The sequence below is a fragment of the Vanessa tameamea genome, chromosome 12 (assembly GCF_037043105.1).
Source record: "Vanessa tameamea isolate UH-Manoa-2023 chromosome 12, ilVanTame1 primary haplotype, whole genome shotgun sequence".
Taxonomy (NCBI): Eukaryota; Metazoa; Arthropoda; class Insecta; order Lepidoptera; family Nymphalidae; genus Vanessa; species Vanessa tameamea.
In genome coordinates this window covers 10,637,523-10,691,091 of record NC_087320.1, presented here as the reverse complement: position 1 = coordinate 10,691,091, position 53,569 = coordinate 10,637,523, and the positions used below count along the sequence as shown (strand labels likewise).

The following is a 53,569-nucleotide window of genomic DNA, read 5'->3' as shown; positions in this document are numbered from 1 at the left end:
GAGGATACATTGAACTTAATATATTCAATGTATAGTCACATATTTATATGAATAGTTAATGGCGGAATGTTTTTTTATGATATATTTCTTTTTTTTTCTGAGTGACGGGGTCAAGGAAGTGACATCACCTTTGAGTATTAAAAGAAAAGGCCATCCATCTAAGTTTGTCATGGTGGTAACAAATTTGTGACTGTCAGTTGTATTCTTGATGAATTTCATAATATTTTGTTGGTATATAACTGAAAATACTTAATCAGTGTCTAACGAAATTTATTTAAAATATTTTAGCGAATGGTCGTTTATAATATATAAATTAAATATAAAATAAATACGATAAGAAATATAAATATAACACTCATAAAGATAATTTCATTTAATATCTATTTAATAAAACGGTACAAAACGATAAATATAAATAAACTATGTATACAAATGCAATTATGGTTTCTGTAACAAATTCAAAATGCTAACATATTTGAAATCATCTCAGGATATAATAATATCATCACGCAAACATTCAAATGAGGAAATTAAACTTGAGCTACGGCGTAGCAAGCCCAGCCAACCTGCCTACGCTAAGCTACTTAGATTCCTAATTTACTATTAATTATTCATTACACTTGCGTTATTATTGTAATAAATAAAATATTATGCGTAATTACTGTTATCTTAGCAATTTACTCAATTAAATTATAACATTAAACGGATTTTTCTTAAAATTAAAATGTCTTAGTTCTAAGATTGTTACACGTTGCACAATAATAATATTGAGTTTAGAAAACTATCAACATCTATTTGTTTTATACATTATTAATAAAAATCTCAATACTATATAAATAATTTTAAAAAAAGCAGTAATTGTTATAAGTCTAGCTTTTCGACAGTTGTTTATATGTTGTTTTTTTTATGGGAGAAAGTCAGATAGGAGAAGAGAGTATATAATGAGTAATTAATTACTTTGCGCATAAAAAATATAATTGCTATTCTTTAAATCATGATTTAGGTGTGTTTGTCAGCCGACAACACTTTCTATCTTTTTTTAACGAAACATTTGAAGATTATATCCAATTAGGCTGAATAAACTCTTATTGGGCATTTATAAAGGTTTTTTTTTTTTTAAATAACTTGGACGAATAATTTGAGATACACAGCCGGAAGTTACTAAATTTAAAATAAATAATTATTTAACTTAGATTATTAATAAATTAATAGATGTATAAATGATAAAAATTTATCTTCACGTACAGTAAATGAAAAATTAAAAGTATTTAAAACACATATAATCTAAATTAGTTAAAAAGTGTAACGAATGCGTTTCCCGACGGTTTTCCTCGGTGGAATGTGTAGTCGTTTCGCTTGAACAAAAGAATATTTTGATGGATTGATTCATTTGTTAATAATTTTGTATTAATTATTATAAGTTGCGGTATATTCAAACATACTTGAATAAAGAATATGTAGTCTGATTGATTGAATTGTTAATTAAATTCGACATTGATAGCCCGCCTTAAACCCCAATTATATCTCATTATTATGTAAAGTAAACATACAAAATATCACCCATTCTAGATGTGGGTCGTATCGTCTGGGTCTTGGACTTTGTACGTCTGCAGTCTGGTGTGATGGCAATGCATTGACCCGAGAACTTTCCACGCGTTGTGACTTTACAAGTTTACTTGATCAAGATACATACATTCTCAAAAACGACTTTTGATTCACACGACGGACCATTCACTCTGATACGTTCTCGTTATGAAGTACTACTCCTTTTGTACGTAATATATTATACGTGAAATTTAAATTGTCAATACCTGTTTTTATGGGAATCAAAATGTTTTTTTTCTTTTCGTTCTAATAAACCTTGAAGCTCTGACCAGTACAGGGTCTTTCGTTGGCTTTTTAATACAAAATACTAACAACATACATTAATGACATACTTTATTTTCATACAACGTAAATGGTTACTAAGTGGTCATTGTTTACATTAGATTTTTATTTATAATACGTTTTTAAGAGATTTTTACTTTATATTTATTATAATAGATCAAATCGGTAGGTTTTATATATTATCATAATATTTCAAAGGTCAATTTAATTGTTTTAAAAGTGAAAAAGGATCCGTCTATGACGTGTATGAGTGTGTAGATTATACATTTAAAATTAGATAATTAAAAGTACTTTTAATGAGGCAACCGAATAAGCAATTGTGAAATGTTTTTTGTTTTGTTTTAACAGTACTTCTGGATAAACAATTATTGTAGAATAAAAATTTTAACGTTCAATGGAATAAGGAATAGTTTAGGATAATTATTATTATCCACACGAACGTTAAATGAAGAGCTACCAACAACTAGGCAGGCAAGAGACATTCTTAGTTAATTTGTCGCATAACTATTGTATGCATACGTGACTTGTAACATGTTACTCGGCAACTGTTGTTTTCCATTGATTTTGTTAATGGTTTTTTTTTTTGGTTGTAATGATTTTTATTTTTCTTTGTTAAGTAATGGTAAGCCGAGATGGGCCAGTGATTAGAACGTGTGTGTCTTAACTGATGATTGCTGGGCCAAAACACCTGCAAGCATATGTCATGTCGAGGTCAGCAGTGAAGGAAAACATCTTGAGAAAACTATCATGTTTCTAATTTCAATGAAATTGAACCACCTACGTATCCTCAAAATTGAGGCAGTGTGGAGGAATAAACTACAAAACTTTACATGAAAGGGAAAGGACTCCCGATCTCCTGACTATTAAGTAATTCTTTAGTATAATATACACATATACAGTTTTTTTTTAATTAACCATACACAGGTACTAAAGTGAAACAAAGCCTAATTTCTTCATCGTTTGACAATGTTTGACAATGTTTTGATTAAATTTACGATAAATATATTTATAAAGTTAATTAAATAAATATATTATTTCATTATTACTATTGGATGTCAACATATTTTTGTATAATTGGTGGCAAATACCCAGAAGGCTCAGAAGGAAGTGGTCACCATCGCCAATGTACACCTGTAACGTAATTATAAACGGTATTTGCTAATGTTTTAAATCTCCCATATTATAGCACTATGTGGCATGCATATAGCCGTCATTATAACCTTTGAAATTAATAAAATATAAAAAAATAAAACTAAATATTGTATTAAATTTAAAAAATAATGATAATCAATCATCAACACGTCTACACCGCGTCTGACCTACACAGCACAACCTTGGACGATGGACACGAATTACAATATCGATGATAACATTTATTTTTATTTCCTCAAAATATTCCCATAAAAATAACCTTTGCATGATTTTTTTTTTTTATTATATCGGTTGGCCACAGACAATGACGCTGTAAGAAATATTAACCATTCCTTACATCGCCAATGCGCCACCAACCTTGGGGATTAAAATGTTATGTCCCTTGTGCCTGTAATTACACTGGCTCACTCACTCTTCAAACCGGAACACAACAATACTGAGTACTGCTATTTAGCGGTAGAATTTCTGATGAGTGGGTGGGACCTACCCAAACTTGCCCTACCACCAAGAAGAACAATTCCAGAGCCAAATAAAACGAAAACGTACAAGGAAAGAAACAATCTATTATATTTATTATGATGAAGAAATATACAGTCACACTTACACGTTCCACTTTCCTGAAGGTACATAGTGTCATCGATATCTATTACGTAATTTAAAAGTAAAAGTAAGGCTTAGTATTATTTACAGTTTTTCATACAAAATCAAAAATCATATCTAACAACAGGTTCATGTATATATTAAGTAAAGTGCATGATCCATGCCATCAATTAATAAAGTATCTTATCTATACTGACATGATTATTCTTTATTTGAATTTATGGATTTTGTTTTGGACTGGATATATTAAAAAAAAATTGAAACGTCATTCTACAGACTTTTGTAAATATATCAATATCGAATTAATTATATTATAGTAATAATTATTGTAAAATTATAATATTAATTATTATAATGAAATATTCGATATATCTATATTTAATTATTTCTTTATATTTTCAAAACTTCGATCGTATCAACACTTTGAGATTTTTCAATTAAACGATTTTCAATCTATACCTATTTTCCATTTTTCACTTGAAAAATTAAGTAGAACGCCGCCAAAACGTCAAATAATAACAATTATTATTAGGTTCGGATCTTCTACTACAAATGCCGTTAATTATATTAAAAAACACTACACCCTTTTTTATATATTTTTTAATGTTGGTTCTTTTTTTTATATACATTTTTTCATAAACTTGCTTTCCAATTACATCCGCAGCCAATCAACAATCAATTATAAATAATATAATAATGCATATTTACCAATAAAAATGAACGAATAACACAAAACAAAATAAAAAGAAATAACGAATTCAATTTCAGTGAATATGGTAAAAAAGAACTACAAAAAAAAAATTAAAATTTATTGAATCACAAATTATAGAGCAGATATTAAAACGTACTTAATAATTATTATTATTTATTTACTTCCAATCCTTATGGTAAAATTTACACTTATATATTTAAAACTTATATACATATATTTAAACTTACATTTATTAGTACATCACTCAAAATTGTATTTGTTATGGTTTTATTTAAACGTTTTTTTTTTCGAGCGTTTTGCCTTTGAAAATTTATAATTGATTAATGCGGTAAGTTGCAAGGATGGCCTAGTGTCAACCGCTTGTTATTTAGGATTAATAATATAACATATTAAAAAAAAACATTAATCAAAAAAATACGTCTACTTAAAAAAAAATATGAAAAATCTTCCAGACACTTAAAAATATTTAAGCTATCACAAAATACACACTTGATTAAGTAATTAATTTATTTTAGTACAAAGTTCCGTTTTGCCTATTTACCTAATTAATGTTGGATATTTCCAGAGTGATAGGAATTGGGGCCAATTCTACGAATTTATAACAATGATTATAATGAATCTATTAATTAAAAAATTTACCGCAGCTTAACCGTAACAGAGGACCGAGTGGACTTGTTTAAATCGATTAAGATACGGTCAGCAAGCAATATTATAATCGGTCAAAGTTAGATCGGATTATACCGCGACTATAGTCTATTCCAATCGAAGTAGGAAAAAAGATAAACAAACCTTAGATTTACGTATTTCATGCGATTTGCTAATAACTTTGTTATATTGTGCACTATAAAGAGTTTATGATAATGTATCTTTATTTATAACACTGCTACACTTACAACACTGTTACACTTAACTGTTTATATCCACTTTAATTTTTCAAAACTCCATTTTGTCGCAAATCCATAGTGAATATCATAGATTAATCAACACCAATGATATCGCATCAATTTGCTGTCAAATGTTTATTTAACTTTTTTCCTCTTAGGGTTGGAATAGAGTATACATGGTTCTATACTCTATTCCTATGGAATATTCGGCTAAACGGCAACGATTATATTTCGACTCGATTGCGATAAATTGTCGATTTGTTAATAGAATTGTTGCCCTGATTTGTACTTAAAACTACATATAGAATTCCTACATCCTGGGTCAAGTGGGCAGACGAGAACATGATAAACGGTTCCCCGTTCCAGAGACAACATAGATATAACTATGTATTTAAAATAAATTATATTATGTAACTGATTACATTTATCAAATCAACGAAAGGAAAAGTTTTAGACGTATCCTGGTTACAATGCAATTAGTCATGTAAGAATTATATTAAATACGATTTTGTTTCCGAAAGTTTCTTCGAATAATGAGAGAGATTATTGACAAATAATGTTACGTTCATATATTTTTTTATTTATGTATTGAAATTGGATAGTCCAATGTTATCTACCTTCTATTCCTGTAGTCACATATGTATATATATATCTATATTAGGCAAACCGTCCGAGTATTACTTACTTATTGAACAAAACCAGGTGCAGAAATATAAATAAGGTTTCAAATTTACCTTTTTTCAGCCTAATATAATCGATATATTATTTAACTATAATTATAAATCGGTATTTCATAACTATTATCAATACGATAGTAAATACAATAATGGTTACTAATAACTGGTACAAGTTAGCATAATTTGGATTTGTTGACGTAATATATTTTCTTAATAAAGACTAAATTGAATGATTCCAAATATCAAAATTTCAATATTGACAATATATGAATTAGGGCAACGTACAAAAAGATAATTATGTTTATATAGTAATGGCGTGAGCCCTTAGTAAATAAATACATAATTAAACAATCGAATACGCAGCTAAATACTGTTATTATAACAATAAATATTTATAAACAGATAATAAATATCTGCACGCATTGTAAGCTACGGAACAAATAATTGTAGACCAAGTGATAAGTCAAAAATATGAAAATGTTTCGAACAGACTATGTAAGGTTGTCAAATTACATACAATTTATAAAATTAATAGTTAAGTTACTAATACATTTTTGGATGAGCAAATGGTTGCAACGGTATAGGTAATATTCGCTTAAGAATGCAATATAATATGTACCTGTATATTACAATTCCCAATGGCAATTCTAGAGGCATCTACATAAGAAAAACTACGACTGGCTTTAACTTTTCACTTTTGTCAGGAATACGACGAATATTAGAACATATGAAATTCCCTCCTTTCCGATTTTATCCACGGCGGCCCCCTCAAGGGACTATCACAAGTGTAGCTATGCACAAACAAAAATATGTGAATGCAAATCACTACTAGAAATAGTTCAACAGCTTTCTGTTCTTTTTCACCGTGTCTCAGAAAGTCTTCCACGACAGAAACAAAAATAAAACAAATAAATCTGACCCTAGACCACGTGGCTTACGACCTTATAAACTAGCCACTTGACTAACGACTTGACTGTAGTATATCGCAAAACCTATATTAATGTTTTGATCCATTAAATTATCAGATTTTATCAGCCTTAAAAAAATCTTCAGATGAGCTGAATTAGATGTAAGTTAAAATATTTCAAGATTTCTAATCGGAATTATTGAATTAGGATTTTTTATAAATAATTTCGAGGTGTTGTTAATCGATTAGATCTATTTAAAATTTAAGCAATTAGTATTAAAGTATTTAAGATAACATATTTTTAATATTAGATTGATGAATATAAATTACCAATTAGTGTCAAGATAGCAAAGGTATTTTTTTTTTGAAGAGTTATTTTTTAATTGAGCAAAGATCCGTCTTTATGTCTAATAAAAATAGTTGCAGTTGGTCTTTGCTCTATTGCAATGAAATCATTGGTTCTTTATTTTTTATATACATCATATAAAGAAAAACAAACCCATTAGTAAGAACGTCATTACGATAATTCGTGACATTAATTAATGTTTCTTTAGAATTAACTTCATAACAATTTTGACATTATCAGAAAAACCTACCTAGTTGATGAATCATATTTGATTATACAATAGTGGCTGATTATCGACATAAGTATTTGTGCCGAAGACCTCATATTTTAGTGATGAAAAAATTTAAATGTTAGCACAGCGTATTAATCAACCTTATTTTTATTTAAACATAGACTTTGGTAGACACGCACGAGACGGCTGACAGATGACTACAATTCATTAAAATATTCCCAGCGATAACGCAATTATTTAATTTTCGAGCATGTTTCGTTAATATCACGTGCTTTGTTTATAGATATTATTTAATTACGCATCATTAATTTCGTCATATTAAGGATGTAGACTAGTAACCTCATTTTAGAAAAAATAAAGCGCGTGCAATAAATATATTAGAAGTAAAACTATTATTCATATATAAATTCGCTATTATACTTACTCAAATAACGAATTACGAATCTTTAAAAACATTATAAACTCTTTTAAGAGAAACTTTTTTAAGGAACTCATTCATGTTACGATTCTTAAAAAATGTAAGTAAACAAATGCACGTGTCAATTTATCAGTGATACGATAGCCAGCAACGTGATGACAAACCAAGACCAATATTGTATTAAAATTCAAATCAGCTTAAGGGCTTAAGGGCGATATCATTTTTTATCAGTCGTATTGAGGTAAAAATAAATATCTTGATACGTAACGCAGTTTTTGTTTTCATTAGGTACTAACTTAATTCAGATCATTTTTATTTATTTAAAGCTTATGCCAAAATACATTTTTTTTCGCCGTAATCTATTATAATAATATTCCTAAGTCATAAACGACTTATAATAACAAACGAAAAACAACTATAACATTAATTACTTTTCTACGACTAAGAAATAGTAAGTCCGAAGCACCGAAATTTCGCGGCAAAAGGTAAACCCAAACCTCTGTGTGGCGACGGCTTTTTTTAAATGTATTACGCTACAAGGCATTGATACATTAGTCGGTTAGAATATCATAAATAATAAAATAAGGTGTATAATACTGTACAATATTATAAAAACTATTTTTAGTCTAGTGGTCGAAATTTGACATTTTATTGTTGAGGAATTCATAATAAGTATACATGGTTCAAAACTTTTTTTAAACAAACATTACTCTTATTTTTAGCTCAGCGAAAGCTGCCAACCAAAAAAAACATTGTTATTAGTCAGAAAACAAAAATATACTCTACTATAGTTTTTTTGCGTATATAATATTTATATATTTGGAGTTAGTATTCGTTGATAGTCATACACGATACATTTCATTGTACATATAGTTGATAAAAAACAGTTATCAATGATTTTTAGCGGTTCTCGGTAGAATCTACATTTAAAACCGATGGTGGATTTACATAAATTAACCTTGTAAAGTGACGATTCAAAAGTGCTAACAAGAGCTTACTACCAATAACAATTTCAAATCTAACTCCTCCTTGTAAAATTTAATCGATAATTACTTAGTTATATGTTACGCTTAGTTAGCATCGTACGTAATATTGTTATAAATATACTGCGATTTATTAAATAACTAATAAAATATTACTATGTTATGGTTTTGATTCGAACACCAAACTTATGATGAGACAAAATCAATTAGTTTTCTAAATACAAAAAATAATTTTCGTAAGACATTTCGTTTATATCTTCAAAAGGATAATGAGCTCAGTTAAAATGATTACCTAATGTAATAATACATTGACTCTAGTTCAGCAAAATAATACATTAAAGTTCTAAAAGCTTCAGTACTATAGTATTATCATTGATATGGAGTCTCATGGATCATTCAACTATTCGTACAGTCATTTAAATTCAAATCATTCACATTGTATATCATGCGTTAGCTATCACGAGCGGCGGGCATCTCCCGCCCACGTATCCAAGCACGCACGCGGCTTATGACCGGTAATCACGACACAGTCAACTATTTACAAGCCATTCACTGCAAATATGTTATAATCTACTGTATTACAATTTTATCGTTGAGACTTTCAGCCCTGTAAATTCACTGAAGGAAATTCTTAGATTCGTTTATTATTGATGTGAAACGTTTATTGGCTCGTTTTGCTGGTGAGCCCGGCTCGTATGCCGTGGCGGCAAACGGCATGACACTCTCTTGTGCCGTCACACCCTCTCTCCGCCGCCGCTCACTAACCCTTGTGTGTTATTATTATTTATATGGCTGTCAAAGCTGAGAACGCATAAATAGTGACCAACGGTTGGCCCCTAATTACACGCACACTAGTAAAGTAGTATGACGTTTATTGACGACGTTTGGTAACTGCCACTCACACCAAGATATTAAAGTTGCCCCGTTTGTTGTAGTTATTTTGTAGTGCAGCATTATCTAGATATACATACATATAAATAAATAAAGATTTGTTGCGTATATTATTATGACAATATTAATAAATATGTATATTATTAATGACCATGTTGATGTTTTTATTTATTGGTTTCGTTTATTTACAAATTCTTTCTTTAACCATCGACTTCGATGTTTCACGTTTGCTGCGTATCGTGTATTACTACTTTTTTGTTTTGTCATTCGGAAATACTTACTGCGATATTATATGTATGTAAGCTCTAGAGCTTAGGTTTTATAATAACACTAGGTTAAACATGAATTGAATTGTGTCATCCAATTCTTTTTTTTTAAGTTACAGATGGCAAACTAGCATGGAGCTGCTGGAAAGTGGCGACCATCGCCCATGGACACCGGGGGCCTTGCATGTGCGTTCGCAGACTTTAAGAAATGTGTACGCTCTTTTCTTAAAGGTTCCCAAGTCGTATCGGTTCGGAAAAACCGCCAGCGAAGGTTGTTGTTAGTAATTTATACATTAAAAAAAAGCTAAATGAAAAAGTATTAAATAAATACAATTTATAATTAATTGTACTATGTCATTAACTACAATTCTATAAATAAAATTAATATGTTTAATAATAAAATAAACAAGGAACGTGCTCTGAGTGGGCAAGCTGGCTGTGAGCTGAAATATTGTGACGGAACTGATTGTTTTTCTAGATACACAAGTTGCAGTAAAAAGTTAGGCCAGAATTGGTGTTAAATAATTTTATAGTAAGTAGGTATCTATAGTGGCCGTTTATTTATTTTTTCATTAAATTCGTAATTAAAATTGAATCACATCCCTCGCCGTAGTCGGAGCGGGTGACTTTCCAAAATAATCCTAAAAAAACCTTTAATAATAGTCTCTCATACAAGACGCCAGTTTTTAATTATTGATCTGTGTTTGCCACGACTCATCGAGAAAGGTGCGCTCTTTGGCCGGTCGCGTCTGGTGACCCGGACGGCGATAAACGCTATCTGCAAGTGCAGTGCAGTATCTTGGAATTCATAATAACATGTTTCAGGCCTTATCGGGTTGGATGCAGAAATATCTGTTTACTATTCGAAAAATAATTCCCGGTTACATATTTGATTTTGCAGTTACAGTACATGTAATATAGCTTAGGTTACTGTTTATGTTATGTCTAGACAAATGGACTTTTTGTAATTTGAACAATTAACACAATTCAAAAAATAAATGCACAGAAAAGAAGGTTTTATATACCCATTTTCTTCTGCTTCCTATAAAATGCATCGTCTTTGAAACCGAATAAACAGGTTAAACTTCAACTTTCTAGAAAAAGAGGAAGCTGTTTTAATTCAGCTTGCATGATTTAAGTTATATTACAAGTTAAATAAAACTCTAAGATTCATTAAATTTTCATAATTGTTTGTCGTGTTTTACAACATATTTTTTATAGCATATTATTATAAGTTGCCTACTATAAACATTTAATATTTGATTCCATAGTTATCTCACTAATTCAGTAGGTATTATCGTAACGGACGTTATCTAATTAATTATTATTGTAGACTTATTAGTCTACTTTGCTTATGCGCCCTTGATTGAAGTTTTATTAAAGCAATTAATAACACATTTTCATTATGGTTACTAATTTAGTTAAAGAAATTTTATGTCGTTCGGAAATAGTTTCATAAAAAAAAAAAATATTCCTGTAATTTTATTGAATAAAACAAGAATAAATAATGGGATACATTTTTATCTCTTATAAAAGTACAATATAATAATTATTATTTGGTATAAAAAAAAAACTTTTCGTGGTACCATTTTGACTTAAACCTAGGTGCGTATCATTTTGATCTCTTAACATCCTTACAAGGTAATTGTTAATTATACAAAAATCTTACAGCAAAACAACGCATCTTACAACATACACTTTTGAGTAACATTTAAATAGTCATAAAAATATACATACAGACAATTTTTATAAAAATACGAAACAAAACAGTCTAATAAATTATTTATTATACCATTTCATATATTTTTTTCTGTAAACAAAATCATAGACATACAATATTAATCTATACAATTAATAAGAAGTCTATATAATATCATAAAACTTCATCGTAGTCATATATAATATCTACTTAGTAGTTACGAAAAAATATCGTCCTCTGACTCCACGACCTTTTATTGGTCGTCCGAGCGAGAGGACAACTGATATAGAGAGCGTGACTCCGAGGACAGCATCAGAACCTTGCACTCACGCACTCTTCAGGTACTCGAGCGTCTTAATAAATAATCACCTTAGCGACTATATGAGGCATATCAGCCACGCGTGAGGCTTTCAAAGAGGTACATTTGGTGGAGTCTTGCAGGGCTCTGGCGGTGGCGGCCTACGATCATCAGGCGATCGAGATTGGTAGTATGCGCAATAAGGTAACGGATCCCAAAATGCGAACAATGCCTCACGTGTGTCTAACACAGTATTCAGCAACTTGCCCATAGTCGCTGTATGGCCACATCTCTTAGTTCCTTGGCACAAGTAGGGCAAAGACACACCAACGCGTGCTCCGATCGCGACCATTCTACTTCCATGTCCATTGGTTGTATTTTCTTCACGTACTAATCTGAACGATATATGTCCCGTCATAGGTTTTGATGGTAAAAGGCAAGTAACAAATCTTTGAACCCAAGCGTCTGTTTCTTCATCTTTTTGTGGCACGAGACCTTTCTTTGAAGGATCTACGCGACAGGTTACATTATTAACGGCACGTGACTCTTTTAAAGTGGTGCAAGTTACAAACCTTTCCCCTTTTGGTTCCCTTACAATAACCCAAGGCTTTTCAGCACTTATTTCTCGTGGAAATCTAAAATGTGCTTTGTCTTCTGGCATAACGAACCGTAATCGATCCCTAGCACCTCGTGCACCAGCACTAGCAATAAAATGACGGCCTTCTTTTGACGTACCGTTATCGTACCACGCCCTTACATCTTCTTCACTAGTTACAACCCAGAACTGAGGTGTAGGCAAACTAGCTACACGGCACACTCGCATCAATTCCAACGGATCATCCAAAGTAATCACGTCCCGCGCACTCGGTACGAAACATTGGCAACCTATCACTTCCAAATGAGGTTTAGCTAAAGCGTCATAGTACGCTGGCGTCGTTGAGCTGACAGGAATATAGAACACGACTGATTCTCTTTCCACTATTTCTTTCAAAGCTCTTGCATATGCTAATGGATCGGCTGGATTTGGTCGAGGAACAGTATAGAATTTGTGAACTGCTGCAGAATACTTCAATAAGGTAAATTGTCCCTCTACTTCGAAAGCAATAACTTTGGCTCCGGCGGAGTGAAAGTTTCTGGCTAAATGTAGAGCTTGAACAGAACTCCCTCCGCTAATGAGAACGGTCCGCTGCTGGTCAACATTCCTTGAGATTGCACTTGCGACCATCTTCAAAAATCCAATAGGGCATTGAACGCACTTCCAAAATATAAAAAGCGATGCTGCTATCCATAAAGTGGGTAATACAACTAATATCTGTTTCCAGGCTGGATGAGCGATGAACCTGAAGAGAGCGAAGATAGGTCGTAGAAATTGGCTGGGAATCCATGTCAGAATTTGAATCAATCGTGGCAGAGACGGCGGGTGTTCAGGTGGAACGGCTCGCTCTTCGGGTATAAGAGAGAACGTTGAAGAGAAAGAACGCCGCAATGCCGTAAATGGCGGCGGTTGATGGGAACATCTCTTGACGCGCGGAGAGAGGACGAGCTCGGTAGCGGACCGCATGAGGCGGTACTCAGGCGCACAGGCCGGCATGGCGACTGGCATCGGCAGACTGGCGCGCGCGCAACAATCCTGCGTATATAAACTGCCCTTATCTCGATCGCCTGCGTACACTCTTCGAATCATCTTTGTACCCAATTAACTGTTACCTAGTTAAAAAATAAATAACTAACATAATGTACGTGAATATTTAAATTGTACGTTTCGCTTAATATTTGGCCGTTATTAAATTATTTATTTTATTTTGATACACTTTAGAAGAATATTGTTATTTTTATAACTTCTAAATATAAATCAAATTCACTTCTCGACTACCTAACGGTCTAAGAATTGAGTCTAAACTGTAGAGTGCAAACATTTTATTTTGTATTTATACTGTCCATGACTTATGAGAACAAATTAAATAAATAATTAATTAATTAGGCGTATTATCGTGAAAAATATTTTAGGGGTGTGAAAACTTAAACATAAGGATTTTAAAATTATCTTCGGTGTGTGGGTTATTACTTCACTAAAAGTTGCTAGTTGTGCTGAGATTTGTACTTTTTACTCCACCCTTAGGTTTGTAGTGTAAAGCTATGTACGTGTCTATATAAATGTCAGTTTGATGAAGAAGATACCTATCTTTTTCATCAAAACGGACATGACTTTGATGACTTTTTTATTAAATAGGCAGACAAGCAATTGGGACACCTATAGGAGCAAGATAAGCATTATCGATAACGCGAAGATTTTTTTTCCATTCTCTTAATATTGCCATCCCTGAAAATTTACCTCGCTGGGCCCAGAGTAGGTTGGCCCCTAATAAAGGTTAATCCAGCGCTGCTTGTACCTATAATTACATTGGCTCAATCGCCCTTCAAGCCGAAACAAAACAATATTGCTGTTTGGTGGTAGGTTATGTTATGCTTTGGTAGTACCTACCTTCTTGGGTAGTATCAGCGCTAAAATAACAGTTAAGCCAACCACGTTTTGACGCGTATGAAAATCCATGCACGTTTCTTTCATAAATCGGATGAGTACCATAACAAAGTGCATTTCAAGACAGCAATAGGTAAACAGTCACTGCCCTGCTCTGCTCCTCTTCGCTCCCAAATATAGATCAATTCACTCACGTATAAGTGAATCTCGTGCTTACAAGATGTTTTAGTGTGCGTAAGAAGACTTCTAAATACAATAGTAAAGATACCAAAAAAATAAAAAATAGTATAAATGAATGCTAAATTTATTTTATTTAAGTTTTGAAAAACCAAATTTAATATGTTTTGCCAACATTGTGTTCATATCATATTGACACGCTCTTCACTGCCACATGCACTAATGCACGTCGATAAAATAAAATTGTACGTGGCGCGCCTCAGTAAAAATTTAAACTCATTACAAGATATATTAATGATAAAAACAAAAAGCGTGGACTTAGTATTTTTTGTTTTCTGGTCAGGATATATATATATGCCGGAGGAGCAGGATGCCGAACAGTTGGGTTCGGGGATTGATCCGACATTTGGAAGAATCATAATAATATCAAAGGATTACAATAATTCATCTCGATTAAGAGCAAATGGGTTTGCAAGCAACCATCGCATTCGAATAGCTTGTCAAAACATAACGACTCGCGTTGCTATGACACTTACAACTCCATTCAGGGTGACCCGCTCTTTTAATTCAACACCGTAACATTCAGAAGTATTTTTATAAGCCTACTTGAACAAATAATATTTCGTTTTTTTAATTATATAATACATAAACTTAGAATCTTGTTCGATAAAACAATCGAGATACAAAAATAAGTATTCGAACTGGTATTTCTTATGTGGCGCGCATTCATATTCCTAAGTTTTACTACATAGGTCTGTATAAAATTAGTTTATATTTTTATGATTCCTATTTATATATATTATTTTTGTTGAATAATTTATTTATATTACAAAACGAATTGGTTTATTTTCGATTTAAAAAAAAGTATAATAGTCGGGAAGTTTGTGAGCTTAACATTATTTTTATTTATTTTTTTAACATTCAACTATCACTGATATTAATAATAACAAGAATATAAATATTAAATAAATATATATATATTTTATTATTACATATATTATGTCGTTTAAATAAACAACAATATACAAGTCTGTAATGATCTATGCAGCAATTACTTAATTATTTAAGATTTTAAAAACAAAACAACTTTGTCACTAGTCACTACTCATACTTATTTAACTACATATTTAATCACGATACATAAATTTAAAAAATATGAGGTTCGTATTTTATTAGGTATTATATTTACAAAAATTCAAGCATCTAACAGTAATAGTAATACAAAAAACATTTATCAAATCTGAAAAAGGATAAACACATCTTTTAAAATGTAGCCAATCATCCCAATGACGATTATTTAATTAGAGTTTTTATAGTATTAATATATCATAAACATGTAACTTGGTAAAGTCGCCTATTCAATTTTGTAATATTCATAAACATCTAGTAAAATTATAATCATACCGTGTTTGTAATATTTAAATAATAAAGGATTTACATTGTTGATTTTTTAATGTGAGTAAAAATCAATTTCTGGACTGAATTAATTTTCATGCTGTATTTATTAAAAATATGTATTCTCTTTAAGGCATAGTAGATTAAATTGAGTTATTTTTATTTGAAACTAAAAAATATATATATCTTCATGTCCAAAGTTCACACAAACAATTGACAGCTCATTTACTAATGAAAAGATATTTACCATACGAAACTAATTAGGAACCAAATATCACAATGTAAAGAAGGAAGCGAAATGAAGTAAATAAATACATTATGAAGTAATATATATTTTTTAATTTTGTTGTATTTTAATTCAGAAAACTAAAATATAAATTGGTATTATGTATTAATAACTTTCTATTTTTCTTTTCATTAAATAACTATTAATTACTAATTCTACTCTATTAATGCAACTGTTTTAAATGCTTATTTTTTAATAAAATTATTTTTTATTAAATATTCATACAATTTTTTTTAATCACAATAACAATTAATCTATTATCTATAATTTGGCATAATATATTATAAAATGAAATAAAGTATTAACAATACAATTCCAGGTATGATTTATACAATATCATAGTACTGATTCTCAAGCAGAAAACTTGCTTAATATATAGCTAGCCCGCTATATATATTCTATGATTGTCCAATTTTTTATAATTGTGACTACTATTGGGCTAGTAAATCCATAAAATGTTGCCATTAGATGGCTCACAATTTCAATTAATTAATAGTTTTAATAAATCACCAAGCAAGAAAGATGAAATAACATTTTTCTATGGCAAAATATTTTAAAATAAAGATTGAATTGAAGATTTATATTAATATATATTTAAATGCTTCTGAATATTATATTATTTAAATAGTCATTAATGCTTGGAAAAAAATATAAATATATTTATCATACTTAATTAATAAAATTGTCAAAAGATGTATCTACATTCAGTGAAATGCAATTAAAATGTAACTAATGCCATATTAAAATAAATAATGTTCACTTTACTTCATATATGATGACTAGGACCTTCCTAGAATATTATAATATAATAGGATTACAAAAAGAAAGGTAAGTTTGTGTCTTTCAATTCAATTGAACCATTTTTACATACTATGTGCAATTCATTTTGAGGTTCCTTTTCAAATCTAAACCTCTTTGGATGAGAATCGTCCATAAATCTGCCAAGTTTTAATATTTTATCATCAACTTTTATTTTTTCTGCTATGAGATTAGTTGCTGGTAAGTTTTTTAATATATCATGTACCAATAACTCAACTTTGCCTTTCTCATGTATAAATATACTACTTTTTTCTGTTAACTGTGCTGCATGCATGAATACTTCTCCACTTTTCAAGGAAGCTTCTAGATTACCCGAAAATCCCGTGATGTAAAGGTTGCCTTTCTGTATGACATCTATTTTCACAGATCTGTGTAAGTTATCAAGTTTAATATTACCCATTAATGTTGTGAAATGTGATTTGTCACTATAACAGGACTTGACAGAAATATGTCCTCCGTGTGACGATACATTGAAGTTATTTGCCATTATACTGTGACATTTGATAGCTCCATTAATTCCCGTCTTCAAGTCAATGTTGCTGGCCTGTAATCTGCCATCTGTTAGTACATCTCCTGATGCACTTTCTACTTTGATATTGTCTGCTTTTAAATCAGCAACGTTTACAGAACCTTTTTGAGTTTTGACCACAAATTCCTCAGCTTCTAATTTCGCTAAATGTACTGACGCATTTTCAGTAGCTGTTACTTGTACCTTTAATTTATATGGAACTTGTATTAAACATACATCATTGCGGTCTGGCGAAGTGTTCTTGTTCAGTAGTTCAAGTCGCTTCGAAGTCTGTTTTACTTGAAAATCGTTCGTATCTTTTCCTTGACTGTACAATGTCATAGTCAGCTTATTATGTGCCTTTATGTCGTTCACGTCGATAGGTTGCACCTTTACATGAATAGGACTTTCGATAAAAATACTCGTGTTATTTTCTATCGTCTTCTCCACCGTTCTTACAAGATTCAATGTCTTAATATCGGGTAAACTGCTAAAATCTACTATAGTTAACCTCAAAATCTTGAGGCACTTATGTAAGATCCGTTGACCACCTAGTGTAAACATTTTCGCGTATTTATATTTACGACGAATTATAACAACATCGGACGTACATATAAATTATTATTTTTTTGAAAATAGCATTATTCACTTTATCATTTGACATTGACTGACATCGATAGATCTATATTCTATGAGCAGCTGACTTTGACGTACAAACGGTACAATTCAAGCATACCTTACTCTTTGGTATATATAATTCCTTTTTCAAATTATGGAATCAATAATCTATTATTTTAAACGTTAGAAAGATTAAAAATATTTTAAATTCATGTTGTCTAATCTAAAATTTAAACAACACGCACTGTTTAACTTATGCATTAAAATATATATGCAGTATATTGTATTACAAAACGAAATTTTAATTTTTCTTATAAATGATTTTATATGTAAACAAAATTAAATTTTAAATGAGAACTGATTTTGGTATTATGTATAGGTTATAAAATTTAAATATAAATATAGGTACAAAAAATGAATGGATAATTTACTTTTTTAATTGAGTTTTACCATTCAAGCACAGAATGAGGCTTGTGCAGATTGCCAGGATCTGAAACCTGAACCGTACATTTTTAATATTGATTAGGTTTTAAATTATAAGTTTGACACATATTAATTTTATTAGTAGTTGTCAGTTTGACAATAGACATGAACAAGTATTTCTCAAAATGGTTATTGTTTTGCTGATTTAAATCTAAGTATCTAAAAAATGAATTAAAACATTTCCATAGTGCGTTACACGTTAAACTCACTCTTAACCTAAACGGCAAGATGAACGGCCACATGAAAGAGGCTTTCAGCCGAATGAAACCACTATGTGATTTAATTATGGTGAATCCTTCACCAGAACATGTATCAACATTTGCGGCAATGGTTTGCGAATTGAAAAAGGATTTATTGCAGGAATTACAACAGTATATGTTGTTCCCTTTCATAACTCACATACAGTCTAAAGAGATTGTGTATGTATAGTATTGATTTTTTCTTTGTGTTTGAAAACAATAATAATATGATTGCTATCACAGCGAAAGATTTTTGCTTCTTTGGTCTCTATTCTGTACCTAAAAGTAGCTCTTGTAATTAGTAATGATAACTCGAATAATAAAACCTTGTTCATTTACAGAGGAAAATATGAATTACAAAGACTTTTAATAGATGGAATGAAGGTTGTGCTACAAAGAGTTCGAATATTTAGTTTTGAAATGTGTATGAAAATTGAAATGGGACTCCTTGGTCTTGTATTTGAAAAACCCAAGCCAGGAATGAGTAAGATCATTATGTGCTTTTATAAATAAATTTAATTAATGTTATTTTAGACTGTAAGCCTATTTTTGTCTTTATTACTTGTAATAAGTAAATAATAGTTTACTTAATTATTCAACTACAATCTCTGGATAGTATGGAAGTACTCCTTGCACAGTCAATGTGTTGCCAGATATGGAAGCAATGTGTTATGTCCCTTGTACCTATATTTACTCCTGAATCATTAACCATAAAAAATGGAACACCTATAAAATTTAAAAATATAATTTTTCTGGTAGAATAATTGATAGATTGATGATACTTACCCAGAACTTTACTTCATTAAATATGTCTCATTTATAAATGACTAGTAAAGCTGGAGCAGATATTGTACTGTAAGTATATATATACTCTTGCAGTACAGATTGGGTAGGTGCAAAACACTCATCATATATTCTACTGCCAACCAGAAATTAGTTAGTTTTTTGTGTTCCGATTTGAAAGGTAAACAAGACAGTGTAACCTATAGGTACAATAGACATAAGCTTGGTGGCACAATGAGTCTTATGAAGAATGATTAATATTTCTTAAAGTACTAATGTCTATGGACAACAGTGATTTCTTGCCATCATTAGTCCACCTACCTTTACAACACAAAAAACATCATATAACAAGTGCAGTATAGCAAGATACAAGTCAATAGTTTAAAAATGTTCTTCTAATATACATAATTATGTTTAACAACTTTTTTTTTTTCGCTACAGTTGCTGATGTACCAGAGGAATTGAAACTCAGTGTAATTCAGTGCTTAACAATTCTAATGTTAAACGTAGATCACCCTACAAGGGTCAAATTGGTACAAACACAGGTGCCAATGCTTGCTCAGGCCATTTTTGTATCTGTTCACTTGGCTAAACTAGAAAAACTTCGAGTATTAAGGTATGGTAATCCATAACCATGATATTTTTTTATTGTAATACATTTAAATAAAGAGAGTTATATTTATATTAAAATGATACAAATTGAATTGATTTTAGATTGGCTGCTATAAACTGTCTTTGTGCACACACAGCTTCACATCCGCAACTCACAGATAAAGATTGTCATATAACGGATCCAGTGCTAGAGACAGCTGTTGTGAATATGATGTCTTGCATCTTGCCTGGAGTGATGGCGGCTTTGCAGGATGTGGCCACTTGTACTGATAACCCGGGTCACGCTATTGTTGTGGTAATTGCCTCATTCATTTTGCCATTGACACCAGTATTGACCGCTACATAATTTAAATGTCATGATTAATATTTATCCACAGCCTAAATGTACTTCTTCATGTTCTTTTAGTTAGTAGTTTGCTCTTAAAGTCTCTAAATAGAATTTTATTTTTGATTATTCACCTCTATTTTAAAAGCAACACTGAATGTACAAGTATAAATTATACAAGTAAGGAACATTGGAAGCATTAAGTAATTAGGTCTATAACTTTATAAATACTATATTGGTTGAAGATGTGGATGCTGCACTGTTACTCAGGAAAATACAGTGGTGAAATTCACCATTTGGTGTAATAATGTTTTTTGTATTTATTTGGCTACTTTTTCTAGTCTTAATTGAATTAATAATATTTTATATCCAATTTTAATCCTACAAAACAACTAATATTATTCAAAAGTTATGTATTTAATGTAAAGTCTGTAACATTTTGTTTCCAGGCGGCCCTAAACGCTACACATCGTGTGCTTTGTCTCACAATGCACAACAAACACTTGCCCAAGAAGGACATCATAACGGCCGACGACTTTGTCAGTATGTTGTCAGATAGGGCCATGACAGACAAAGATGTAAGCAGTAAGGGTAATTCATTTTTAAGCATTTTATTGTAGTTAGTAAATGTTGTTATACTATCTTTACTTAGCTTGTACCGTTTACAAAACATGAACATTTGGATGTTTGAGTATAGCCTATTCCAATCACAAGAAGATTAAGAACAAATAAACAGCAATTGACATTGAATTGATGCGATATCATTGGTCGAGAGCTTGAATAATTAATTATATTGTTATTTAATGAAGCTGTTATCGAAACATAGAGATATATTAATCGAGAACTGTTAGTAGTGCAATATATATCAGATCTATTAGAAAATAACACAGAATATGTAAATCTAAGGTTGTTTATCATATACCTTCTTCAATTGGAATAGTCTATAGAAGCTATTTGAGTAAACACATTTAATGTATTTTTTTAAAGTACTCGATCCATTTAAAACATCTCGTAAGGTATATACAATCATTTATAAAAATAATATTAATTTTATTATATAGTTAGTTTCCAGCTTTTATATATTACAATTAATTTGCTTTCAAAATTAAATACCATTATTTAAATACCTGTTAAAAAAAACTCACTGTTTAATATGAATATTTTTTAAATTAAAGCATTTTTTTAAATTTTATATTTAAAAAATGAAATCAATTAAACTTATTACAAATTGAAACGATGAAACATATTTTCAATAAGGCATAGTGGACATATTAGAGGAATTATAACAACTAGGTAAACTAGAATTTGGATACAGCCAGTACAGTGTACACAGAATAAGTTGCTTAATACAATTATGTTTAGTACAAATAAAAATGATCTCAACGTCACAAAAACAAACCAAAGGACGATTTACAATAACACAAGTTTATCTACCTAATTTCAAACTATTGAAATAATAATACTCTGTCAACTATATTGACGACCCTGCTAGTATTTCTAAATTTATCTATAATTCGCAAATATCTCTTTTATATAAACATTTGTAAGCACTCAAATAGTTTTAGAACGCGGTTCAAATTCAACATTCAATTTATTTTATTCAAAATAAAAACTATCATCGATTCAGAAATGAAAATACTCAAACCTGGAAGAATTTCGTCAAAGAAACTCTTCGGAATCTTTGTGAAACATGCATATAAACATGCATATAGTGAGGAAAAGGCGACAATTTCAACTTTCCCATCCGGAAAAAACAAGTTTTTTTTTATATTTCAATATTTCCACATTAAGCCGGAAAAGGTAGCTTTCAATATAATATGGAAAAAAGCAGAAGGATCGACTTACTGCCAAATTTATATGATATACTCTCTTTAAATATTTATTAGGTATAAGTAAAGGAGCAAATTGGAAGACCATTTAATGAAGTTCAAATTAATCAACAATGTACACATCATATTTGCTAAAAAAAACCTTCTAAAAGCTTACTAAGAACGAAATGAGATCGGATGGAAATATTAATACAAGAAAATGGAACTTTTGGACAGTCAGAAATATATTACCTTTAAAACAGATAAAATATGGCACAGACGAAATAAAACGGAACTGGATATCTTAATCTAAAAACAGATGAAACGACGGTTACTAATGAATGTGACGTATTAATTACAAACACAGATTGAAAAGGAATGAACAAAATAAAGTACATAGATTATAGATTGGTGAAATACAAAAAAAAAACAAATAAATAAATAATCTATGGAAACTAAAAAAATTAGTACTGATTATATTATTTGCCCCTCATCTTTCTCGCCTCTACATCCATATATATATTTATTAAAATGTTTTATTTATCATTGTTGTTATAACGCTGCATGAGATATATGTGCATAAATAATTCAAAACAGAGAGAATACAGACGCTTGTATTTAAGTATGAATGAAATATGTAGATTTGAAGTTCAGTTTGATTATTGCAAACGAAAATAATCAAGCTCTGTGAAGGCTGTTTGTATTTACGCCTCTGTCGGTGAACAAAAAAGACAAAAGAAACCCTTTGTCACAGAAACTAAAAACTATTTTGTAAAAGAAGTAGGAAGTTATTAATCACAGACAGGGGTGGCTTAAAAAAAGTAGTATTTGTTGAACTGACCAATGAAAAGAGGTTATAAATCATTTGCAGATATTATACGAGATGTAACGTTAAGCGCGATAATCGCATCAAGAGATTACCATTCATTGGCTGAATTTATCAGATCTGGCAGAGATCTGGAAGCGACATCACCTAATGTACCGACTAATAAACGGGATAAGGGAAAGGGGTCTAGGGCAAAGAATAAACGTTACAATAACGGTAATAACACCAGAGATGGGAATCACAATAGAGATGATAATGTTGAAAGAGCTTCGGCAACGTTTAAAAACTCAGGTAATAAGAGAAGAGCACTCTTATGGAACATTTTGAAAACAGAAATTTCAGGATGAAATTACTTATTTTGAAAGCATTCAGTGAAACTTTGGATAAAAGTGTTTGACAAAAAATATTTTAAAAGTCCTTTGGCAATTATAATTTTCATCTATTTAATAAATTTGTCGGAAATGAATGAACTGGAGTGCTCGTTTTATTCGACTTTGAAAATTTTCTGCTATTTGATAAATATAATATTTGATAAATGGAATTGTCCAATTGAAATGTCTTATTGAAACGGTAATCAAATAAATTCGGCCCCTTTTTTCTATATATAGCTGACAATCTAACCAATACTCGATAAACAATAAAAGACTAATAAATTCGGGAACAAATAAATCTTCAAAATAAAATCACTTGCATATAGTTTTATAAGTATAACCCTCACGACCTGGCACTATATTCAAGATGAGATCACTAGATTTATTCTAGTCATCTAATCCTCCTCCATCTGTTCTATCTATCTATATTATAACTATTTCTTAACCCTTAGGATTAGTGTATTGTTATTTTGTTACAGGATTGGCACCCAAAGATATACCAAAGCGTACCCCAGAGTGGTACGCCATGGCAGGTGATAAGTTGACCATGGTGGTCAAGAGTCTGGTGCCGCTCGTCACTCACGAGCACTACAAAGTCAGGAAAGAACTCGCAGTTCTCTGCTACAGGATCGTTTCTGAGTGTAGCTCGTAAGTGATATTTATATTCTGATACATTTTGAATATTCGCGATGTATGTAATCCATTTAGTACATTATATTCTAGAATTAACCGCGAACATACCTTTTTGGAATTATTTTATAAAACAATCACGATTTGCAACTTATCCACAATTAAACAGTGTAAAATTTTAAAATAAATATGTATATAGAATTATAAATAATAATAACAGTAAAGGGTAATTGTTTTTCTATCCGTACTAAAATTGAATTGTTCTGTTTTAGAACTATGCAGCTCTCCTTAACAATGGCGCTCGACGTTTTAATATCCTTGTCAAACGACCCATACAAGGAAGTATCGGAGTACGCATCTAATGCCATAAACTCCTTCTTCAGCTCCCAATCTGAAACGAGCAAGATGGAGGCAATCGATAGTATGTGCGAGAACTTTTTCACGACGCTCAACTGTTTGCCGCGAATATTGAATAATATAGGTATGTAAGTCCGTAAAGATGTGTGGTTTCGAGAAAGTAGATCAAAGCCGCTCCACCTAAACCCGTCTTGCAGATGAGGTGAAATAAAAACAAAAATGCGCGAGGCTTTTGTTGTACTATGAATTTATTTAGAGGACGTAATGACGTGACGAAGACGTAGTTGGCTTCTAAAGGCTGACTTGAAATGACTGCACTCCGACTTACGTCTGCTGAGTTTCTAAGCATACTAATTTAATGCCCTACCGTGATAACGTCAAATTATCTTCGTCTTATAGACTCGAACAGGAAGCTGTCTGCGCTGTACCTGCTGCAAGGCTACCTGCGCGTACTGTGCGGTGGACGACCGCAGCGACTGACGGGTGCGCTCTGCGCCAGCGACGGATACGACCGGCTGTGTGACGCGCTGCTGTGTGCTGCCTCGCACCACTCGCGACACGACCTGCTCGTGCGACACTCCACGCGCGGTACGTACCCGGCACCGCCTCGCACCACTCGCGACACGACCTGCGCGTGCGACACTCCACGCGCGGTACGTACCCGGCACCGCCTCGCACCACTCGCGACACGACCTGCGCGTGCGACACTCCACGCGCGGTACGTACCCGGCACCGCCTCGCACCACTCGCGACACGACCTGCGCGTGCGACACTCCACGCGCGGTACGTACCCGGCACCGCCTCGCACCACTCGCGACACGACCTGCGCGTGCGACACTCCACGCGCGGTACGTACCCGGCACCGCCTCGCACCACTCGCGACACGACCTGCTCGTGCGACACTCCACGCGCGGTACGTACCCGGCACCGCCTCGCACCACTCGCGACACGACCTGCTCGTGCGACACTCCACGCGCGGTACGTGCCCGGCACCGCCTCGCACCACTCGCGACACGACCTGCGCGTGCGCATAATTTTTATAATATCCATGTTTGGTCATGTTATAATGATTGTATAGAATTAAGTTCTCTATTATGAATACTTTTTATCCAAATGTGTTTTAAAACAAAATATTAAGATACTATTTTTATAGATGTATCCTCTCCTGCTCCCTTGGACGGGCCGTGGCGCCGCTTGCGACATCTGGACACGCGGGAGTGTGAATTGAAGCTTCAGGAGGTTTGCCAGAAGCTAGGCGAGGCTGAATGCGCCGAGCTATTCCTCGACAGACTTTTGGAACTTTTCCACGAGAGACGAACCTGCGAACTCGTCTACGTCATCAATTTCGTCGGTTCGGGTAAGCATGTATGCCTATATGCCTATACTTACTGTATCACGTGTATGCCTATACATTTCAAATAAATATATTCAATCATCATTAGTTTCAAGACAGTTCATTCGTCACGTAAGGAAGAACATTTCAAGAAAGTGTTCGCCACCTTAACTATCTTATCATACAATTAACCTCAAATCATATCCTCATAAGAAAAGGAAGGCTATTCCCAGCTTCAAAACCAAACTGGTGGTTGGTGTTTGTTTATAATCTTCATGAACATATTTCTTCAGCTCCAAACTCGTCGCCCAACTTGGCGAAACGCATCATAGCGGCGTACACGGAGGAGGACGTGTGGTACCAGCCGCTGGAGGTGGGCAGCGCAGACGCGCCGCTGGAGCCCGCAGACACGCTCGACGCCGACGTGTACAACCCGCGCGCCTGGACCAAGGACAGCGTGCCGGGTGCGTGACATACGCGTGACTGTACTGAAATACCGCCAATTAGATAGGGGGTTGGGGGGGGGGTGTTACATAGCCTATGTCCTTTTCTGTACTGACAACGTGTATACGTGAAAGCGTAACAAACAAACACATTCAAGTTTATAGTATTACTAGTTAGGATTAGATAAGATTACCCACCTAAACAATATTCCTAAAATTAAATAAATCATACTTATCGAACGATTCTTTAGCATAGTTACCTGTGTAACTTAACTAATCTTGTACATAAATTAATCTTCTCAACGTCGTAACCATCATTGATAAAATTACATGACTTGAAAGTAGTATTGTGTTTGCATAGACGCTTATTTTGTTTATCCCCGGAGGAAACAAAGCAGTCGCTATCCGCAGTTTTATAACCGACGCGGTGACATTATAAGCTTATATCGCGAATACATACCGATACGTGTGCACTGCAAAAGTAATAAATTAATCTGTACCGAATATGGGTGTTCCGCAGGGTACAACTTTTGGTCCGTTACTGCTTTTAATGTATATAAACGGTGTTCCTTATATATCCTGATAAATTTTACTTTGGACAACAATTTCACCACTATAAATAACTTATAGGTCTCTACGAAGGAGCAACAGAAATTCGCTACACAGATATAAGCCTTTCTCAACCGAGAATCAAGCACGTGGAGCCTAACACGTGTGCTTCTCTCGCGGAGGCGCAGCGGAATATGGCCTTCTGTTGTCTCGTCACTGAGGGCCTGGGTCTCATGGCAAGGCGACTCAAACGGGATTATCAACCATACTTGCTGAAGACATTATGTCTGATATTGGAACGAGTCGGTATGTCATAAAATCGACATATATTTTGTTCAAGTAAATTCTTCCAAGTAACTTTATGTCGTTTTTTAACAAAATTCATTAAAATCTTAGTTTCCATGGTTTTGACGGTATAAGTATATATCAATGTTATTATCAGATGGTCCATTTCTTCGTCGGTCTTCCTATAAACTAATAAAATATAAACGAAAATATTGTACCAATATATAACCGAATAAATCTTTTGCAAAAAAATTAAAAAGTCCATTTATACTGTACAATGCATTTAATACTTTTTTGCATGTGGAATTTTTGTAAGTGTGATTTTCAGTCGAGTTGAGGATAGGGTAGAGCTGTTTCGAGCTGACCATTTGCACGCACTTGTACTTGTATTCCCTCTGTATATATAATATTTGTAATATTTCAGGCAGTCAATATCAATACCTACATGAAGCTGGTTTAATGGCCATCAACAGTGTCGCTTTCGCCTTCGACCACGAAAAGGTGGCGGACCTGATTGCTGAAAATGCGGATTACTTCACGAGTCAAATTAGTTCTCGGCTCAAAAGGGTACGAACTTTGACAAGATATTGAAACTTAAATACCCTTTAGGGTAAAGGTATTGTAAACGAAGGAGTAAAGACAAAAAAAATTGATACCTAGTGATTAGCTAATAGCTTACTACCTTTATACATAAGTAGTGACCCGCCCCGACTTCACGCGGGTGCAGTTTTTTGAGAGGAAATGATATGATATCAATATAATTTATCCTCTTTTGGTTTTTTTTTTTTTGGTTCATATAATAAGAATCAGTTGTAAGAAGGAACTGACTGCCAAAACACAGCGAGTGCTAGTTTGGAATTCAAGACTGATATTAAAATTGTAAACAAAATTTTTGTGTAAAAAATAAGTTTTAATATATAATTATTGTCTGTACAGGCCTGGAATACTGAGTCTGCGCTACAAATACTGTCGGTCGTGATGGAATACAGCGACGAGAGTATACTGGACTGTCTGTATGGAATAGTTGAGGATGTACGTTAATTTAATTATATTCACATTTTTATTTAATAACTTGTATTATAGCTTGTTAATTTCAAAGAAAGATCTCCTTCCCTCTTATTGAGGAGGTTTTTTGCGAGAAGTCGGTGTAAATACTGTATATACGAGTTTAAACATCAATGCTATATTATTGAGTATAACCAAACTGGATGTTTGTCATCATTGCATACCACGAGATAAATATTACAAATTTAAACTTTTTAACTATTGCTTCCTACGTTATTAATTGACCATACACACAATATGTTTATTTTGGTAATTTAATCGTAGGTTCTCGTTCAGAGCTGCGACAAATACTACGAAAGTTATCTGTCTTCATATTTACAAGTTTTCGAAACTTTCATAAAATGCATTAGAAATTGGTTTCCCGAAGAGACGAAACCTCAAACGATTCAAGGGGTCGATTTGGAAATCGATGTCATAAAGGAAACCATAGATTTCGCAAACAATACCGAGGAAGTGGAGAGATTGATGAACACGGAGGAGTTCGAGGCGCAGTCCGGTCGGAGCGTCGAGGAGATGTACAAGGAAGACCTGAAGAGAAGAGAAGAGGACATTTTGGACTACGACGATACCGTCGAATGTACGTCAACATTTTCCGATACTAAACTACTCATTTCTTCAACTGCATAATATTGGCTCATATTAATGTAAATCATTCGAGAGCCAAGTAACGATACTACTCAATTTCGACTGACGTCACATCCGATACGATCCCTCCCCAGACGGCAGCGAAGTCGACCCGCAGCACATCCAGGTTACGGTGACGATCCTGAGGCGCTGCGTGCACTTCGTGCCGTCGCAGCGCGACACGGCGCTGCAGGCGCTGCGCGTGCTGGCGGGCGGGCTGCCGGCGCTGCGGGCGCGGCCGCACGCGCTGCTGCCGCTGGCGCACGCGCTGTGGCCCGCGCTGGCGGCGCGCGTGCGCGGCGGCGCGCCGGCCGAGCTGCGCGCCGCGCTGCACGTGCTGCTGGCGCTGTCCGCGCTCGCCCGCGACTTCCTGCGCGCGCGCGCCGTGCGCGACGTGCTGCCGCACCTCTACAAGTATCTGCGCCGGACGGCCAACGACAGCCATCTCAAGGACACCGGCTCCGCCTACCGCGTATCTCAGGCGTACTACTTGCAAGTGGCGATCCTGACCTCGATGTCGAACTTTGTGATCGACCTGATGCTGGACGGAGAGAATCTCGACGACGCCATGTCCTGCGCTCAAATATATTTGTCGAAGAATCAACCGAAGCCCTTGCAGGTAACGTTGACTTTTTCGAAAACCTTATAGTAAACCATATAGTATAGTTGTATATTGCGAAGTAATACTCTCTTTCTTGTGTATCTCACTGGAAGAAATGCATTTTCGCGTTTCCGCCACATGAAGTGTAGGGGGAGGTATGTGGACACAGACTCTTAGGGTGACGGAATACTCACAAAAAAACCAGTGCTACCACGAAATAATATTCCATGTATTACTTCGCCATATACAATTTTATAGTATATTTTAAGCCAAATAAAATTAACACATTCACTTTGTCTCAATAGATGCTGGCCGTGAAATTTTTCAAAGACATTCTGAACTACAACTACGGCGCCGCCTGGAACCATCTGCGCAAGCTCTGCGCTAACGACTGCGTCCTTCAACCCCCCCATACCAAGTACATCCGACTAGAGCCCATCGTAGGAACGCCATATGAGACGATCAACACTAACTACGATACCAATGTCAAACTAATATTCTATGTGCATAAATAATTTAAATATCATAAACTGTAGTTTGTTCTTGATGATAAGTGTCATGGTATATAATTGAGCGATTGATGTGCTTCTAAACACTTTCCATTCAATGGTCGTCGCATCTTGGCTGTTATTATGTAGATTTCTTTTTTATATTCTAATCCTTTTTTTACGAAAATTAAGGACGATCTCATTAAAAAATTACATTCTATCGAAGTACATGTCAAAACGCATAATAAATGTTTGAAACATTGCGCAAATGTAGAATAGTATTAGGTTATTGTAATTTCGAATAAAATTTAAGCTAAATTTAAATTATCTCATCGCTGTTATTATGATCTACTAAATGTGTAAGCGATGGTTAGGTTCATGTAAAGATTTAAATGTGAAATAATATTAAAACTATATTGATACTGTGTGAGGCGAGGTGTTGATATCAATTTCGTATAAGGATTACTCACGGTCTATAAAAAGCCTAAAACCAGATTCTATTAAAATATTCATCATCCTAGTATTTATTATATATGTATATATTATGATAAGATATATATTTTTGAGAGGTGTGTAAATAAAAGACGATATTGGCAGTATGTATTTCAACTTTTATTCGATATAAAAACAAGGTCTTCAATCAAAACAAAATTACCCATTTATCCCAAAACCTATCCTATTTAATGACTTCTATTTATTTACTGATTAAAATAGTTTAATTGGTATTCAGTGTATAAATAAACATAATACAGCATTTGCTCTATTCGGGTACGCCGTTTAAAGCTGTTTATTCAACAATACTAGTAGATTGATTGTTTAATTCTTCGATTTCAATATTTTTTTGGAAGTTTGGAAACTAGCTTTCTTGATTTTATAATTTTAGTAATACTCTTTTGTTTTATTTTATATAACTACGTATTAATGTTGTCTAAATTAAACTCACAAATGATTTATAATACATAGTAGCAAGTCACGCAGACTAAGAATCAATCTATCGATGTAGATATTCTATCTTTAAGTAATTGTTCTAAAAGTTAGTCAAGTGTTTGAATATTGTATAACCAACAATAAAAAAGTTATGTCAAAATTAACTTTTTATTTTTTCCAATTTTCACAGTAACTTGGTTTTATACGATTAAAATTCACGAAAAACTGTTCTATTATTTTTAATAACGTAAGAAAATTTAATCAAACGAAACCGTCAATAATATTTGAAATCTTAACTTACATTTAAAAATAACACTTCATGGATCTATACGTTTAAATTGCTCGAAGTAAAGACACGGGACTCTGATACTTATTCAAGTGAACATGATGCAAGGAACAAAAGCACTGTGACAACACATACATCGTCGATTTCAAAAAGTAAGTTAACATTATTAAGTAAGTTAACACAAACAATCTAATCTACTCTTGTATTATGAGTTATTTATTCAAAGTAAAACATACTAGAGATGGGCGATTAATCGATTACAAATAATGGATATTATCGAAACATTTATTTATTCCTAAAACAGGTATTCGATTATCATATTAGTAATTACGATTAATTACTTTAGAGTTCCTTTACCGATTTGTATTACTAATTTTCGATTGTTATTTTTTCTGTAGGATTAAATGGCCATAATGTAATATTTCCATTAGTGCATGTCATAATCGGCAACAAATAATACGTAATAATTATATTTTTCGATTAGGAACAACTTACTTCATAATCCTTTCATCACCTAACGTATTTGGCATTATCGTGTTTTTATTTCCAAGCTATTCAAAATGTGATGAATTAAGAGATGATTGTGACAGAATTGAGCCCTTCGTTATGTTAGTCAGAACAATCGCGATCAAAACTACTCTTGACTGAGATAATTAATTTGCTGTACCTTTGATATTATATATCTGGTTATACAAACATACTCAGTACAATAATATTGTCATGTAATACTCATTTTCTAGACTACCGGCTTACACAAGTAAAACTAACCAACCTTATTGCCAATCAAAAATAATTTTGACCAGTGAAATGTTTTGACTGTAACGGTTTTATTAATCGAATGTTTTTAATCCGATGGATCCTTGAAATAAATATTCCTATTTCAAGCCAATTGGTTTATGGTTTGGAAAAACCTATAGAGTAATTTAGATAAAAATCTTACATAAACAGACAATTCAGGCAACTCGACATTCATGCTTTTATATAAAGAACTTAGTGCGAAGATAATCTTCATTTATCTAAAATGATCAGATGTTAAAATAAATTGGTGGCAGATAACATTGACTGCATTTTTATTTTCATATTAATGACTATAAATAAACAATTGCGTAACAAGCAATGATAAATAAACCCTAGGTTTACATATTGTATGTGACTGATTATAATAGCTATGCTTTATTGTACTCTCCAAACATCTATTGATTGCAATTCAAAATCCAAAACTTTATTTCCAGTTTAATTAGCTTTGCGGCCGTTTAAAATGTTATTTATTGATGCGTCCATAATAATACCCTAGATTCCAACCACAAGAGGACAAAAAACAAATGAATAACATTAGACATTGAATTAACGCGGTATATATTATCACTTGAAAAATATTTGAGGATTCATTATGAATTATTGAAATAATAGGCGTTTTGAATGTCGATGCAGCTGTTATCCGAACTTTGGAAGTAAAATTACAGTCGATATAAGTAGGTAAGGGACATACTGTTTTATTATAAATAAAGATATATTTATCAAGAACTGTTAGTAGTGTACAATATAGTTGAGCTATTAGCAAATCGCTTGTAAAAAGTAGATATATGGTTTGTGTATCTATTCCTTCTTACATTGGTATAGAGAATATATTATTTAAGATCTCGACCAATGATGTTGTGGCAATTCTAGGACAAAGTTGTTCCTCGTGCCATTGGGACAAGTCATACAGTGTAATATAGTGTCTTTAGAAATTGTAATTCTTTTACACAAATGGGTTCTTTGGTTAGTTTACAATTTATGTTTAGAAATCAAATGGAAAGGTGTACAATCAAATACAACAAATGCACATAGTTTTTGTAGCTTTTAGCTTTTCTAGTGAATAGAATAATTAATCTGTTCAAAGAATCAAGAATGTTTTGGAAACTTCCAAACCTCAAAATGTTACAAATGGGTCATTATTTTATATTAAAAATAATTTTCAATACATTTATAAATTATTGGTAAATATTTTATTTCAAATGTTTTTATTTAATTATAAATTAATATTTGATGTTCCTCGCTTGGAATGGTTATTTTCAATATAAATAGAATATACAAACCACCATTGTAATAAATAATATTCCTAAATTGCACTAACTAATCATATTTAACCTTAATTACATCAGTTTATTATCTGTTTCATTTTATATAAGAACTTATTTCGTAAGAAATATACTTAGCAATAAAATAAATATTCAACATTGATAGCTCATACTTTGTTTACAAATTTCTAATTAATAAAATCTTAAATAAATTGCAGTCATTTAAATTGTTTTAAAATGCTTCTAATATGATTGAAATTAAAATATATACTGTATTTTTATATATACTATAGTTTATATTAATTATTTTTTATGGACATATAATTGAGCTATCAAGTCATACTGAATGAAAAGAATGTGTTTAATAAAGTAATTAATTATGTGTAATGTTGTTATAAATATATGTATATATATATTTCACAGTATGAGAAAATTAGGTACTTGTATGAAGAAACCTAAAAAATATTATTCCTGATAACTACATCTGTATAAAGAATGTAGAACATTATCTGTCCGCTTACAACACACTATGCACAATCACAAATCTATTTAATATTTATATATTCATATAAATTTCCTATAAGTCCATATTAAAACACGAGTTTGAACTATATAGCTTAGGATAAAGTTTATGTAACAACAATTACTTAGTTTTTTGAAAGAATTGTCCTTAGCTATAGTAAGATTTAATTTCCGGCAGTGCATATAATGTAAGTCACAGAGATAGCTTAGAAGAAGGAAAGAAGGAAAATTTAGCTGAAATTGGTCTACTATAACAATGTTTATTTTACAAAATTATTTACACTGTATTTTATGGAAGAATGAGGAAATTTGAATTATTTATAAAAATGCTTATTATTATTTATTACAATATGTAACTACTATAAGCAGTTATTATTTCACTATGAGGCTCATATCATATTTATGACAGTTATATAATTCTTTCCAGACACACAAGTGAAAAAAATTGTTACGATAAAACAAACATTCACCATTATATGGTAGATACGAAAAAAAAAAAATATCTCGTATAAAATATTACACTTAACATTCCCTTCCTTCCCTTCATATTTATGATATTTGTCTTTTAATTTATTGCTTACATAGTCAGTATATCATTAAATATAATACTTACACCGTTGTACACACCTTCATCTTAGCCACTTCACCACATCACAACACCAAGGTTTCCACCTTAACACCGAGGTATATAGTTCAAACTCGTTTGCATTAGCAATAGAAACACAATCATCACTTCCATGCCTGCTTGAGCATCTTGCGGGACGCGAAATACTTGGTACTGTAGGTGGCTACGATGAGCGCCGACAGCACTATCGTGATCAGGTAGTAGTCGAAGTCATCCTTGAGGAGATCGAAGGTCTTCGACGGCGCCACCCGAGTGTAGAACAAGTCTGGAAGTTTTCATATTAAATCAAAATCATATACATCACATATGCCAGATCGAAACGAACTCTTCAAAACACTGGTTTGAATACGAGCGTGGTACGAGAGTGGACCACGGAGCTCTCACCCAGGCCGGTGACGAGCACGAGGCTGGTGGACTCCAGCCCCGCGGGCGCGGCGTGCAGCGCGCTGACGCGCTGCAGCGTGCGGTTGTAGTTAAGCGTCGCGTCCGCCGGCAGCGGCAGCTCGGGCGCGGCTACCGGCAGTGACTCGTCGCGACGCGCCTCCAGGTACGCCCACGGAAGCTCCACTACCGCACCCGAAGACAGGCCCACTGCGGACATACGGTTTCAGTGAGGAGCCGACTCATAACTTTTTAACATGCTACAAATCAAATGCGGAATGGGTTATTTTGCTAGTGTAATTCTGCACTCACGGAGCACGTGTCGGTCGGTAAGCGAGCGCTCGGTGATCGTGAAGGCGGCGGCGGTGGGCGTAGCGGGAAGGATGAAGGCTTGATGTTCCACTATCGGAACCTGATTCGACTCGAGCGAACTGAAGGGGACGCCCGGCTCCAACCATCGCTCCTTACCCTCGTATAATTCCATTGTGGCTGCAATTTAATATTATTATATGTGGTTAGGTTAGGTCATGACCTAATGTATTTATGTTATGTTTATTTGTGTATTCAAAAATGAAATATGAAAATATGTATTGGGTTCGCACCTAGTTCTAGGCGACGATGCTTCTCGCTGCGGTAGAGGTACACGAAGCAGTTGTCGGCGTGCGCGGCGAGCGGCAGCGCGCGCGCCCGCCGGTGCGCCGCCGCGCCCGCCAGCGCGCCCGACACCACGTCCAGCGCCACCGCCACCACCTCCTCTGTGGCACGACCGGATACGGAAATTAATTCACAATCGAAAGCCGTCCATTACATTTTTTATATTATTTTTTTCGATTAGCTGAAAATATAGCTCGATTACTTAGTCATGTTATAAATTTAACATCTTATAACTCCAATGATACTCCTATACTCTAAACGAATACTTAGAAAAACGACAAGTAGACGTCAAGTTAAACAATCGTTTTGTCGTACTTCACTCGATATATTAATTAAATTATACGTTTTTCTCCAAAAAAGTCACAGAATAACCAGGAAGAAATCACATAGCCGACCTTTATAGAGCGGGTCGAGTCGCTCGACGACGAAGAGCACGAGGTTGGGGTTGGAGTACTTGTAGAGCACGCTGCGGTCGGCCAGCGCGCGGCCGGGCGCGCGCACGTGCTCCAGGCGCGAGCGCGTCGCCGTGGCCGCCACGCGCGCCGCGCCCGCGCCGCCCAGCCGCGCCGCCCACGTGCGCTGCGCGCGCACGCCCTGCGCACGTTTACTCATTACAACACACGTGCGGTAACACACACGCACATAAAATTACAATTAATTAATCTAAAAATAGTCTAAGTTAAGATTGGAAAATTGTAGTACTCACTTTTCCATCAAATCTTAAAGAATATCCTTGCACCTTTGCCGTATCTTTTTCGGCGACATACATGTACACGTCCTCCACTAGCGGCGCCGCAGACGATGGAAGTACCTGCAACCGAGTGAAAATGAATTTGTACAGTAAGTTTCGTGTATACATGACATGCAGCAAAGTGTATTAAGGTAGTCAAAGGATTAGCTAATACGGTAAAGGCTGCTTCCTCGATGTAGTGGCTAGCTTATAATAATACTGCTTGGTTTTAACTCTATAAAAAGTAATTGGGTTGTTCTGTACAGTTCTGTTCAGTACTCTAGAAAGTGGAGGGGTACACGATTGCCTCGGAAATCACGAAAAGACGTTGGTTCTGCGACTGAACTTTTTTTAAAATTTATGTTCTATAGATATATTTTATATACTTGCCAACACATTTTCTTTTTCATCTAATAGCACAAGTGCGTGCAACTTCTCCGAGTCAGGTACATGCAGCATCATACATTGCAGTAGACGTACATTCAATATCAGCTTTCCTTCATCGATTAATTCGCCTGTGATAGGGTTAAGACTGAGGATGAAGCCGTTTCCTGTATCCTGTAAAAAAAATTTGATTTTTTTACTCAAATATCCACTTTTAGTTAGCTAAGGTGACATCGCAGATTTAGAAAGTAACAATTTAAATGTCACTCAGGAATATTTCAGTGTACGTGTGGCCGTGTGTAAGTGTGCGTGCGTGCGCTCACCCGCTGCGTGGCGACGACGCTGAGGTGCGCGTGGTGCGGCGGCGTGCGCGCCGAGCGCCGCGTGAACACGCTCGCCGACTGCGCACTCAGCCCCGCCTCGTAGCGGCGCCACAGGATCTCGCCGGACAGGTTGTCTATGCCGAATATCTGGAACATTATCTCTAAATGACATATTGTGAGCTGAGCGATATTATGCAGTCTGACGTTACACTGCGTGCTGGAGGAACTTTATCTAGTGAGTGTGAGGCTTTTTACTTTGACTTTGCCCTTCCAATTAGAAGCCATCATTTATTGCTGATAATTTAAAAAAAAACGTAATTGCACGAATCTCTTGAAACAATTATTCCTTATCGAATCGAAAAAAATACACAATAGTGCACATATTTTTATAAAGCGACAAAGACAATTTTCTTTTATTGGACACGCCACTTTCATAAAATTGCATTAAATACATAATTCTAATACGTTTGCATTACCTTTCCAGCATCGGTTACGATGACAATAATCCTGTGGAGGTTGAAGTAGTCTCTGACGAGGGACGACGGCGTCTTCTGCACGGCGCTCTCTCCCTGCAGGCTGCGTATCAAGTTCTGCAGCTGTTGGTACTGAGTGAGCAGCCGACGTGCAAATGCGGACCAAACTGAACCTGATAAATGATGACATTCTTTTACATTGCCTATATGTAAATAGTAGTGTTGAAAAACAGTTATTGAATAAAAATAAAAAATAAAATAATTTAAGCAGATTATATGCAACAATATTGGGAACCTTGACTTTCAAAGGCTATGATGCACACATTTAAATTAACGTAAAAATTGTACTATAGTCGAATCTAACATTCTACGGCTTAAAAATTTAAAATATGAATGTAATTTTTTTTTATATATACAAATGTGTAAATATAAATTATCAATCCACGAAAATAACGAAAACACAAAAGTTATCACGACCTATCTACCTATAGGAAATCTAAAGCATGAACAGGAAAGCATTTTAAAATTAATTGAACTGCAAGCCAAGAAAAAGGCGAGTTAGATACAAAGGGAACCGTCCCATTGGTTCAAGAATTATATTAGATAGACTGCAATCAACACTATACTTACTATACACCTTGGCAGCTAAAAACAAGAAAATATTGTATAAATAACTTTTTAAATAAATAATGGTGTCGATTCTGTTGTACACAATCTATAGCCGATTACAATTGCAGGAGGATTTGACCTTGAATTGACTCTTAAATCATTGGTCGAAATCAAAAACAATAATCATTAAAAAAACTTAATAAAAATAGATATAAGTAGTTGAGTAGTGTTGTATAAATAATGATATATAAATTAAGATAATTGATAGATAGATTCATATGTAGTTCACTATATACTACAGCTATTAGCAAATCGAATGAAATATGTAATACTAGGTTTACTTATCGTAACTCCTCCTGCCATTAGAATGTACTATCCGACTATAATGATATATAGAGATAAGCAAAGATGTAGAGTACGCTAGATACCGCATCCTTTTTATACCTACAGATAACACTATTGATTGCCAGATTGTGTACATCAGAGTCGGTACCAAAATTTGCAATATTATATGATAAATGAAATGGGCCAGATTATGATGATATAGCTCCGAGTTTTGATCTAGAGATTCAAATTGAATACATTTTAAGTACTCATTGTTTAAAAAAAACTGAGGAAACCTGCGAGGAAAAAGTAACTGTAAATATCGTAAATACGAAATTGCGAGCAACGCAAAATATGTAACGGTCGTATGAAACGCCTCCGATGCAATTTAAATTCTGTTACGTGCAGCTCGTGAGCTCAGTCGGACCTTCTTTCTGGTCGAACTCGCTCTCGAGCGCGGCGTCGGTGTCGGACACGGGCAGCTCCACGAACTCCACGGCGCGCGCGCGCGACAGCGCCTCCTCGCGCGCCCACAGCGCCCGCCCTGCAAGCCACTTCAGGTTACGCCTGTTCTGGGAGTGCTGCGTCAAGCTCCACGTGTTATGTTCGTGAGACGGTAATGGCACTGCCTCATTCATATTTTGAATAAAACTAAACAATTCAAATTGGACGGAAAATTAACATTGAGTGCATTATTCAAACTCTTAAGACTGCACGAGGTGATACCACCCAAATACTGAGTGCTTAAACCGGTTCCGAATAAAGCTAATGTTAATGATGAAAGTGTGATAGCTCACCTCCTTGCTGCATGAGATGTACTGCATCATCGGCTGCATTGATGAGCAGACGGCAGGCATTCTGTTCTCTCGAAGTGCGAGTGCACATCACTGCTAGAAGTTCAGGCTTAGGTATATTTAATGTTTTGTCTGAACAATAAATATCTGTCACTTCCTTGCCAGTGGATACACTGTCAGCTGTGAGAGTAAAACCCTGCAAGAATATAATGTATATTATGTTTTTGATATAATAATTATAGTACAAGTGAAAATGAGAAAGTACCATTTATATTCGGAAATATTATCAATCATAAATATATTAAAAGTGAAGCCTTTTTTATACAAACAAAAGAAAAAAAATAAACTCACTTTTATTTATTACTTATAACTTAATGGTAAAAAGGACTTAAATAGTCCATAAAACTATTTTTCATGTTGTTATGATGTAGGACATTAAATATTATAAAACCAAAGACTTACTGTTACATCATCCATCCAAGTTTGTACTAGAATATGTCCATTAGCACCATCAACAACAGTTGCACTAGCAGACTTGTCACCCAACTGAACTTTTGACTTTTCAAAATTATTATCTCTTATAAATACTATTTTATCATTGCCTAGGACAAAACCTGGAATAATACTGTTACCTCCAAGAGGCCTCAAATTCACACTGACGGTTTGTTGGATATCAACATAATCTGTAAGGGGCTTGCTTATAATCTTTACGGCATTAGATGTGACATCTATGGATAGAAGGAGTTGGCTCTCCAATGGTCCAGATATACATGTGTAGTGGGGTGCTGTGAGAATACATCTGGAATCAAAACATAAAATGCTTTTATAAAAAAAATACTCGAATATTATATGTTAAATATTTAGATAAATCAGTATAACTTATCTTTTAAATTATTGTTCTAATTTTTGTTTTGTAAGAATTATAGAACTGTCTTTAATATTACAAATGAACTTCTCTGTGGACATTTTGAGGAAGAGGGTAGAATCATATATTTTCTTGCATTTTTATTTTTTGCATTACATCTTGGCATTTCATTCAAAAATTTAGGCAGTAATTTGAAAAAATCTAAACTATCTATTTACTCTCTGGCTATTTAATGAGTTACTTATGGTTAAATACCTCAAGAAATTCCTTTTTAAAACTATAAGACATATATACACTATAATGTAAATTCCATCCAACTAATAGTTTTAGTGAAAAATAAGCAAATAAAACCTATCTCTTTATGTCAGTATGCTCATGTAAAAAATAATTTTTGTTTTTTTTTTTTTCATTTCAATTGCCATAAAGCTATTATAACAAATTAAGCTCTCAAAACCACAGAATGGCTTATCACCACCAGATCTTTAAAGTGGCAGATAAGTAATTATATACTTTAAATCTGAGGCTTAAATGTAACATATGAAAACCATTACTAGCAGCCATACCAAGCTTATAAATATGCCAAATCTAAGGTATTACTGTTCTCTTAAATTACATATATAATTTTGTGAAACCGCACCTCTCATTGGTCCAGATAGCAGGGAGCATAGATGAAGCACCACGATTGCTACCAGTCAGGAGATTATACATGGTGACTTCAATGTGAGAACCAAATACTGGCAAAACATGAACAAGCATATTGTTCTGCACCCACCATTGTGAATATTCCGTTAAATCATTCTGAACTGTCAATGACCACTCCCAGATGAGAACCCCTGGAAATTTAATAACATTTCTATTTTTTAATTTTGTATTACAAAAAAAAAGTTTCCAATTTATTTATTCTGAATTGAAGATAAACTATACTGTAATTTTGTTTAATCACAAAGTATGAATAGTAATTTACTTATAGTTATAATGAAGGACTATTTTTAAAATTTTTTTACAACAGTAATGCAACATTGTACACAAAAATAAATATATTATGCGTATATATATATAGAAGGTACCTGTGTTAGAATCCCAACCCCTGACCAGATAAGGATTTGATCCAGTAACTGTGGTGACCTTCTCTCCGACATGCAATAACTGGATATTACCGGTTGATGCAGTTTCAAATACATGACGCCAAACTACTTGACCTAAACAAGATAAATTTAGAAATTCTTAGTAGGTTATTATATAAAATAACATACCTTATGTGTATTTATTATGATAAGTACGAAATGTTTCAAATAAATCAATATGGTTTTTAAGTCATTAAACAGAGAATTGATCTACATGCAATTTAAAAAATAGAAGTCATTAAAGTAATGTAATTAGTTTTTAAAACTTATTATGATATGTAGGTAAGGTTCCCAGTAGGATATAAAACTATTTTATGTATTTAACCGGAAACTATCAATAAAACATAGTTTACCCGTCTTCAAATTTAGGGCAGCTAATACGTTCTCCTCTGTGGCGACAATTATTTTTTTAGCGGTGGAAACGGTGTCAAACTGAGCAAATTTTATTCTGCCCACATAAGTTTGACGCCTGAAAACAAAACTCTTTAATTATTCATTGAACTCCGACCCTGCGAAGTCGTACAACTGGCATAACCTTAAACTTATAATTACCAGTCGAATTTTCCGATTTGATCTTCGTAAATACAAACTGAAATATTAATTAAACTGAAAAACACAATAAACCAGTTCATGTTGTTTAAAAATTTTAATAAACCCAGAAAACTGGGTTTTAAATTACTTGACAGCACCCCCATTTCTCAATGACTGAAAAGTTTTTAACCACAGATAACAAAAGATCAATGTCACAGTTCTAAAATAACAGTAACATTTGTTTTAATAATAAAAATACATCATTTTTTAATGTCTTTCTTTTAAATGTTATATAGGATTTTTCTTTTAGTGAAGAGAGGTTATAAATTACATAGATTTTAAATTTATAATCATTTTTTGTTTAGTTAGTAAAATTAAACTATGATAGTAATGTATGAGTGTATAATTTTTAGGAGAAAAATAAGTAAAAAAAAAACCTTTGTAAGTAATCATTAGTTACTACTTATTTGTATTATCCATAGTTTAACTTTTGAACTTTAACCAGTGGTGCATAACATAACGTTAAATTGTATAACTGCATTGAAATATAGTTTGGTATTATATGCCGATATAATACAAGATTTTAGATAAATTAAATTAAATTTGAATTACTTTCATAAGAAAAGTTTTAGTTTATTTTCATGCAGAGCTGCAAAATTGTAACTAATTGGAAGGAAAGATCCTAACTAAAATAAAATAAAATTATTAAAATAGGGTAGGTTGGTACTGCATTGGATGTTATTTATTATAAAATTTATTTAAGTGGGTTGTCATAAAACATGTAAGTATTTTTGAGGGTTCAAATCAGGTTAATAAGTACTGAGTTTTCATGTGCTCAGGTTGTTAATTTATTTTGTGCTACCGCTCATACGAAAACAATCTGAGAAAACCTTCATTATGTCACATGTGCATTATGTCGCATCTTCCTGACACTCACCCGTATTTCAACCAGCGTGGTGGAACAAGCTTAAACCTTCGACATAAGAGGCGGGAAGTGCTTCGCGAAGCAGAGTCATTTATAGAATACCTATGTAGGTGGCCCGTATAAGGACTTTCTTGACATATTTTTATGTTCCTTTATATTGCGTGGCGCTTATTTTCTGTCAACTTATAACTAACTTACCTTATGTTTATGATAAATTTCTATGATATCTAGCGATAAAAAAAATCTACTCATATTTTGCTTATTTCTAAGCCACTAGGTATTGCAATACAAATGTAAGTAAGTATTTTTTATATTTAATATTTTAATAAAAAATAAGTATTATAGTTTGCAAGAAGTTATTAGGTGTTACAGACACTATACGACAATTTTACAAAAAGAAAATGAAACTTAATATTAAGTGGGCATAATATTAACATTTAAGATACAAAAAAACATTAACATCAAATTATTTAAGAACAGGTAGAGAATACATTTTAATACAAATATGTACGTTAATTTTAATTTAATAATAATAATTATTAATATTACATGTTTCTATGTTTATTCATGCAAAAACGACCTATTTAATAATTGCGGTACATATTTTGGGTTTTAAAGTAAAATAAATACGTGACCTACCTACAATAGTAACTACATAGTCTAAATTTAAAGCGGGTTAAACTGTGACGCGCATTTACTCGGGTATATAATAATATTTTATTCTTACTAAAACCTCCGAAACGTAAGTTATATGTACATTGCCGCTTCTGCTCATTTATTTATATCAATTATAAAATAAAGAAAGTATTTTGTATCTAATATTATTTATTTGGGATGTGACGATACATCATATTCACTATTTAAAAAGTTGTAAATAAAAACTCATCATTTAACAGATTCTTTAAATACAAAATTAAATACGAATAAATTATGTTTTAAAAATTACTTATACACCAATAATAAATTCATGTAACAATAATTTCATACGAATGCATAATCAAAATGTATAATTGAACACTTCCGTTATTACAAGCAATCCTTCGGCACGGAGGTTAAATGCACGTGGGAATGCACTTACATGGTACACCTGGGCAGTTCAGTGAAAGCTGTCTAGCCTAGGCCGGCCCTCGATATACCAGGGCTTTATAATAACAGGATTTTATTAATAACTAACCGCCCGCTCCGGCTGTGATCGTATAATGCATTTTTGAATAGGGTCACCATAATAATGTATGAAATTATTTCATATATAGTATACAGATAAACGCCTATACGTTTCAGACAAAGTTCTTGCAGTTGCAGTCCGTCAGTTTTTATTGGCTTGTAATCATTATGGTCTTATAATCTTACAAGTTAACTTCTGCCAATAGATACGTGTAAATGATTTATGCTCTTTTAGAATTTGCACGACTAAAATAAAACATAATATATTGATTTTATTTTAGTATTCAACAGTAAAATGATTTGTCATAATCTTCTTATAATTTATCTTTGAAGGCTATTCTTATTTCTTGACTATACTCGGTAAATAATCATAGACACAATTTATTGTTTCATTATCTCTTTAAGAAGTTGATTGGTGTTAAACCTAGTCTTTAATATAAATGGTAACCCTATTTTTACATACACTCCCAGTACAGGACACGTGTGACAAATCTTGATAATTTTTACAATATGAGATATTTAAATAATGAGCCGACAATAAGTTATTGAAAACTGTATCGGCCAGTCTTGGACCAATGTACCTTTGTTATACCGGATGTTATATCCGGCTTTTCAGAGCACAGAGGTGTCTATTCAATTGATTTCAGACATGCATATTATTGTATTCCCCTTTGGGTAAAAGTAACAATGAACTTTATAAATAAAGTAAAAAAAAAACTAGATTCGCTCGAATTATGCTAATTAAAACATATTTATATTTAAATAATGTAGAAATAAGACTAAGAACTAAAAATAACGTCTAAAGATAAAGTGTCACGGAATACGCTACGCCGCGCCGTCACAAAGTAACCTAAGAAGCGAAAAGTGCACTTTTCATTTTTGTCTCAGCCATGGTTAAAATCTAAAAATAGTTTTTTAAAACTACACAGGCTTTAGAGGCATGCATAGCGCAGCCTATTCACTACCTCTGAACTGTCGGCCGTGCGAACTATGTACCTTAGTTAAAATTTCACCTTTATTGTGCTGAGAATAAAAACTACAGATGATTACGTGTGGAGAGGAATTTATATAACTGTGTACATAGGCATAGTCTGGCATAGACGTATTATGCGGGCTGAATGATTCGTAACATTAACATCAAGTAACTAAAAATTTGCATAAATATAACAGGAATAAGTAATATCTTTTTACGAATATTTGTATTTAACGATTAGTCGTATTTCTTCAAAATATTTTTTTTTTTAATTTTTATTTAATTAAGTTAAACATATCATATACCAATATTTTAAATTATTTAATGTTAATGTTTAGGTAGTTCTTATATGTTTTATAACATCATTTATGACGAATTCTTGACATAAACATTTTAGTTCAACATGGAAATTAAATTAAATATGAATACCAATTGAGTGAGTAATGTAACAAATATCCTTCTAGTTATCGACAGTCTATTTGTCTATCTCTTTCGCACTTTGCGTACATGGACATAAAATCGCGTAATCCGTTGTATACGTATATGTAAGTACATGGCCCAGGCGACTGCATTGAAACACTGCAATGCCGGAGTAGCGCAGCTTTCGTTCATTAGTTTCTTTTTTGCACCTCGTTACTTGAACCCGCGTAAAAAGGTTCGCGCTAACTTTTTAATAAAACTTTTCACGCCAAGATAAAACGGTCTTCGGTTAAAGAATTTAGGTCCGTTTAAAAAGATTTTAATACAAACGGTCATTAATGATTTAAATAGAAAAAAGAGACTTAAAAGAAAAAAAAATAATGGAATATTTTTTTTAATTGATGTAGATTTAAAATTCATTCATAGTGAGTAAGGTAAATGCTATATGTATTTTATGAATAAAAAATATTTATATTCATATACTGTTCCTAATACGAATATTTGATTTAAATAAGTTATACAAAATAATAATTTGTTATTACTTAATCGGTAAAAATGAAAAATCAAAATATACTTTACTATGTTTCTTTCGTAATTTACATTGTTATATATAAAAACAGTCAAACCAAAAAAAATCACCTACGATTTAGGGCTCCGGTATGGCTAAGAGGACCCTGCCTTCATTCAATTTTGACGCTGCCCCACTACTGGCTCTTACACACCCTCATGAAACGAAATAAATTAAATAAATGTAAAATTACAATCGGCTTGGAATATAGATTATATCGAGAAATAATAAAATCTTTGTATGACATAACAATATTGATGTGTTATATCATACCCAGTAGCATGCGATAGGTATATAAAAAATGAATTAAATCATTCGTACATGGAAATTTAGGAAAAAAAACGATAATACACTCAAGTTAAGACAAGGTTTTAATATTTTAAAAATCGAATAATACATACATTATTATCTATATCTTATACTTGTATCATTTCTCTTCACTATTCACTGACAACCAACGCACAGCCAAAACTAAAGATACTAGAAAGCTGAATTGTAGAACAAAGGTATATTATTTAACGTAAGTATTTACTAAGAAAGAGTTTCTGGAAATTTTAACATAAATGGAGGGAATAGGAGAGATAATTTAATATGAATATAACCCTTGCGAAGTCGAGACAGGCAGCTACTACGTATATATAAAATTTCAAAAACACTTTGCGAAATTTCATCAAAAAAAAGTGCAGCGGACGCTCTCAAGTTATATATAAATGATATATGCAATTATCCGAGACACACATTATATGTACTTAGTTCAATAGAAGCCTTAAAAACGAGTTCCTGTATACGCGCACGCACGCGCCTGCCATCTGGTGGCGCGTTCGGTGCGTCAGTGCGTATGCGTACCAAGTAATTGGTACGCATAGCTAGATTGCCTTACGTCATATTACGCTTTGTTCTACTTCTCCTTTTTCACTATTCACGCAATTTAATATTACCCTAAGAAATACTTCTGAAGGTATATAGGTAGACCTACATACGGACACCTATCTGAAGTTCTAAGTTGATAGTATCCATCAGTTTTTTTCCTGCCGTATGTTCATGTATTTTTTGTGGTTGTTTCAATTTGAAGGGTAAATAAGTTAGAGTTATTACGTACAAACCGGATGTTATATCTTAGAATCCATGGATGGCATTCAATGTAATGAACAAAAATGATCGTTACCGTCTATTACTAATCTAATGTTGACAAACGTGCAGAAAGCACCTTTTTCCTAATATAAATAAATAATAAAGTTATCTTTTTGTCTTTTCGTGCTTTTTTTGTGCGATTCTTGTCAAAACATTGTAACGATGAAATAAAGGCATGGTGGCATGGGGTGCAACTATTTCAACAGTTTTTATATATAAACTGTAGTACTACTACATTTTTTTATGGTATATTTGGGCCACCTGATGGTAAACGGTCACCACCGCTCATAAACAATGGTGCTGTAAGGAATATGAACCATTCCTAACATCACCAATGCACCAGCAACTTTTGGAATTAAGATGTTATGTTCCTTGTGTCTGTAATTACAGCTCACTCACCCTTCAAACCGGAACACAACAATACTGAGTACTGTGGTTTGGCGGTAGAATCTGATGAGTGGATGGTTCCTACCCAGAAGGGCTTGCTCAAAGCCCTACCACCGAGTGAAATATATATATTAAACAACTAACACAAGATTTTATGATAAACGTCGACCAAAATAAGATCGCAGTTAACTGCACTCTTAATTTTTTTATTATTTCATATAAACACGAAGATGTAATATTTCTCTGCTATTGATTGTAATTAAAATTACATATATAAAACAAAGTCGCTTCCCGATTATATTTTAAACTACTCAACGGATTTTAATGCGGTTATCATCAATAAACATAGCGAATCAAGAAGAAGGTTATAAGTATAATATATGCTTATTATAGTAGAGAAAACCAGAGAATATCAACTTTCCTAGCAGGAGAAAAAGAGATATTTTCTTTTTGTTTGTTCTTCAATCTTATAGTTGTTTGTAGGCTCTTATTGTACACGTATTGAGGAAGAAATTCTCTAATTGAAAGTGAACCGCAAAATCATATTCGGGCCGTAGTTCAGAAGTATTCAGTGGAAAAATTGACCCATAAAGCAAGCGACATAAAATATAGATTATAATCAATATCACATATAACTGACTACTCCATGAGCGATGTTCGAATTGTGGAGCTATTCCGTAAGAACATTCGTGACAAATCTACGGAAAAAACAACCACCACTTCGGCCATTAAAATCAAATGAGTTATTCGTCTCCGGAGTTAATACTCCGATATGTAGATACTTACAAATATGATTAATGTTTAGACGTCTGTATCTATGTAATCTATTACATTATTACATATAATAAAATTGGAGTGTCCGTTTGTATATTAAAATAATCGTTTTTACTAAATGCATATGTATGTAAAATAATATTTTTTACATCTTTTGTCTGTCTGTCTGTTTGTTCCGACTAATCTGTGGAACGTCTGGACTAATTTTGACGGGACTTAAACTGGCAGATAGTTGATTTAATGAGGAGTAACTTAGGCTTTTATTTTAGAATTATATATAAAATAATAAAAAAATTGCGCTGCAATGTCCAAATAACTTAAAGTCAAACACGCATGAAATCGCGGGCACAGCTAGTAAGCAATAAATGTCTATTTACTTAGATTAAGACTTACTGGTACACAATATTTTCTTCATTAAATAATAAACTTGGTCATAACCGCGACATCGTATAATGACATTTGGATATAAAATTATTATACACCGGACATCAAGGTGAAACAAGAATTTGGTTTACTTCCCGCACTGAAAACTACCGGGTTCGATCTAAGCCAACCAGGGACCCAATCAAACACATACAATATCATCATAATAATTCTGTCGTCTGATATCTGCTCAATTGCAGTCATCTATGGCAGCGAGACGATTAGGACGTATCAACCATTTGACTTTACCATCTGGTACTGGTCTACTGACAACCACCCAAATTTGACGATACCACTGAGCCATTTAGGCCCTGACCCTGCAGGCCATAACAATCGACACTGTTGAGAAATTGCTCGGTAAGGAGGGCAACCTTGAAGCCCATACCCAGCCTGACCTACGCCAAACAGGAAGACTCCACTGCAATACATACAAAAAAAAACTTCGAAGTCTGTTCAACCGTTTAGGATCAGATCGTTTAGCATTATTTTGATAAATCTTCTATTGTCCTGATTTAAGAATATTATTTTTAAGATGTATATCTGCGTGTATAACCTGGTAGATATTAAAATAACCTGAATTTATACTGTAGCGTCAGTATGATCAGAGTAAGAGGGTTGAGTGGTATTTATTTTTAATTTAATCTTTTTGTTTACATAACTCAAAATAATAATACTAATATTATGAATGCGATAGGACTTCGCCCAATGGCTACATAGATTTTTTAAATTTAGGTTGACTTACCGTGAGCCTTGGATAATAATCTACGGGCGAAAAGCATTTACGTCTCAGAATTTGAAAGTATGTACTCCCGTACTTCGAAAAGCACGTAAAAGCTTTGGTCCAGCGCTTGAACTACTTCTGGGCGAGTCTGGTTAGCCGTCCCATGATTAGACAGGGACTAGAAAATGCACGTATGTTTGTGCACACATTTGTGCTCTATGATATACCCTGCGTAGTTGTGATCTTCTTGGTCTCCCTTGAGATCGGCGGCCGTGGCCTGAATCGGTCAGGACGACATCATTCACACCAATCATTTGGTTACCCAAATAGCAAGTAAGCAGTAAAAGAGAAAATAAACTTTGACAGATAAACAAACACACACACGTTCTATAAGGAATCGTTTATTGAAGGAAATTAAAAAAAAAATACGTTGAGGGAGTTAAAAAATCAATCTAAAGTGGTTTAATCTTATTGTAATTTATTTTAAAATCTGGCAAAATATAAAAACGAATATTTCCACAGTACTTTAACGTAGGTCGGTCAACAAATTACCCTGACTGACTTAGTTAAATTGTGTGTCAAGATTGAGAAAGATTAAAGATGTTGAATTCAAAAATGAGAAAAAATATTTTTTTAAAGTAAATAATTCTCTATTCACAAGCAGGACTTGAGAGAAACATTTCAAAAGTCTGAAGATCTCTTTAAGAAAACTTAAGTCGCTACTCTAGAATACCTATTTATTTATTTTTTTAAATAAACATCGTTCTAGATATCAAGAGGGTGGAAGGAGTTTCAGGTGTTCTGAAGCAACTTTATGCATTAGATTTTATTTTTAATTTCAGCACGTTTTGATGTTTGTTATATTACTTTTCTTATCAGTCGACTTGATTTTTTTTTATCTAAACGAAGATCTAGATTAAAATGTGTTTTTGATAAGATACAAATGATATTACATTAATTATGTTAAATATTAATTAATGAGTTATTTTATTAGGTCGTCGCACTTAATTAAACTTTTGGAACTAAATTCGTGTCACTTCATTTCTCATCGTATCCTCGCTGTTGATAAAATGCGTATCAAAATTATCCAGTGAGAAAGATCAGTTCGATCGTGCTCTTTTCCTTCACCAGAGAAAGCTAATACTTCGCTGGAATTTGAAACTAGGAATTCCAATTAAGATCTTATCTAATCTCCAAGCAGTAATTGTCATATCTATAATTAAATTAACAATAAAGATATGTATACATATTATGTACATTTTAGTTACATATTTAAAATAAATCATGACTTCCATCATATTGCCTCAACTGATTAATGTAAAGGCCAGATGTACCAGTGCATTAAATAAACGAAATGCAAGGAACAACGAAACAATTTGACAAATGTTAATTTTGCCTAAAAGTAATGTAAATGATGATGACTGAACGATTCCGGCTACGGCAAGGGAGACCAGACAACTGGAAAGTATCGTATTATGGTGCACAAGTGTGTGTGTGTGTGTGTTACTCTCATAATCAGATGCGATAGTAAATCCGACACAATCGGTGTTCAGAAGCAGTACAAACTTTAAGTGTTTTCTGAGGAATGTAAGTGTAAATACTGCTATTTCCAGAATAGAAAAACCCATAACATTTTTTTTGGCCCGACCTGGGTTCTCCGGTTTTTGACCCTACCGGGCCCCGGAACCTTAAACCAACGAGGTAGCAAATACAGCAAACTGGACAGCGATAATTTCTGGTTCAACGACTTATACTGAGCTGGCTTTTCCGACAGCCACTGCTTGTACTAAGTAGGTTATACTTGCAGCAAAGTCGCTGCTTCTTTTGCCTTTGCAATGTAATATACAAAATAATTATTTTATAACCATAAACCACAATTATTTTTATATATAAATCTTCTGTACGTTTGTATGCAACTGAACGTTTAAACGTTAAAACAGTTCGACCGATTTAGATGACATTTTTTGGATCCCTGGACAGTTTAGATTGGACCCGGTAGATGGCGTTGCGATTGAAAAGGAATCGGATGAAGTTAGGAAGTAGGTTTATCTATCTAATAATAACTAAATAAAATCTACACATTCAGGGATCAATTTAAAATATAAATATGTCAATTTCCGTCCTCCTACAATTATTACGCTGTTAATATGAACTAATAAATCTGAAAAAAAATATAGAAGTATTCAATTGTTTTTATATGGCATGCTATTAGGTACTCAACTAATAGTTGCACTCGTAGTGAGACTTTAAAAAATGTGAAGTCATAGATAATGCCAAAAAGAAACATATATTTTTTTTTATGGTATTGGTTGGCGGACTTGCAAATGTATATATACCTATATACATCAGTATATTTTACTTACAATAAATGGGCAATGAATATGTTTAATAATAGTAATTATTTGAAATGGTATTTAATTAACCACATGACAACCGCAGACTCAACTTTCAACCGAGGGACATATAATATAAAGTAACAGAACTATGCGGTCATAGTCTTCGTATCCGTTATAGAGTCATTTTCTCGTATTATTGCGGGGAATCTGTTATTGTTTAAACAATTTAAATGAACTTTATTATAATGAAAGCACTATTGTAAAATATTACCATTGAAAGCGAATTGATTTGAAATATAATCTTAGATGGTAAGAACATAATTTCTATAAACAATAAATAAAGCTATTATTTACTACTACGGTTTTGTCACAGTTATTAAAATTTGAATTTGATGAGCCACGCCCAACACTATTAAATCCCATAACAAATGACAAAGGTGACGTACGTATGTGTCATTTAATTGGTGGGAAAACTACTATTAAAAGGTTTTAAGTATCCAAAAAATAACCTGATGTTTAAACTATTTTTTGTTTATCGATCTCAGTATACATATCAAAAATTGCATATTGAAAAGCTAAAGAAACCCGGACCTATGCCAATGAATTTTTATATTAGACACACATAAACGATTTGATAGTATTTCAGCTAATTGAAAGTTTTTGTAAAGGCAAGCATTTTAATGTTTTTTAGCAATATTGTGAATACTAATGGCTTAGTATGCTCACTACGGTCAACATCGCAATATATGTTATAAAAATTGTTCAAAAAAATGTTGCTGTTTAAAATACGGTATAACATACAAACATTTTTCTAATGTTTTCATTAAAAACCTCCTTTGTTTTTACCGGAACATTTCTTTAGAATAAATTAGCTCCCCTGCGAAAATCTTACGTAAGATTTAATTACTCTTTTGTTCCGGTGAGCAGGCTTAGCTTAAGCAGCAACTCTAATACTTTTTTTATTTATTATGAGAGCCTGTTGTGAAAAAGAACAATAGGATATAATAAACATCTTATGATTTGTTTCGATAACACTTTTCATGGCAAGTTTCAGACAAGAGATTGGCGCGTGATTCTCAATTGCAATTATTTGACATTTAAATAAATATTTATTCACTTTCAATTTCAATACACGTTTTTCTACTTATTCAATACCTAGGATGCAAATAAGTAATATTATCTGTAGATAAGTAAATCATAGGGTGAAAAGATGTGGCTTTCACCAAAAGTAGAATACTAATTGCAAGCAGCTTATACAATAAAACGAATAGAGTGAATTCAATCATGCGTTACGTGCCCGTTATTTGTTCTCACCGTTCTAGGCATTGAAAGAGACCTAGGCTGCCTATTGCGACATTATTGAAGTCTAGACTAGACTGGTGTGAAATTCGCACCGGCCATCGCTTTCGCGATTTCAATGGTCGAGATTGATCGAGAGAACCGGTCGCGAGGCGGTGGGATTCTGCTACGCGCTCTTTATTTGAGAAAGATATTATTTTCTGGGGTCGACGAAAATAATTTAAATTATTTTACGAATTATTAACGGACTAACGGTAGATATAAATACATTTATATCATATGGATTTAACATGTAATATCTAACTTGAATTACATATAATTCATTCAAAAAATATTTTAATACTTAATTGCTAAGAAGTATATCATGAAAAATAATTTATCAGATTAGCTACTAACATAAATGTCAACCAATCTACCAGGATTAAAAGAAATAGTAACTATATATAAAACGAAACTAAATGAATAGTAAAATAGTTTGCGAAAATTATTTAAGAATTGCGACTACATTGACAAGTTACGTAAGATCAAGATGCAGCGAGTGCGATGCGAGAACAACCCGCGGCCGACAGCCGGCCGCGAGGCGGCGAGCGAGGGGGCGCTCAGACCGGATCCGAGACCCTAAAATAAAAACATCTATCGAAATAATAATACGCACTGCTTACCCGGGACAAGTACGGACCGAATGACGTTGACCCCCCGAACATTCCCATGCCGACTTGCGACGCAACTGGATTTTCTTAATGGTAGGGTACTACGCAAACTGAATAGAGCTTTCAAATG

General features: G+C 33.2%; 4 protein-coding genes across 7 annotated transcripts; 1 reads left to right on the top strand and 3 right to left on the bottom strand.

Moving 5' to 3' along the window:
• Positions 1–11,422: 11,422 nt before the first annotated feature.
• On the bottom strand, positions 11,423–13,713 carry LOC113398475 (uncharacterized). The gene has a single exon (XM_026637227.2). The coding sequence runs from the start codon at positions 13,634–13,636 to the stop codon at positions 12,065–12,067; it is 1,572 nt and encodes a 523-aa protein (XP_026493012.1). The 5' UTR covers positions 13,637–13,713; the 3' UTR covers positions 11,423–12,064.
• A 2,417-nt stretch (positions 13,714–16,130) lies between these two features.
• On the bottom strand, positions 16,131–18,317 carry LOC113398478 (uncharacterized). The gene has a single exon (XM_026637230.2). The coding sequence runs from the start codon at positions 18,178–18,180 to the stop codon at positions 17,104–17,106; it is 1,077 nt and encodes a 358-aa protein (XP_026493015.1). The 5' UTR covers positions 18,181–18,317; the 3' UTR covers positions 16,131–17,103.
• Positions 18,318–18,788: 471 nt separating this feature from the next.
• LOC113398482 (TELO2-interacting protein 1 homolog) lies at positions 18,789–30,659 on the top strand. 4 transcript variants are annotated; one of them, XM_064216571.1, is made up of 17 exons: positions 18,789–19,136; positions 19,298–19,440; positions 20,181–20,355; positions 20,454–20,646; positions 21,126–21,261; positions 23,356–23,601; positions 24,161–24,329; positions 24,584–24,792; positions 25,068–25,256; positions 25,822–26,025; positions 26,295–26,465; positions 27,075–27,299; positions 27,703–27,845; positions 28,215–28,310; positions 28,608–28,920; positions 29,063–29,586; positions 29,874–30,659. In XM_064216571.1, the coding sequence occupies exons 1-17, from the start codon at positions 18,946–18,948 to the stop codon at positions 30,081–30,083; spliced, it is 3,537 nt and encodes a 1,178-aa protein (XP_064072641.1). In that variant the 5' UTR covers positions 18,789–18,945; the 3' UTR covers positions 30,084–30,659. The 4 variants fall into 4 exon arrangements, with proteins under 4 accessions (XP_064072641.1, XP_064072640.1, XP_064072643.1 ...); XM_064216570.1 differs by having other exon boundaries at positions 21,126–21,267; XM_064216573.1 differs by lacking the exon at positions 23,356–23,601 and having other exon boundaries at positions 18,790–19,136.
• LOC113398469 (ER membrane protein complex subunit 1) lies at positions 30,647–41,849 on the bottom strand. Its single transcript, XM_026637222.2, has 16 exons — positions 41,690–41,849; positions 41,491–41,606; positions 41,081–41,212; positions 40,651–40,846; positions 39,611–39,947; positions 39,152–39,344; positions 38,782–38,898; positions 37,425–37,594; positions 36,949–37,095; positions 36,632–36,799; positions 36,218–36,322; positions 35,907–36,105; positions 35,460–35,612; positions 35,170–35,346; positions 34,861–35,067; positions 30,647–34,741 (listed from the first exon to the last, which is right to left on the bottom strand). Exons 1-16 carry the CDS (start codon positions 41,830–41,832, stop codon positions 34,581–34,583), a joined length of 2,721 nt encoding a protein of 906 aa, XP_026493007.2. The 5' UTR covers positions 41,833–41,849; the 3' UTR covers positions 30,647–34,580.
• Between the last annotated feature and the right edge of the window lie 11,720 nt (positions 41,850–53,569).

Excerpts from the sequence above, each read along its gene's own strand:
- LOC113398475 (XM_026637227.2), bottom strand. The coding sequence starts at position 13,636 with ATGATTCGAAGAGTGTACGCAGGCGATCGAGATAAGGGCAGTTTATAT.
- LOC113398469 (XM_026637222.2), bottom strand. The coding sequence starts at position 41,832 with ATGGGGGTGCTGTCAAGTAATTTAAAACCCAGTTTTCTGGGTTTATTA. Across the intron at positions 40,847-41,080 it reads GGGTTGGGATTCTAACACAG|GGGTTCTCATCTGGGAGTGG; the intron begins GTACCTTCTATA and ends TTAAATTTCCAG. Across the intron at positions 34,742-34,860 it reads CGTGCTCGTCACCGGCCTGG|ACTTGTTCTACACTCGGGTG; the intron begins GTGAGAGCTCCG and ends GAAAACTTCCAG.
- LOC113398482 (XM_064216570.1), top strand. The coding sequence starts at position 18,946 with ATGAACGGCCACATGAAAGAGGCTTTCAGCCGAATGAAACCACTATGT. Across the intron at positions 20,356-20,453 it reads GAAAAACTTCGAGTATTAAG|ATTGGCTGCTATAAACTGTC; the intron begins GTATGGTAATCC and ends AATTGATTTTAG. Across the intron at positions 28,921-29,062 it reads CTACGACGATACCGTCGAAT|ACGGCAGCGAAGTCGACCCG; the intron begins GTACGTCAACAT and ends ATCCCTCCCCAG.
- LOC113398478 (XM_026637230.2), bottom strand. The coding sequence starts at position 18,180 with ATGTTTACACTAGGTGGTCAACGGATCTTACATAAGTGCCTCAAGATT.